The 68,518-nt window shown below is 43.5% G+C and overlaps 3 protein-coding genes across 3 annotated transcripts in view; all 3 read right to left on the bottom strand.

The window, feature by feature from the left end:
• The window catches only part of LOC129346413 (keratin, type II cytoskeletal cochleal-like), a 9,601-nt gene extending 1,478 nt beyond the window's left edge, over window positions 1-8,123 (bottom strand). The window contains exons 1-7 of the mRNA XM_055003766.1: window positions 7,494-8,123; window positions 5,742-5,953; window positions 3,447-3,507; window positions 2,145-2,240; window positions 1,442-1,606; window positions 1,171-1,296; window positions 140-360 (exon numbers count right to left, since the gene is read on the bottom strand). Of these exons, the coding sequence (XP_054859741.1) occupies window positions 140-360; window positions 1,171-1,296; window positions 1,442-1,606; window positions 2,145-2,240; window positions 3,447-3,507; window positions 5,742-5,953; window positions 7,494-8,123 (1,511 nt within the window). The remainder of the gene's footprint in view (window positions 1-139; window positions 361-1,170; window positions 1,297-1,441; window positions 1,607-2,144; window positions 2,241-3,446; window positions 3,508-5,741; window positions 5,954-7,493) is intronic.
• A 24,212-nt stretch (window positions 8,124-32,335) lies between these two features.
• Window positions 32,336-43,650, bottom strand: LOC129346411 (keratin, type II cytoskeletal 6B-like). Its single transcript, XM_055003763.1, has 7 exons — window positions 43,492-43,650; window positions 41,937-42,154; window positions 39,780-39,840; window positions 37,511-37,606; window positions 36,089-36,256; window positions 33,823-33,948; window positions 32,336-32,560 (listed from the first exon to the last, which is right to left on the bottom strand). The coding sequence occupies exons 1-7, from the start codon at window positions 43,648-43,650 to the stop codon at window positions 32,336-32,338; spliced, it is 1,053 nt and encodes a 350-aa protein (XP_054859738.1).
• Window positions 43,651-50,243: 6,593 nt separating this feature from the next.
• Window positions 50,244-67,350, bottom strand: LOC129346180 (keratin, type II cytoskeletal 5-like). The gene is made up of 9 exons (XM_055003488.1): window positions 66,646-67,350; window positions 61,693-61,907; window positions 60,540-60,600; window positions 59,578-59,673; window positions 57,476-57,640; window positions 56,680-56,805; window positions 56,099-56,319; window positions 54,889-54,923; window positions 50,244-53,683 (listed from the first exon to the last, which is right to left on the bottom strand). The coding sequence occupies exons 1-9, from the start codon at window positions 67,240-67,242 to the stop codon at window positions 53,310-53,312; spliced, it is 1,890 nt and encodes a 629-aa protein (XP_054859463.1). The 5' UTR covers window positions 67,243-67,350; the 3' UTR covers window positions 50,244-53,309.
• Window positions 67,351-68,518: the final 1,168 nt, after the last annotated feature.

Below are 68,518 nucleotides of genomic sequence, written 5' to 3'. Positions count from 1 at the left end.
ATCCAGAGTAAATTAATAGTTAACTATAAATTTAGCTCGATAATGGATGCAGCTGATTAATTCAGCACCACTCGATTACTGAATATTAACATTTCAGCAGCCACATTAACAATGTTGGGTTGTTCCTCTTTCCCCTCACCTGTTCTCTTCTCCCTCCAGAAGTGTCGTGTACATTGCAATCTCAATATCCAGTGCCATCTTGACATTCAGCAAATCCTGGTAATCTCTTAGCAGGCGAGCAAGCTCATCCTTAGCGGACTGCATAGCATGCTCCACCTCAGCATATTTTTCTTTAGCGTCCTTCAGGGCGCTCTCCCCTCGTTCCTCAGTTTCAGTAATAGATGTCTGTAGTGCCTCGACCTTGTTAGACAAAAAAAGTAGTTAGCCCACGAGAACTCTATCTTTATGGATGTGCTTACCTCGTAGCTTTCCTAGTACAAAATCTGGATGGGGTATACTTCAGGAACATTATGGAAAGACATAGGAATTGCCTTGCTGGATCACGACAAGGCTGTCTTCTACAGCATACTGGTGTGGCTCTACCACTAACCTGCCACTGAACAATGTTTGAAGACTTCCCCCCGTGGAAGAGCCACTGAAGTTGGAGGTTGACTCCTTATGCTGAAAGTTAGAATCATAGAATTGTAGAATTACAGGGTTGGATGGTACCTCTAGGGTCATCTAGTCCAACTCCTGCAAAATGTCGGAAATTCCCAAATACCCCCCCCCCCACACACACACACAAAGAGACCCTTAGTCCATGCCCAGAAAATAGGAATTTTCTCCAGGCTAGTTTGGGTAGGGATCTTGATAGAGTTTTGCTACCTACCCCAACATTACGATCAGCCTTACCCTGGGCATGTAAAAAGAGGCCACGAGAACTGAGCACTGATGTGACCCTTCCTGCCCTCCCTCTCATGATCTTCCTAGGTTCAGAGCATCAGCATTGCTGTCAGATGGCCATCTAGCCTCTGCTTAAAAACCTCCAAGGAAGCCTGGTAGAATTGCATTTGAAAATCAAAATGGCAACATGTGTTTTTTGAAATGTTTGTCCGGTTGTGAATATATATTACTTTGTCCAGCCTTTAGAATGAAAGGTTTCAGCTTGCACGGATACCCCATATGTTCCACTCCTGTTACTTACGTTCTTGCACAAATGTCACGTCTTACCTGTTTTTTGGCATTATCCATATCACCCTTGAGTCTCTTAATAAGGGAAGTCAGGTCTTGGATCTCTTGACGGCTGCTCGTCACGTTGATACAGTGACGTCCCCAGGTGTCCTGCAGCTCTTGGTACTATGGTTTATGAGGAAATGGAATACTTTAATTTTTTAAATTCATTTTACAGCCAAGTTTTTAACTACATATCAATTACATCTCTTCAGTGGTAAACAATACAACTCACTTCTCTGGACCTCAGGTCGTGCTGCGTACAGCTTACCTTGGTTGCATACAGAATGTTGACCTCATCCTTGCTCCGCTGTGCGATCTCCTCGTACTGATTCTTCACAGATTCAATGATAGCCTCTATGTCAAAGGTTCGAGTGTTGTCCATAGAGACAACCACACTCGTGTCATAAGTCATGGAATTCAAGATCTCCAGTTCCTGCAAAAATAAGACATGACTTTCAGCAATTCACCTAGTATCATCTTGGAAGAAGCTATTTTGAACGGCTGCATCTTTTCTGTTTTTAGCATATAAATTTGGCTCCTAATGCGTGATTTAAAGTACATTTGGGAAGCTGATGTGCTGCAGGGGCAACTGCAGAGGAAACTGGCTTGGTTTAATTGCCAATATTTGAGGTGGCCAATAACCCCTTTCCTACCCAGATGAGCTCGAGGGACCGAAGAGATTGGCTTCTTATTTTGTATTGCGTTGTGGAAAAGGCAGAAACAGCAAGCTCATACTGCTTCTGTCTTTTCCAAAGGCCAGCACAATATGAGACAAGATCCCTCCCTTCCTTGGAGTCATCTGGCATGCTGTAACGATTCAGGGAGAAGTTAGGGACTTTTCTATAATTTCACATTGGCTTGTAGAGAAGAAAATATACAGTGTAAGTCCCCCTTATTGCCTTTCCCCTTCCTGGTGGCTTTTTTTTCCCAGAAGAGGAAAAAAGAATAATTCCCGCATAAAAATTCCTTACTGTCTCATAGAAACATCTGAAGAAATCTAGGTCCTGTTTAAGAGTTTCCAGTTTCACCTCCAGCTCCACCTTAGAAGAATAGGAGCCATCGACATCCTGAAAGAGAAGAGATCTTTATTGGGACTTTTGGCAAACAGGAGTTATTTAAAAGAGAGGCAGAGGGAATGTGCAAAAAGGTTTTCTGGGTATCCCTAGAAGCTTCCTCCAATCCTCTCTGATGGCCCATCAAATCAACTATATATTTTTCAGTATTAAAAATTCTACTTATCCTAAATAGAATTGGGGCGAAGGGACAAAGACAGTGCCTTTTCCTAATCGGTCTGCAGCTGTCCAATATGTGTATACCGCATGGATATTCAATGAAATGTACAAACATGTAATTCCGTCTAGGTATTTTGCCAAATTTGAAGCAGTTCACACATTCACTGCATTCTACTCTGTTGTTGTTGTTTTTTACTATCCCCTGCTTCTTGAGCATAACATCCTCAAAGTGGCCTACAACATTTTTCAAAAAGATTTCATCTTCTTCCCTCCTCCCTGCTCCCCAATATATTAGCCCCCCTTGGCAAGACAACAATCACAGTTGTTTGGGTGGTATACACTCTAACAGTGCAATCCTATGCAATCACTCCAGTCTAAGCGTATTGAAGTCAATGGGCTTAGAGTGGAGTAACTCTGCATAGGACTGCACTGTTAATCCTTCTTCCCAGAACTAGAGCTCTTTAACGCTGAGGGGTAAGTAGGAAAGAACCACATAAGAGCCAAGCTACAAGTGACACCTGACACAGGTTGGACACTTGTCAGCTTGCCTCAAGTTTTGATGGGAAATGTAGGCGTCCTGGTCTTGCAGCTGTAATGGAGAGCCAAGCTGTAAAACCAGGACGCCTACATTTCCCATCAAAACTTGAGGGAAGCTGACAAGTGTCCAACCTGTGTCAGGCGTCACTTGTAGTTTGGCTCATAGTGGCTGCTGAGTGGTGCGTTCCTTAACCCCTTCCTTCCAGAACTAAAGATCTTAAATGCCCTTTGTGCTATTCTGTCTGATATGCTGCTGTTAATTCAGTTCTTCTCTCCGTTGATATCAATTGGCATATTCTTTGTGGAATTGTTTTTCTCTTGATACCTCTGCAAAATGCAGGTATAATGGGTCACTATTACGTAAGAATTGCTTAATCAGATCTCATCAAAGGCCCCTGTAGACAAGCATTCTGGTTCCTTCACTAGCCCGGCAAATGCCTCTGAATTCCGTAAGAAGAGCACGATTGTTGTGCCCCTTCCTCAGCCTCCAACACCCGGACTCACCTTTTTCAGCTCAACAAATTGGTTTTCTGAATCCAAGCGTCGATTAATTTCTTCTTCATACCTTTAAATGAAAAAGAGAAATAGAAAGATATTTTGGCATTTCTGCCAAAAAAAAAATCTACCAGGGCTGGAAAACATATCCACATAAGGAGCAAATGAAAAGGCAAAATCAGTTCTAAAGGTTAAGTCACTACAGGAGATGCCAGGATACCGAAGATCAGATTTTCTGGCAGAGAGGAATGAAGTAAAATCAGCCATAGTTAGAGGAGGGATTAAATGAAACCACAGCTGTGATGCTGGAGACCTTCCCAGGACACGCCCTCCTTTTCTCTTCTATACGACTGCCTAAGTAGAAACAAAACTATGCAATACTGAATTATTCAGGAGGACTTTCTACCCAGATTATAGGGCTCAAAGGGATGCTTGGTAAGGACAGGGGTTATATGCTATGCTATGGGATATTATATGCTGATGCAGACAGGTGCCACGAGGGTGTTTCCATGTTGCTTAACATGCCATGTAAATTAGTTATGAATTGTGTCATAAAAATTTCATCTCTATGCTCAACTTTTTGCTTATTTTCAAATTTTCTGCTACTGTACCCTATTGTATCTGTTTCACTGAATGGCCGTTTCCACACGTCTTACCTGCCGCCGGAACTTTACGCAAAACACCTGGAAGAAAGGGTCTTCTTGCGCAAAATCACACCAGAAAGATACAATTTTGTGCAAAACTCCCAGATGACAGTGTCTTCCGGGCGCGATTTCATGCGAGAAGATGCTGTCTTCCAGGTGTCTGAATTGTGTATTTGCTCAGTGAATGTCCTACCTGTTGATTGTATTGTATTGCACTTGTATTGTGTAATTCACCTCGGACCTCAGTGAGAAAGGCAGACAGTAAATAAAATAAAATAAATAAAAAATGGTGTGGAACCGAAGTGCCATTGCAGACTGGTGACTAGAGTGTTGGGTTTCGGCAGGAGAGACCTGGGTTGAGGTCCAATTCAGCGACAAAACTCACTGACTGACGCTGAACCAGTCAATCCCCCTTGGCCAGAGATGTTTGATGACAAAATGGTTTGGCTTGAGGTTTGTTCAGCAACTGTCAAACAGCAGACTGTTCAACCCGAGTTCAAATGGTTTGAAATGTCCTCAATTGTGCTAAAACCCAGCTGTGCCCGCAAAATCTCATGCTGCTTTCCTTGAACCTGCCTCCCCAAAGACAAAGCTATTCCCAAAGTCCTCCACATTCTTAAAGTTAAACTTTCAAAATGATTTATATATTTACACTGTACAGATTTCATAATGACTTCTACATTCTCTCTGTGTCCCTTAAGGCTACCTGACTTAATACTCATTAATGCCAAAGATAAGCAAAGTGTCCAGATTGAGTTCCATTTCTGCATGCCCATTCTTCTACTACCTCATGAGATCTCCTACATGTTTTCTAGACTCTATTGTTAACATTTTGTTACATGAACAAAAGAGTGTCTAGGAGCTAACTACAAGCAGCAATGCAAAACCGAATTATTCAAAAATGTTTTTTACTCAGATAATAATAACAACATTCAATTTATATACCACCCTTCAGGATGACTTAACACCCACTCCGAGCAGTTTACAAAGTATGTCATTATTATCCCCACAACAAAACACCCTGTGAGGTAGGTGGGACTGAGAGAGCTCCTAGAAGCTGTGGCTGACCCAAGGTCACCCAGCTGGCTTCAAGTGGAGGAGTGAGGAATCAAACCCGGTTCTCCAGATTAGAGTCCTGCGCTCTTAACCACTACACTAAACTGCAGGTATTGTAGGGAGGGGGTCTCAGATGCTTCACTAATGAGTTAGGGACCACTATGTTGCCTAATATATTATCTGTTGCTTTAAATATATACTCCGATTTACTACCTGTGCTTCATGTTGTCTAATATCAGTCCTAGAACTGATTATGTTCTATTTCAACAATTCTTCAACTCCATATTGGATCCTTGCTCATTCTATGTCTTTGTAAACTTGTATTTATTTCCCCTATGGCATTGTTTATGGAAATGTCCGTGATCCTATATTGAAATGTCCTTGACACTGTACGGAACTATCCTTGATACTGATTGTACTAATCTCACACTATGTAATCCACCTTGCGTCTCAGTGAGAAAGGCGGACTATAAATGACATAAATAAATCAATGGATGCAGGTGGAAGTTAATCATTTCCAAGGCAGAGGAAACAAGGAGCAGAAGGCATCCTTCAGCCCTGTTTGGAAATTTGCTGCTGCTCCCTCTCTTTATTCCCCGTTTACCTGCTTTTGTATTCTTCAACCAGATCCTGGAATTTGGCTTGCTCCAACTGCAACTGTTCCCGTTCATTCAGCAAAATTCCCAGCTGCCTATTCAGGGTAGCAACGTAGTTCTCAAACAGAGGTTCAATACTCTTCTTTTGGTCAGGTTCTGTTTCCTGGAGGCAGGCCCACTTAGTTTCCAAAAGTTTATTCTGTTGCTCCAAATGCCTAACCTGCGACAGAACAGATACCAGGTGATATTGGGCCATTGCAAACTGTAAACAGACACCTATTGCATCCAGTTCTTAAGTTCTTGAATCAAATTGGATTCTCAGCACACCATTTGAAGAATTTACAAAACAGAGAAAAGAGTGAACTAGAAAATAAAGAGATATGGTCAAATTCCAAAACTGTTTTGCTTTGTTCCATATGTTTTGTAAGATAATTATTTCTTTCTTTTACACAAATGAGGCATTACTTATAATGAAAATTCAAGCGGAATCTTGTTTCTGAGATATTTAATCACAATTTGAAGAACTCAGAACTTAAATGTAAAGGGATGCCTTTAGCAATATTGTTATATAGATACTGTGACCATAAAGAAAAGCAAAATGGACAGTGGGCTTTAATAGGAAATTGATCCCAGAGTATGACTGGAGGGCTCACACAATCCCAGAGTATGACTGGAGGGCTCACAATGTAGCAACCTTCTGCTGTTTTGTACATCTCCTGTGACAGCTACAATGGAGATGGGGCGTTACTGTTCTTAAATAGGCAAACAATGTTATGAGATGAAGATGCAAGACACAGCAAGAGTGAAATAATCCATTGACACAGTCCTAAAGTACAGTACACTTGTAATCCATAAGGGAACTGTGAATATTCAGAAAAAGAACTTCAGAGGCAAACAATGTCTTTCCAAACCTTTCTTTCATCCTACTAAAGCACTACCATCTAGTGTGGACCACTTTGTGGACCACTCTTTAGTCTCTTCAAAGGGAAATGAAAAAGGAAACCCCTCTTCAAAGAGAGAAAGAGAATAAGAGGAACCAGGGGCTAGATTTTAAAAAGTAAATTTCGGAAAACGAAATGCACCTTCCTATAACAACATTACAATTGTGACTGATAGTGTAATCAGTGGGCTTAGACCAGAGTAACCTGTGTAGATCGCACTGTTGGGCTGCAGACCTAAGCCCCTTTGAGTTCAATGGAACTTCCTTAGAATAGCAACCATAAGTTTGCACTGTGAAAGGAACAGCCTTATTATATAAAAGATATGGATATAATGGGAGGCCTTGCTTAAAAGCGGGCATCCCAGGTTCTCTAAGAGATGATGGTTGATTTACTTTGAGGATGAAAAGCAACTGATTCATTCTGAAAATAGTTGTCATTTGACCAGCACCCACTCCTTCCAAATGACATTGAATAACCACTGTCTTTAGAATAAACTTTGTACCACACAGCCAATCAATTTGAAGATGCCGTATTAGAGAACCTTTTGAGTTACTCCAGCAGCGCTGAAGGGAAACCATAGGAAAGAAACAGATCAGAATGTATTAAAGAATAACCTTACATAAAAGTATTTGTTCCTTAATGCTAAGCTGACGCTTCGAGTGAAGAGTTGCTGAAAATTGTCAAATGCGCAGTCCTAAAGATTATCATCATTTTTTTTTTCCAGCAGCAAAAACTAGTGTAGGAGGGTTGATCTTTGTTCCCTTGCTGTGCTTTGATAGGCCATATTTTAAAAGAGAGAGAATTAGAATAGGACCTCACCTTGTCGATGAAACCGGCAAACTGGTCATTGAGGGTTTTGATTTGATCTCGTTCTTCCTCTTTCACTCGAGAGATCTCCGGGTCAACCTCTAGGTGGAGGGGCCGCAGGAGGCTTGCATTGACTCGGACCCCATGGATCCCACCACTTACGCCATAGCGGTTGAGGGGCTCCTCACCGGCAACAGCTCCTCTGCTATAGAAACCGCTGCCCAGGCTTTGGCTGCCAAAGCCTGAAATCCTATAGCTCCTGCCATACCCGCCACCGAGACTGCGGCTGCTGAAGCCTGCACGTCTGATGCCATTATTGTTAAAGCCACCAAAGCTTTGGTTGCTGTATCCTCCAATTCGGCTGTAGCCTCCTGCACTTACGCTGCTAAAACTGCCAGGCCTGCTGATTCCCGGCCCCAAATCCACAGGCCCACCCACATCCCTATAGCCTGCGCTAATGCCACTATATCCACTGACTCCTCCGCCAGAAAGCCTTCTGCTGCGCCCGGCATTATAGTTGCTTATGCTGGTGTAGCCACCACTTCTGCCTGCTCCTGTGAGGGTGATGCCTTCCCTAAGTCCAGGAGATGAGTAACTCCGTCTTCCATTAAAGGATCTGGAACTGTAGAACTGTCGGCTCATGGCAGCGTCTCCAGAAATGGAACCAAGATTGCTGAAGCAAATCGGGAGGTGCAGGAAAAGGTGCCCAGAGAGTGAAAGAGAATGGAACCCCTTTGCTATGACCACAAGAAGTTCTCCTTTATATATGCTCGAAGTCTTGGGCTTGGCTGAAAGATAACAATCAAATCAGTTCATGCTATCCATGGCATTGCTTTATTTGGAAATAATGAATGGTAAATGTTTTTTTTTTAACATGCAATCAAAAAAGACATTAAAGAAAGCTAACTTTATGCAGATGAGGTAATCTGAAATGGAAAAAAGTCGCTTGCCTTGCAAGCCTCAGGAAGATAATGTTGTATTAACTAATTAGTCTGTTTTCCATACAGCAATTAGGCTTGAGTGCAATGATTTCAGAGAGGTCCTTTGCATTTTGCCTTCTGTGGCTTTCACCATGTCACCATCCTGCCCTTTCTTTACCATGCAAAAGAGAACATTTTGCAGACTTGCGTCTTAAGGCTTCATGATTCAAGATATGCAAGCTAGCCTTTGCAACCTGGTGTTGTATGCAGAGCAAACAATCAGAAAATGATGTAAACGCAACTAAACAAAGCACAGGAAACATTTGTGAATGCCTCAGATGAACATGGTAGCTCTTGCCAATGCATTAACCATGGAATGACTGCCGAACATTTGAAATGTATTAAAGGAAGCATTCATCGGGGCAGTAACTGGACACAGCCTTAAAAGGTTATGTGGCGATTGTGTCCCTCGAGTTAGCTTCAGATAATTAAATAATCTTATAATGATCTGGGCTCAGCTTCAAATGATTGTTGTTTTCTGGACACAACCTGGGAGGATCATGTGATTATTAAGTGTATTCTGGACACTGCTTCCGATGTTTATGTGATCATGGAGGCTGTATCTGGATGCAGCCTCCGAAAATTATATGGCCATTGAATTTATCTGGAGTTAACTTCAGATAATTATGTGGTTATTAAGTGAATCTAGACACAGCCTTGGAAGATTATGCAGTGCTTACGCAACTCTGTTATGTGGACACAGCCTGGGAAGATTTTGTGGTTATTAAATTATCTGGACACAGCTTGGTTCCAAGAGAAGAAAAAACATGAAGCAAAGCTAAGACAGAAACTCTAAATCTGAAGGTCACTCTGTCTGTGTGGTCCTTGGTTTTTAATGGTATTATTAAATTATTCCAAGATGATCTCCATATATTCATCTTTAGTTATTGCTGAATGCAACAAGCAGCTAAGCTACAAGAGATGAATTACATGAGGACAGGCACGTGAAGGGCGTCGCAATGTTAGCCGTGAAGCTGAGTTTTAAAAGAGACTGGAAGGCTTTGTTAATTCCCCCTCTCTACAGAGCCAGGAAAGATCACTCCTCAGAGGGTTTGTTAATTTCCTCTTTGTCTCCCTAAGGTTCTGTCAGTTTCACCTCCCCTTCTAAGAGGCAAAGAGGAAATTATGCATTTTTTTTCTTCTTCACTTTCCCCCCTTGCTCTTAAGAAAAATGGGAACCGGCTGGGGATCATGGAGATCTGAAGCGTCTCAGGGAGCTGAGCCATCCAGGTTGCTGTTTTTGGGCTAGTGGGGTGCTTTGATCACCCACAGCCCCCCAATTTCAGGTAGAAATTGGGCAAGGATGCTCAATAGCCCTAAGAGGGTGTGATCTTGGCAGAGGGGGGGTTCTGAATTAAGGATTCTCCATCTGCTTTGAAGATCCCCTCCCAGAGGGGCGGCTAATATCTCTGCAGCAACCTTTGGAGTCATTTAATTGGCATAGGATCTTCGTACCCAAGCTTCAGAAACAGATTTTAACCAGAAGGGAGCCAAAGAGGCAGCGAGTACAACCCTATGAGAGTGAGAGAGAGTAAAGAGCACTATCTCCCCTAACGGACTTAATCTCTGTTCAAAGACTGAAACGTTTTAAAATAAAGAGATAAATTCCTAAAGCAAAAGGCATTAGAAAGTGGCGGGGAGTGAAGAAAGTGATTTTAATGACTTAAAGAGCAAAAATAATTTTTGTTTTGTATACCTGTGGTTTGGGAGATAACGACGCGAGAGGGGGAGTCTGGGAAGAGGCTGAAACATCGTGAGAAGTGAACTGCCTGTAATTGCCTGTAATACAAGTGAGCGGTGGCTAGAAGGGCAGGAAGACGGCAGGAACAGAGGAAGAAAAACAAAGCAGAACAAGAGACCAGAAGAGGAAGTGGCAGTTAGCCATTTTGAGTGTGGAAAGGGCAGAAGGCTTCAGAAGGCTTCAGTAGAGAGAAAGTGTACCTGATATTTTAAAGAAGACGCAGAGTATGCCATTTTGGACAAGGGAAAAATTGAGGGCAACCATAGAGAGTACCATTGAGGAAAAAGGCCCAATATTTTGAAGGTTTGCAAAAGATTAAATTATTTTTCCTCTTTCCCATTTATATTATTGGACTTAACTAATTAAGTAAAAGAAAATAGAAAAGACGGAGCTGAGAAAAGAGAGCCGATTCATGGGGTCCCAAGGCAAGTCCAATGGCAGGGAAAAAGGACAAAGAGTGGCAGGCAGTGATTGAAAGTTTAGACAAAAAAATAACAGAAGGCAATAAGGAAACAAATTAGACTATACAAAAAACACAAGAAATGGTCCAGGAATTACAGAAGCAAGTGAAAGACTCGCAATTGAATTTAGTTAAAGAGATTAAAGAGGCAATAAAATCAGAGGTTGCAGAATTGGCAAAGAGTATTGATGAAATAAGAACAGAGCTCCAAACTACAAAACAAAAAGTGCAAGAGGTGGAGGAGAAAACGGAAAGTATAAGAGCAGAGGCAGCGGGAGTGAGTGATAGAGTTGTTGTAATGGAAAGCAGAGCTATGGAAAAACAGCTTCGTTTTCGAGGTATTCCAGAGGTAATGGCGGGATCTGCATTGATAACAATCCAACCCAAAAAAAGCAGGAGTGTTCCACCCAAAACCAAACCAAATGAAGCCTTGGAACCCAAGGATCACACTACAAGGTGTACAAATTAATATCGCTATATTCAGTGCATTCAAATTTGATATATATACAGTGAATTCAATAAAAACATAATAAGAACTATGCAGTTTTCAGTCCATTTGTTCATACAGACACATTATACACGCAAACACAGTCCTTCCATTAAACAGTCCAGTAACTTTGTGAGGAATATATCTCAGACCCCGATAATCTCAAAATTAATTCCAAAAGCTCAATGGCTGATGTGGCAAAAGGTCAGAAGGCAGATATTTCGCTGCTTCCTCCTGACAGCACATTCGTCCAAGGCACAATAGCTCAAACGGCTGGAAATCACCACAAGATTGACCAGGAGATTGGCCGGGAGGTTGGCAATGAGCCTGCCAGCTTCTTACTTTGCTCGTTTCGGCAATTCTTCTTCACAGCCAGTATTGCATTCAGCCAAAATATCCACTGCAATAACACAAGAGTCAAAAGCCACAATACATCATATTCTTCAATGATGTGATGTTACACAATTACATAAAGGAAATATACTCTCATAAACTAATCCATGTTTCCAATAATCTCAGGGCTGTATGTCCTGCTAATTGCATATGATAGTGCTAGAGGCGTCATGCCTTATCGCAAGCCCACTGATCGGCCGGCATATTTAAATTACAGCTCATTCCATAGACCACAGTTAAAGCGTTATATTCCTTATGGCCAGTTTTTGCACCTCAAGCGGTGGAAGATTGGATTTTAAAAACATTGAGCTTGGCTGAAATGGATAAACTAACGAGGACACTTCGAGAGGAAGATATGGAAGAGTATGTAACAAGTTGGGAGAAATTTAAGAATTATATAGAAAAAAAGTGGGACATTAAAGGGAAGGCGTGGTCTTTGGATACTTTCTGTGGGGAGGATGGTGTTCTGTTACTTTGAATTAATATAGAGGTAGTAATCATTATATTATATTAGAGGTAAAAAATCTAGTCTGTGATAATATACCATTTTATTGATATATGTAGGTACAATATGTTATAATTTACTAGGTTATAACTAGGGGTGTGCAAGCCAAAAATTTTCGGCTATAGCCGAAAGTAGAAAGCCGAAAGAAGATTCTCTATCGTTAAAGCCGAAAGCCGAAACAAGAATCTCTTTCGGCTTTCGGCTTTCGGGATTCTTTCGGCATTATTTCGGCATTCTTTCGGCTTTTTTCTATGGGAAAATGCCTCCGTCTTCCAGGACGCCTGGAGGAGGCATTTTCCCACCGAATAAGCCCAAAATTGGTGGGGACCTTCCTCTAACCCTTCTCTAACAACCACCCAAGTTTCAGACAGATTGGACTTTGGGGGGCCATGTTATGGCCCCCCAAAGCAGGTCCCCCCATCCTCCCATAAGAAAGCGAAGGAGCAGCATATTGTTAGCATGCTGCTGCTGATCTTTCTTCATTATTTCCTATGGGGAAAAATGAAGAGGCAGGCTTCCTTTGCCAGGGGTGGCATTTTGCATGCAAAATGCCCCCTCACCCTCAGGGGCCCTTCTCCCACCCCTCCTCCCACCCCCCACCAAGGCTCAGCCTGCTCCCACTTGGGGGGGCCATTTCATGGCCTCCCCAAGTAGGTGCTCTAATCTCTACCACTGACAGCTGGGGGAGGCTTGTGTTGCCAGGGGTGGCATTTTGCATACAAAATGCCCCCCAACCCTCTGGGGCCCTTCTCCCACCCCTCCTCCCACCCCCCACCAAGGCTCAGCCTGCTCCCACTTGGGGGGGGGCATTTCATGGCCTCCCCAAGTAGGTGCTCTGCTCTCATCTCTACCACTGACAGCTGGGAGAGGCTTGTCTTGCCAGGGGTGGCATTTTGCATGCAAAATGCCCCCCAGCCCTCTGGGGCCCTTCTCCCACCCTTCCTCCCACCCCCCACCAAGGCTCAGACTGCTCCCACTTGGGGGGGCCATTTCATGGCATCCCCAAGTAGGTCCTCTCAGCCCCTAAAGTCCACCCCTTACAGCCCCACACAAACCCAATTCCCCCCCAGCTGCCACACACAGACCCAAATCCCCACATTAGCCCCTCACAGACCCAAATCCACCCCCACCTGCCCCACACCCATAACCCCAGGAACAGGCTGGCAAAGGCCAGCCCTCTCCCTTTGTTCCCTATGCTGGGAACTTCTAAACTCTCTTTCCCTGGGCAATTCTGCACAGCCCAGGGGTGCCACAATGGTGGGCACACTTCTGAGTGCCAGCTGGTCCCTGTGAAAGAGCACCTGAACCACAGACACCCTCCCTCAAATTCCCCCACCACCTACAGAGATGGCTGGCCAGCCAGCCCCATTGTTCCCTATGATGGGAACCAACTGCACAACAAAGAATAAAACAAGAACAACACAAAATAAAGTTTTAAAAAAATTATATTCTCCCTTCCAAAGTACAAGTAGGCAAAGCATTATGACACATTACACCAGCAGTCCCCCACACAGAAAAATTAAAACAAAACTCACTTAACATCAGAGAATCACAAAGCATGATTCCTGTCAAAAACACTTTATTTCTTGAACAGCTTTAGGTTACACAGCAGGGGGGAACACCAAAGGGCATGGCAGCACTATCTTACACAAAAATAACACAACTCACTTCACATTAAAGAATCACCCCAAAAAATTGCTGTCAAAAGCACTTTATTTCTGTAACTGCTTTAGGTTACACAGTAGGAAGGCACCACAGAGCAGGAAAGCAGTGTACTACACAAAAATAACACAACTCACTTCACATCAGAGAATCACACAAACACAATTGCTGTCAAAAACGGTGAAGTGGGTTGTATTATTTTTTGTAGTACATTGCTATCATGCCCTGTTGTGCCCTCCTACTGTGTAACCTAAAGCTGTTCAAGAAATAAAGTGTTTTTGCCAGGAATTGTGTTTTTGTGATTCTCTGATGTTAAGTGAGTTGTGTTATTTTTGTGTAAGATAGTGCTGCCATGCCCTTTGGTGTTCCCCCCTGCTGTGTAACCTAAAGCTGTTCAAGAAATAAAGTGTTTTTAACAGGAATTGTGCTTTGTGATTCTCTGATGTTAAGTGAGTTGTGTTATTTTTGTGTAAGATAGTGCTGCCATGCCCTTTGGTGTTCCCCCCTGCTGTGTAACCTAAAGCTGTTCAAGAAATAAAGTGTTTTTGACAGGAATCATGCTTTGTGATTCTCTGATGTTAAGTGAGTTTTGTTTTAATTTTTCTGTGTGGGGGACTGCTGGTGTAATGTGTCATAATGCTTTGCCTACTTGTACTTTGGAAGGGAGAATATAATTTTTTTAAAACTTTATTTTGTGTTGTTCTTGTTTTATTCTTTGTTGTGCAGTTGGTTCCCATCATAGGGAACAATGGGGCTGGCTGGCCAGCCATCTCTGTAGGTGGTGGGGGAATTTGAGGGAGGGTGTCTGTGGTTCAGGTGCTCTTTCACAGGGACCAGCTGGCACTCAGAAGTGTACCCACCATTGTGGCACCCCTGGGCTGTGCAGAATTGCCCAGGGAAAGAGAGTTTAGAAGTTCCCAGCATAGGGAACAAAGGGAGAGGGCTGGCCTTTGCCAGCCTGTTCCTGGGGTTATGGGTGTGGGGCAGGTGGGGGTGGATTTGGGTCTGTGAGGGGCTAATGTGGGGATTTGGGTCTGTGTGTGGCAGCTGGGGGGGGAATTGGGTTTGTGTGGGGCTGTAAGGGGTGGACTTTAGGGGCTGAGAGGACCTACTTGGGGAGGCCATGAAATGGCCCCCCCAAGTGGGAGCAGTCTGAGCCTTGGTGGGGGGTAGGAGGAAGGGTGGGAGAAGGGCCCCAGAGGGCTGGGGGGCATTTTGCATGCAAAATGCCACCCCTGGCAACACAAGCCTCCCCCAGCTGTCAGTGGTAGAGATGAGAGCAGAGCACCTACTTGGGGAGGCCATGAAATGCCCCCCCCCCAAGTGGGAGCAGGCTGAGCCTTGGTGGGGGGTGGGAGGAGGGGTGGGAGAAGGGCCCCAGAGGGTTGGGGGGCATTTTGCATGCAAAATGCCACCCCTGGCAACACAAGCCTCCCCCAGCTGTCAGTGGTAGAGATTAGAGCACCTACTTGGGGAGGCCATGAAATGGCCCCCCCAAGTGGGAGCAGGCTGAGCCTTGGTGGGGGGTGGGAGGAGGGGTGGGAGAAGGGCCCCTGAGGGCTGGGGGGCATTTTGCATGCAAAATGCCACCCCTGGCAAAGGAAGCCTGCCTCTTCATTTTTCCCCCATAGGAAATAATGAAGAAAGATCAGCAGCAGCATGCTAACAATATGCTGCTCCTTCGCTTTCTTATGGGAGGATGGGGGGACCTGCTTTGGGGGGCCATAACATGGCCCCCCAAAGTTCAATCTGTCTGAAACTTGGGTGGTTGTTAGAGAAGGGTTAGAGGAAGGTCCCCACCAATTTTGGGCTTATTCGGTGGGAAAATGCCTCCTCCAGGCGTCCTGGAAGACGGAGGCATTTTCCCATAGAAAAGCCGAAAGAAAGCCGAAAGAATCCCGAAACGTTTCGGCTTTTTTCTTTCGGCTACCCGAAACGTTTCGGCATTCCCCGAAACGTTTCGGCATTCCCCGAAAGAAGCCGAAACACTTTTGTTTCGGCATTCTTTCGGCATTCTGAATGCCGAAACGCACATCCCTAGTTATAACGTCATGAACTGGATAAAAATATAAAGGATATTAATAATTTTGAACATTATAGATATGATAGATATATGTAATAGTGCTATCTAAAGATATGCAATGGTATAAAATATATTAATACGACCCATTCTTAGAATGTAGTATATAGCTATTAATATAGGGGACATATTATATTGTAGGTTATTGGATATTATTGGTAAATAGTACTAAAAGATATGGTATGTTAGATAATGGTATTTATCATTAGATAGGTATTATTATTTTATATATAGTTTAGCTTGGTTAAGGTTTTATTTAAGAGGTAATAAAGGGAATGGAAAACTGTTGGAAGTCAACGGAATGCTGTTATCCGCCCTGAGCCTGCTTGCGGGGAGGGCGGAATATAAATATGATAAAATAAATAAATAAATAAAATAAAAAGGGGGGAGGGGGGGTATTACAATATGATGGAAAGTTAACTGTGTATGTTTTTATATTTGTATAATGACCCATCCAATAAAAATGTATTAAAAAAAGGAAAAAAAAGAAAAATTGGAACATCCGGGTAGCAATGTACAAATCTGTAATTTCATTTGAACTTGAAGAAGATTTTAAACACAGGTCATTTCATTAATGCTTAATGCTTTTATTTACTGCTATCTACCCTGATAATTATCAAATGGGGGGGGGTGGCGTTGGGTAGGGTTGATCACTCTGGGCTGTGAAATTCCTAGAGATTTTTAAGGTGGACCCTGAGGACGGCGTAGGTTTTAGAACAAAGGAACTTCAGTAGGGTATAATGTTATAGTCCATCCTACAAGGGAGCCATTCTCTCCAGGAGAACTGATATCAGTTGTCTCAAGATCAGTTGTAATTCTAGGAGTTCTCCATCTACCAACTGGAGGTTAGTGACCATAGCACTGGGTCAACTTCACTTCAGCAATCCCTACCACTGGCTTCCCCTACAGCTTCCTAGAACAGCTCAAGGATCCCACCAGAGCCGTCAGATGGGAGTCCACTCAAACAGAGGGTTTAGCTCCCATAAGGCAAGTCACAAGGCGCCCTAAGGGCTTATCTGCCCGAGAAGCAGTTTGGGCCTGGGAAGAAAGTCATACTTCCTTCAGTTGCACATGAAGGTCTCCTTCTTTAGGCTACCAGGTTGCCAGACCTTTTATATCCAAGGAGCTGTGTGGTGTGGGGGAGCAGCCACTACCCACTAATGGCAACACCACTTCATTCTGGCCTAGCCATGTTGACTTCCAGTTGGGTCAGGAGGATAGGGCTCCTAGTGGGTTCCACCAGTGGCAGGCAATCTCCCAGAGGTTTGCTAATTGGCCACTGAATGCTGGTGATCAGCGGGAGGTGACAAACCACCCAGTGGTCACCTGCCACTGGCAGGCAACCCAGACAAGACGCAGAGGACACCCTCTCAGAGGGGCACAACAACATCACTTGTTCAAGTGGTGTCATCCACTGGTGGTGGGCATGCTCCTGTGATTCACAGGGGCCAATTTTGGCTCCAAATGGGTTTAATTGGCCCTACGCAAAGCACAGGAGCACGCCGCCACCCCCAGGATGATGCCAGTTCCAGAGTGCAAAGAAGATCCTCCCGGTAAGTACCAGGTCCCCCTCCCTCCCACCAGGAGGGTATAGGGACCTGGCAACCTTACAGGACCACAGAAGGGCTGCCAACTTGAGATGGGAAATTCTTGGAGGTTTGGGAGTGGTGCATGGGAGGGGTGGAATTTGGGGACAGCCACAAGCTCAGCATGGATGTGATACCATGAAGTCCACTTTCGGAAGGTGACATTTTCGCCAGGAGAACTGATCACGTAGTCTGGAGTTCGGTTGTAATTCCAGGAATCTTTAGGTCCCACCGGGAAGTTGGCAAATCTTTGCAGACCTGATGCCCTGGTTCCTGCAGGGCCCTCCATACCTTACCCATTTTGAAACCATTTTACATCTTTTATGTATTGTATGCACAGTTGTGTCACAGATATTCGACAATAATATTGAAAAAATGCATTAATTATAATGAGACACAATTATGCAAGGGAAGAGGAATTGGCCGGTTTGATGATGTCACTTCTGGAAGTGACATCATCTACTACCTCCCCCCCCCCCACCTCAGGTAGCTTTCACAGGGCAGATCTTGTTGAGAGGTGGAGTGCCAAAACGAGGGCAGCCCAGGCTGCTGCAGCACCTCTTTCCCTCTCCCAGTCCAGACGTCCTCTGTATTTTAATCTTATTCTCCCTGGATATTCCAGAGAATATCAGACTGTCCGGGTGAATACTGGACACCAGACAACCCTACTCAGGGACTTGGTATCAATCTGTATAATGGGTCTGAAGGAACCATCACATTTAGGAGCCAACACACCAGTCATTTGCTACGTTAAAAGGAGAATTCGTTACTTCTTTCACAATTGCAATTGCCTTGCCCAACCCTAGAAAGACATGCTTTTGCAGACAGATCTAAGACTTAAAAAAAACACCTTTCAAACTGCAAACATTCGAGATGATGGGAGATAAAGGTCAGGGAAACTGGCCTGCTATGCAGGGCCACCTCAAACTCTTGCTGTCGCAGTCAAAAATTAATTTAACCTCACCCCTCACATATCTGATTGTATACATAAGGAAATAATTGTTTCCTCTTCAAGATGTTGCTCAATTGAAGTTCATACAAAATGAATGGACAAAAGACATTCACTTCATTTACTTATACAGAAAGAGGGGAAATAGAGATTAGCCTAAATCCCCTGGAATTTCAGTGCCCCAGGCAGCTGCCTCTCCTGGCTATTGCACTGGGACAGCCATGTTTTTGTTACTATTGCAATGCACTTTACGAGGGGATGTCTTGGCAGACCATATGGCGTCTTCAGTTGCTTCTAGGGTTGCCACGAGCTCTAGCCTGGCAAATTCCTGAAGTTTTGGAAGTGGCGCATGGGGAGGGCAGAGTTTTGGAAGAAACGGGAGTTCAGCAGAGATTCAATATAATTCTAGGATTTCTGTTTCTCTCTTCAACAGAAACCCTTCAAAAACAAAATCCAACGGGAGGCTGCTGAATTGGAATTCATATGCAAATTTGACTCTGTCAAGCTGGGACTGAATAGAGACTATGAATGGTTATCACATTATCACAGGTAACAGATTTCCTTTACAGAGGCGTGGTCTGGGGGAGCCCAGAGACGCCTGGTGTGGGCTTTGTTTGTCAATTATCTCAGCCTGAGTGCCTGTGGGCTTTCGGGGACCACAGTTCTCTTTGTCAGATGCAGCTGGCAGGGAGAGCTGTGGTTATCGAGGGCTTATACTACATAGGAATTGTATACCTTCACTGCGGCAAACTGACTCCACACCAAAAGGAGATGTTTACATTTACAAGCAAAGGAATGTTTTGATTGCCTTCACACTAATTGCATTCTGTCTTCTTGTGATATATGTCCTGTTCTTTCCCCTCCCCTCCTCTTCTGTATTTGACCAGTTCGGATCAGGCATCTGATGAAGAGAACTTGATTCTCGAAAGCTTATGCTACAATAAAATAAAATTGGTTAGTCTTAAAGGTGCTACTGGACTCTTTTTGATTCTCTGCCCTTCGTAGCTCCCATTGCCTTCAGGGGAATTAATCTCTGTAGTCCTGAGCTCAGTTGTAATTTGGGGAGAAATCTAGGCCCCACCTTGAGGTTGGTGATCTTAGCTGGTTTGGAATACAGCAGCTAGACCGGGGGTCCCCAACATGGTGCCCATGGGCACCATTGCACCTACCAACACCTTTCTTGGTGCCCACCAAGTGTTTTTAAAAGTGAGTGGTGCCAGGTGGGGCTTTTGCCAAACATGGCTTCTGATTGGCCGTTGGAGATTTGATCTGCTGTGCAGAGTTTTTAAAATATTGCTTTTGCAGAAGCTGCTTCCACTGCACAAGGACCCTTGCTCTGTGATTGAAGGTAAGCAGTAGCAGCCATTTTGTGTCTGGCTGCGCCTCCTGTGGCAGCCATCTTCTGGCTGTGCCCATCACACAGTGTCAGAATTCCAAATGTGCTTGCAGGCTTTAAAAGGTTGGGGATCTCTGTTACTGTTGGCAGACACAAGTTATCAGGAACAATTCTCTCTGCTACAAAGTACTGTTCTTCAGTTTTAAAGTTCTCAACACTTTCGGGGCTGAGTACATAAGGAACAGTTTACTCCCTTATGTGTCTGCTCAGTAATTCAGATCTGTTGTTCAATCTTTATACGAGCCCCCTCACCCAGTTGGTGCAGAGTTTCGGACTGGGTTGTTGTCAATATGCAGATGACACCCAGTTGTATCTGTTGATGGGTAGCAACCTGACTCTGCCCCTGACACCCTGTTGAGAGCTCTGGAGGCCGTGTCTGGCTGGGTAGAACAGAGAAGGCTGAAGTTGAATCCCGCGAAGACGGAGGTCCTGTACTTGGCTGTGGACTGTCGGAGGCAGGGATCCTTCTCCCGACCTTTGGTGGGGGGGCACCGCTTGTGCCTGTACCATCAGTTAGGAGTTTGGACGTGATTCTGGATTCCTCCTTGTCTATGGAGGGCCAGATCGTGGCTGTGGCTCAGGCAGCCTTTTTCCACCTTCGGCAGGCCCAGCAACTGGCGCCCTACCTCTCAGTCCAGAATGTTGCTGGCCATGTCCTAACTAGAGCTTCATGTAGGACACACATTACGCCTATCTTGCAGCAGCTTCACTGGCTCCCAGTAGAATTCCGGATCCGGTTCAAGGTGCTGGTTTTGACCTATAAATCCCTAAACGGACTGGGACCAGCATACCTAAGGGACCATCTCTCCCTGTATGTGCCCCAGAGAGCACTTTGTTCAACAGGAAAAGATCTACTAGTGGTCCCTGGCCCTAGGGAGGCTCAGCTGGCCTCTACCAGGGCCAGGGCCTTTTCAGTCCTGGCCCCAACTTGGTAGAACTCTCTGTCTGAGGACACTCGGGCCCGCCAGGATCTTGTATCATTTAGGCGGGCCTGTAAGACGGAGATGTTCTGCCAGGCATATGGTGGAGTCTAATTTTAGCCCATCATTGCCAAACTTCCACCGGTCTCCCTCTACAAGGGGTATGGAGAGTCCACTCCCTCTGGTTGCACCGAAAGGGGCACAGTATTTTATCTGTTTTTATCTGTATTTTATCTGTTCTTATAATTGATTTTAAGCTGTATTTTAATCAATATTGTGCCTCACCCTGAGCCCGCTTGCGAGGAGGGTGGGTTAAAAATAAAATAAATAAATAAAATCTGCTGAAGTCTCTCTGTATATCCGTTCCATGGAACATCTTCCTTCTGGCTGGCTGCCTGGTGCCTGTTCTTCTTAGTTTCAGCTCCTAATAAAAAAAAATTAATGCATGCATTTGATTGATGGGGATGTTTATTGTTTATTTTTGTTAGATATTCATACCTAGATTTTCTTCCCAATGGGAACCCAAAGCGGTTTACCTCCTCATTCTCCCCTCCCCTGTTTTATTCTCACAGCAACAACCTTGTGAAGCAGGTTAAACTGAGAGTGAGGGAGAGAGGGAGAGAGAGACTGGTCTATGATCACCCAGGGCCAAGCTACAAGTGACGAATGACACTTGAACAGCAAGTGTATTTCTCCCTGTTCACTTGCCCTCCACTCAATCCACTTGCCGTTCAAGTGTCATTCGTCATGTGTAGCTTGGCCCTCAGTGAGCTCCCATGGAAAAGAGTAGATATGAACTTGGATCAACCAGATCCTAGGGCCAAGCTACAAGTGACGAATGACACTTGAACAGCAAGTGTATTTCTCCCTGTTCACTTGCCCTCCACTCAATCCACTTGCCGTTCAAGTGTCATTCGTCATGTGTAGCTTGGCCCTCAGTGAGCTCCCATGGAAAAGAGTAGATATGAACTTGGATCAACCAGATCCTAGGGCCAAGCTACAAGTGACGAATGACACTTGAACAGCAAGTGTATTTCTCCCTGTTCACTTGCCCTCCACTCAATCCACTTGCCGTTCAAGTGTCATTCGTCATGTGTAGCTTGGCCCTCAGTGAGCTCCCATGGAAAAGAGTAGATATGAACTTGGATCAACCAGATCCTAGGGCCAAGCTACAAGTGATGAATGACACTTGAACAGCAAGTGTATTTCTCCCTGTTCACTTGCCCTCCACTCAATCCACTTGCCGTTCAAGTGTCATTCGTCACGTGTAGCTTGGCCCCTAGTCCAACTCTCTGAAGCAGTATACAAGTCTTAATGGGGGTATTCCTTCTCTCCATCTCTTTCCCACTTCAGAAATGGTTTGAATCTTTTTCTTACTAGGTTTTATAGCGGTTGGCTTTTTAATGGATTTTCTGTTCATTGATTATGCACACAACCAACCAACCAACCAACCAACCACTCTCTGAGAATCTTCTTGGAATCTGTTCAGAAGCACGACATTGAAATCTCTTCCCGTGATCTCAGGTGAACTCCAGGATGGTTTTTCTTTTAACATGGCTTTACTTTAGTGTTGATAGCTATACCCTTTGGCAGTTGTTCATTATTCTTCCCTGGGTGTCACTTTAAAGGGCCATATCCTCAACTGGAGCCATTGAGTCTGGCAGCTGTGGGGCAAGAGGAGGAAGACCTTCCGAGATACTATTCCAAGGCATTCCAGTTCCCTTTCATTTGAAAGGTATGTCTGCCTTTCCGACCGCGCGGGCAGCATTCCTTCAGCACTGTGTCGGTGGCATTGTTAAATGAGGCTAATTTGCCTTGTTAATCCCTCACTTAGGCACTGGTAAATTTTATTGAGTTCCATGAGAACTGCCAAGTTCACCATGTTCTGGAGGGAGGATCCTCTCCACCTCAGATGTAATTTATTACATTAAATATACACCTCCTGTAATTTTACAACAGTTTGCAGCCATTAAACTTTTCAATATCTTTTCTTCTTTTTTTTTTGCATCAATAGCATCTGTAAGAGGAGATGCTTTTGCTGGCCAAATAATAGCCTTATGGGATAGCAGACTTCAATCTTGGAAATAAATGCCAAGCAGTTGTGGTTCCTATGTATGTAAGACAGGGATCTCCAACAGGTAACTGGCCAGCTATCGCTGCAGAGTAGGTTGTGAGGCCCCAAGAAGAACTGAGAAAAGATTGCAAGAAGATCTGCTGTAGGCTTTCTTGAAAAACTTTTATTTCATAAGATTCCTCCTGTACTACTTAGCGGATAGCTTCATTTCTGGTGCTCTGGTTCATATTTTTCTTCTGGAACAAAATAAAAACTCGGTAATATGCTGCTGGGTGGAAGGACGTAGCTTGGTATGTTTTTACCTCTCATTAAAGAAAAGGTTGGTGGTCCCTGGTATAAGAGAACAACGACCTCCCGAGATTGTATGCCTAAAAGTCCAATAATATACAGCAATTATTGTATAGTACGTTGTATGTAATAATAATAATATACAGCTCTCCATGTGAAATCTTGACTGCATTTTTTCAGTCGTGCAGCAGCCTCTAGCATTCATATCAAGCGCTTGACAAATGTCTCCAAATATTTGAGTATTTGATATGAATGCTTGGAAAAAACTGAGTTTTTTTCCCATTGTGATCTTAGGATGGGAGGGGGAGAGTTATCCATCACTGGACCAGAATATAAGAAACTCCTATCACAAATTTTGTTACTCTTATCTTATTGAAAGACTACTGAGTCCAGGAGAGCCTGAACTAAGCAGGGTGGGCCTTGGTTAGCAATTGGATGGGAGACCTCCAGTGAAGACCAGGCTTGCAGAGGCAGCCAATAGCAAACCACATTTGTTAGTCTTTTTCCATAAAAAAAAACCACCAGGGGAGTCACCATAAGTTAACAATGACTTGAGGGCAGGATTTCATTTTCATCTTATTGAGAAAAAAAATTCCCTATATATTTCATCTGGGCTGGAAACTTCATTCAGCTAAAAAAACTTCTTTTTTGACAGATTACTGTGATAACTTTAAGATGAAGACATCTTTGCAATATGTATTATGAAATAATACCAGCAGAGCATTCAAGGGAACCTTCTCACATCAGATCTCATATAAAATATACCAATACTGCCCAAGTTCCTTCGTTTATTAAAACATTTATACCCCACCTTTCCTTTGTGGCTCAAGGTAGCTTACAGTTCCAAATTTAAAAACATACAAAGTATAATGTAATCCCTTCTGCCAAAATGCCTGCAGACTACACTGCATTAAAAGCCCTAGTGAATAAAATGGCCTTATATAGCACCTGCCAAAAACTTCTAACGACAGTGTCCCCCTTACCTCCTCAGGGGGACAATTTCCGAAGGTGGGAGCTACTACAGAAAAAGAATGGGCTGTGGTAGCTGCCAGGTGGGCTACCTTAAGCTGAAGAAAAGCTGGTAGGTGGCAACACAGGGACGTGTGGGGAGAGGTGGTTTAGGTATGTTTGTCTAGGTTATGAAGGGCTTTAAAGGCCATATCCAGCCCCTTGAATCAAACTTGGAAACAAAACTGGAAGCCAATGCAGCTGTTTTAAGATAGGCAAAATGTAATCCTGTCAATAATTGGGCTGCAGCATGCTGAGCCAGTTGTACCTTCCAGGTTGTCTTCAAGGGTTGCTCAACAATGAGCTCATTACAGTAATTCAACTATGAGGTGACAAAATCAGGATTCGTGCGGCCATGTCAGTTGAGTCTAATTTATGAAAAGTCCTCCTGTCTTGTGCTCATGTGAATGCTGAACAAAGATGATCGGAAATGTTCCCCAATTTATTTTCATCTATCCTATCAGAAAATGTTTGAATTGGCTAGATATTTCTCTTACTTAAAAAGCCGAGTCATTACTGACCCATGGGGGGACATCACATCACAACGTTTTCTTGGCAGACTTTTTACAGGGTGGTTTGCCATTGCCCTCCCTAGTCATCTACACATTACCCCCAGGAAACTGGGTAGTCATTTTACCGACCTTGGAAGGATGGAAGGCTGAGTCAACCTTGAGCCGGCTACCTGAACCTGGCTTCCGCCAGAATCGAACTCAGGTCTCATGAGTAGAGATGGGCATGATCCACATTACGATCAGAAAAAAACCACGATAATGGCATTAGCGCAATTGGGACCCGGCGGGTCATGCTTGTCCACGGCCAATGATGCAGGGGTCGGGAGGGGGCTGGATCGGGGCTTGATCGGGGGCGATCGTGCTCGGATCGGGAAGCCAGACACTCAGGCGCCAGCAATCTATTCCCCTGGCAACGGAGCCAGGGGAATGCCTGAGCTGTGTTTGCCCTCCTTCTGTCGCCCTGGAAACCCGAATGGAAGCCCAGCTTTCCTTGATCAGCAGGGCTTCCTTCCAACCACGGAGCAGCAAAGCAGTCACCAGTTGGGAGAAGATACCCAAGGGAGGGAGGGGGAAGGGGGTGTTCTGTAGCCATGGGCACTCCAATCTCATCCCTGCAAACCCTGATAGGCAGCTCTGATGGCCAAACACAAACACAGATGCCGCTGGCATCACCCACCGTTCCTGTATCACTGGGAACAGCGGGGCGCCCCTCCACTTTTGCCTCCACGATCCACGATCCGTGATCCACGGATCGGGAACGGGAGATGATTGGTGTGGATCATTAATTAGGGATCATCTCTGGTGCCAATCCATGATCAGCTGGATCGTTAATTTTTTTTTGGATCGTGCCCATCTCTACTCATGAGCAGAGCTTGGGTTTCTCTTACTTAACAGTTCCAAAATATCAACACTCTTTCATGTTACTCAGTTGCAATGCGTTACCTTCTGCTGAGATGAGGGGTCGTTTTAGTAGAATTCCCCCTGAGAAGCTCTACTGTATTCATTGTACCGATCAAGTTGATTCAATTGCCCGTATCCTTTTTTATTGCCCCGTTACAATTTACTTTGCAATCAATATATTACTCCCTGGACTGAACGTATACAGAATATTTCTGAACAACAGAAAGAAAAGATCTTGCTATCAGGCAAGATTTTAAAAATGCACATGTAATCTAGCCATATTTATCTGTGGAGTTATAAAATATATTTGACATATGGCTTGTAGGCTGGGACAGGAGAATGTCGAATAATCCTAGACTAATTTTGTCAATGTTCAAATTATATATTCCCCTTCCCTCAACATATGTGATCAATTACATTTAAGTGGCTGTCAACATTTACTGGTTTGTCTTTGATATTTCAGACATTCATAGCATTTGTGTAAGAGTATCAGCATTCATACGTGAATGATAACAGTCACCACACTTGGGACATTCAAGGTAATATATATAAATTTCTGCTTTCTCCAAATATATAAAAATCATGATCTGATTTGTTTCCTTTCAGTGCTTCTGCGTTATTTAAAACCAGAGGTGATTCATATGTATGGTATATATGCATTTTATATGTGAGAATTTAAACATTGCTCAAGCATAAAAGGCATGCATACCATTCGTCAAAATGAGGGATATATAAATATGCAAAAACGAGCATACATTTTAATGGTAATTTCTAAGGAATTTCATTAGTATGGTCAGAGAACAAAGATGACTGTATTTTTCTCAGGTGGGGAGAACCCATACCGGAAATTCATGTTAGAAATGCAGGTGGACAGATCTACAGTGTACACATTCACCTCCCCATCTACAAGTCCACCCCCATTCACTTCAATGGAAAGACACTGGTTCAATGTCATTTTCCTTGGAAAAGAAATAGGGGAACATTTAAATTCACTGAGAGCAGATAAATTTCATTGGCACTTGATAACGAATTGAAAATGAATTCCTGCCCTCAAGTCATAGTTGACCAGGCGACTTCTGGTGGGATTTTCATAGCAAGAGAATAACAGAGGTGGGTTGTCATTGCCTGCCTCTGCAACCCTGGTCTTTGTTGGAGGTCTCTCATCCAACTACTAACCAAGGACATTCCTGCTTAGATAGGTTGGACCATTTCCTTCTAGCAAAATGTTCATGTTGAACCAATTAAAAAAGTATATATTTTTAATCATCCAAGCTAACCATCCAAACATGTTTTGTTTCCACATTCAAGAGGTTTCCCTTGGGATTTCTTTAAATTATTTATTTCTTTAAATAGAGCTCGGAGCATTCCAGCCTGATCTACTGTCAGTATTGGAATGAGGATCTTGCTGTTGACTGAAAGGTGGAGACATTTCCTCATTCCTGACATCACAGAACCATCTCTGGACAACCATCACTCTTCTAGGGTCATCTCCATCATCAGATCTTCCACTCCTGGAGCCATATCTTCCCTCTTTAGGGGTATATGTACCATTCACTAGGACAGTATTCATTAACATGTGAGTCATCCAACTTCCAGAGATGCCTAGTCCTTGGTAACTAAATTTACTATTTCCAGAATTGTGTATATTTCCCCCTTTATAGCCCTAGAGATCTACTGTGATCAGGAAGTGGGGTTGACTCTTTTAAATCATATTGACATGCAGCTCTGCCTTGAGACCCATATCCACTAGCACCATATTCAGCAACTCATCTGGAGTAACCTCTAGTAGCTCCAAAGCAGCCATAACTATATTCTAAAACTGATCCCTGTCCCAAAACTATGTCTTCTGGTTTCATGCATCTCTGGATTGGACACTCCACTCCTAAGATTGCTTGTGGTTCTGAAGCCATATTCTTCTCTTCCAGGACTACCTCTACCTCCTGTTGCACCTGTAAGCCCAGAACCCTTAGATCCACACATACCACTCCCAGAACCATTTCCTCCAGTCTCACAAGACCATGACTTACTCACTCCACCTCCAGAAATTCCTTGAGAACTCAATTCTCTATTTCCAGAGGTTCTCTCACCTTCATTACAACTTCCATATTCAGGAGGTGGAACAGAATCATTCCTACCATTATCACATGTAGGTCCATCTCGAGAACCATATCCACCCCTTCCAAAACCAACTTCTATGCCTGAACCATACCTGCTTCTTCCAGGGCTGATCCTGCTCCCAGAAGTATACCTCCCCCTGTCAGAAACTTCTGGGCTACTTACTATACCTACAGAATTGCTAATTTCCCTGGAGCCAAACTCTCCATTTCCCGGGGTGTATGTACATCTACCATTTTCATAACCATAGCCTCCATTTCTATATCCTGGTGGTTGGATGGACTCACCCATTCCACCTTCATAAACAGGCCTGCCTCTATAGCCACGCCCATTCGTTCCAGAATCAACTTCTTCTCTAGAGCCACACCCACCACTTCCAAAACCAACATTCCCACCAGAACCATGTCTGCTTCTACCAGCACTGATCCCAAAATTGTACCCTCTGCTCTCACATGTGGTTGGGCTACGAACACCTTCTCCAAAGCTGCAAATATTTCTGGAGTCAGGTCCCCCAATTCTATACTTTCCTCCACCTTCAGAATCTCCCAACCCACCACCAAGACTTCTTGGGGCACAGCCTCCATTTCTAGAATCTGTTTTGCTTTTTACACCTTCCTCTACACTGCTCATGTCCCGGGAACCATCCCCCCCACTCCCTGGGCTGTCACCATCTCCACTAGCTGCTAAGCTACACACTTCACTTGCAGAAGTACCCATGCTTTTATGGTCATATTCTCTACTGGTAGAACTGTTTGTTCCTTTGGGACTGTACCCTTCACCCGCAGAGCTGTATGTTCTACTTCCAGAGCAGGTTGTGACTCCAAGGATGTAGCTTCCTCTTCTGGAGCTGTATCCCTGACTTCTAGATCCATAATGCATTCCTGAAGCACCATTGCCACTTCCACTGCCACGCAGGTCACTGGAGCTCCTGCTGTTCCTTATGCCACTAGGGGCTCCCCTTTCTGCATCACATCCAGCACTGGCAGCTGTGACAGAAAAAGGAAACATTCGACGATTCTGAATGCAGTCTACAAAGATCAGTAAACACTTGTTTAAAATGTGCATCCAAGCAATCGTTTAACGTTACTTACAAGTGTGGTCCGTGTCCCCTTGATTCAGCCTAGGAGGAGGAAAAGGAGAAAGCAAGAGAAATAAAAAGGTACAAAATAAGCAAGTGCTTTTCTGATCATATTTCCTTCACTTAGTGATACTCTTGTGTCCAAGATCCAACATGAATCAATAGGGTCATAGGTTCGAACAGAAAACAAGACACCAGTACTTTGCAAAATGTAGAATAAACTGTATACACTACTGGGCTACGTATTCCACCTCTAGAATTATTACTACCTCTGGAACCAAATTGTTTATTTCCAAGGCTGTATATGTAAATGATCAGCAAGTGCCCTGTGGCGCAGAGTGGTAAGCAGCAGTACTGCAGCCCAAGATCTGCTCACGACGACCTGAGTTCGATCCTGGCGGAAGCCGGGTTCAGATAGCCAGCTTAAGGTTGACTCAGCCTTCCATCCTTCCGAGGTCAGTAAAATGAGTACCCAGTTTCCTGGAGGTAAAGTGTAGATGACTGGGGAAGGCAATGGCAAACTACCTCGTAACAGAAGTCTGCCAAGAAAATGTCGTGATGCAACATTCCCCACCAAGGGTCATTAATGACTTGGAGCTTGCACAGGGGACTACCTTTCCCTTTCCCTCTATTTACACGATCATAGTCCTCATTTTCACATTTTGGTAATGGGACAGACTCACTTCATCAACCTTCATAAAACTACAAAGGGGAAGAGCTGTGGCTCAGTGGTAGCGCATTTGTTTTCCATGCCCAAGGTTACAAGTTCAGTCCCAAGCTTCTCTAGTTAAAAGAGACAAGTAGTAAATGATGTGAAAATTTTACTCCTGAGGCCCTGGAAGGTTGCTGAGTAGACCACATTGACTTTTTATATCTTTTATCCAAAGAGAAGGAAGATTGCAGGGGAAAAAAATTAGAGCTGAATTTTTGTGTGTGTTAGTGATGATGTGACATTAATCAAAATCTGAGGGCCAAGCTACACATGACGAATGACACTTGCCTGGCAAGTGGATTGAGTGGAGGGCAAGTGAACAGGGAGGAATACACTTGCCGTTCAAGTGTCATTCGTCATGTGTAGCTTGGCCCTGAGTCTCACGGAAATTTTAGTTGCCTGTTCTAGCAGAAATCACATAACTTAGGGCCAAGCTACACATGATGAATGACACTTGAACGGCAAGTGTATTTCTCCCTGTTCACTTGCCCTCCACTCAATCCACTTGCCGTTCAAGTGTCATTCGTCATGTGTAGCTTGGCCCTAGGATGCTTACCTCAATTCACTCAGGGATTTTGACATGGTTGTGTGTGGCAATGAAATGGAATCAGGAAGCAAACGACTTCCTCTTGCAATGCACAGGTGAAGAGAGAAATGGCAAGAAGCACAGAGCAAGAGACACTGAGGGCCAAGCTACACATGACGAATGACACTTGAACGGCAAGTGGATTGAGTGGAGGGCAAGTGAACAGGGAGAAAGGGCCAAGCTACACATGACGAATGACACTTGAACGGCAAGTGGATTGAGTGGAGGGCAAGTGAACAGGGAGAAATACACTTGCCGTTCAAGTGTCATTCGTCATGTGTAGCTTGGCCCTGAGTCTCACGGAAATTTTAGTTGCCTGTTCTAGCAGAAATCACATAACTTAGGGCCAAGCTACACATGATGAATGACACTTGAACGGCAAGTGTATTTCTCCCTGTTCACTTGCCCTCCACTCAATCCACTTGCCGTTCAAGTGTCATTCGTCATGTGTAGCTTGGCCCTAGGATGCTTACCTCAATTCACTCAGGGATTTTGACATGGTTGTGTGTGGCAATGAAATGGAATCAGGAAGCAAACGACTTCCTCTTGCAATGCACAGGTGAAGAGAGAAATGGCAAGAAGCACAGAGCAAGAGACACTGAGGGCCAAGCTACACATGACGAATGACACTTGAACGGCAAGTGGATTGAGTGGAGGGCAAGTGAACAGGGAGAAAGGGCCAAGCTACACATGACGAATGACACTTGAACGGCAAGTGGATTGAGTGGAGGGCAAGTGAACAGGGAGAAATACACTTGCCGTTCAAGTGTCATTCGTCATGTGTAGCTTGGCCCTGAGTCTCACGGAAATTTTAGTTGCCTGTTCTAGCAGAAATCACATAACTTAGGGCCAAGCTACACATGATGAATGACACTTGAACGGCAAGTGTATTTCTCCCTGTTCACTTGCCCTCCACTCAATCCACTTGCCGTTCAAGTGTCATTCGTCATGTGTAGCTTGGCCCTAGGATGCTTACCTCAATTCACTCAGGGATTTTGACATGGTTGTGTGTGGCAATGAAATGGAATCAGGAAGCAAACGACTTCCTCTTGCAATGCACAGGTGAAGAGAGAAATGGCAAGAAGCACAGAGCAAGAGACACTGAGGGCCAAGCTACACATGACGAATGACACTTGAACGGCAAGTGGATTGAGTGGAGGGCAAGTGAACAGGGAGAAAGGGCCAAGCTACCCATGACGAATGACACTTGAACGGCAAGTGGATTGAGTGGAGGGCAAGTGAACAGGGAGAAATACACTTGCCGTTCAAGTGTCATTCGTCATGTGTAGCTTGGCCCTGAGTCTCACGGAAATTTTAGTTGCCTGTTCTAGCAGAAATCACATAACTTAGGGCCAAGCTACACATGATGAATGACACTTGAACGGCAAGTGTATTTCTCCCTGTTCACTTGCCCTCCACTCAATCCACTTGCCGTTCAAGTGTCATTCGTCATGTGTAGCTTGGCCCTAGGATGCTTACCTCAATTCACTCAGGGATTTTGACATGGCTGTGTGTGGCAGTGAAATGGAATCAGGAAGCAAACGACTTCCTCTTGCAATGCACAGGTGAAGAGAGAAATGGCAGGAAGCACAGAGCAAGAGACACTGAGGGCCAAGCTACACATGACGAATGACACTTGAACGGCAAGTGGATTGAGTGGAGGGCAAGTGAACAGGGAGAAATACACTTGCCATTCAAGTGTCATTCGTCATGTGTAGCTTGGCCCTGAGAGCGGAGTTGCCATCTTGTGTTGACAATGCCCTTGACATTGGACGAATGGGTCAACAAAACAATAAATAGACACAAATGTGACACAATAAGAAACCACTGGGGGGGGTTGATTTTTTAATTTTTCAGGGTAGTCTGTTGCTGATTTTATATTCACTCCCAAAGAACTTCCAAGGGACTACAGAAAGGGAAATTGCTGCCTTAACATTCATCAAGAATCTTAACACTATCTCTTAGCTAGGTCCTGACAGGGACCTGTCATTTCTTACTCACTGTAGGTGTTAATACGTTGCATTTCCCGCGCCATACAGATGATAATGACTCCAGCTATATCTCTGTAATTTCCTACTGTATATGCTTATCGTATGGCATCCTGTACTAGATTTACATTCCTATGCATCTGACTCATAAAAGTTTATGCTGGAATAAATTTTGTTGATCTTCAAGCTGCCACTCTTTAAAAGAGTGTAAAGATCTAAAGAAACTTCTGATCTTTGTTTAGGTTTGCCTGGGGAACTGGTGTATTGAGGTGTCACAATATACCAGCGGGGGTGTAATTTAGTTACAGCAGGCTAATGTATTTATATGTTACAAATCTGCCTGAGAGAGTGTTTTTCCTAAATCTTCTATCTGAAGCTGTGACTCACAAAAGCTCCTACCCTACCACAAATTTTGTTAGTCTTATAGAGCCAAGCTACCTGTAATCCCTTCTTGCCAGCTGTTTTCTACAGATGGTGACCTCAGTATCTAGCGCCAGTTTGGCATTCAGTTGCTCCTGGAAATCTTGTAACAGTCGAGTCAACTTATCTCCGGCCTTCCGAAGGTTATGCTGCAAGTCATGGAGATTTCCTTTTGCATCTTGGATGGCCCTATCACCACGTTGCTTAGAATCAGCAATGGTTTCCTGCACTCTGGTTTTCTGGATGAAAAAGAAAAAAATCAATTTAGTTAATTCTCTGTAGGGCCAAATCTTAGGATACTTACATCTGGAGACTAGAGCCATGAACAGAGAAGGCAAATCTTTCTACAAACCTGAGCATCAACATAATAGAAGCAGCATCTGTTGCTTTAAGAAATGAGTGCCCTCAGCAACTGTTGCTAGGCAACCATGCAGTATTGCTAACCTTCAAGCCTTGGTTTCTGTCAATAAAAGGCAGGGAAAGGGGGGAAGGGCTGCTTCGAGGGCTGTTATGGCCTTTGAGGGAGGACACATCAGCTAGACCCAGCAGCAAACACCAGGAGACTTGATACCATGAGTCTTGCAGGATGCACCTAGTACTGGCTGCTTGCTACTGTTCAACAGCAGCCCCTCCCAAAAGCCAGTATTGTAAAGTGGTTAGAGTTTCAGACTAGGATCTGGGAGACCCATCTTCAAATCCCCCCACTGCCATGGGAGCTCACCAGGTGACCTTTAGCCAGTTTTACATTCTCAGCCTAACTTACTAGCCCAAATGGCAAGATTTCAGGTATATTTGGCTTAGGTATGTCCGGATGTACCCTGACCTAGATAAGCCCGATCTCGTCAGATCTTTAAAGCTAAGCATGGCCAGCCTTGGTTAGTTAATTGGATGGGAGACCTCCAAGACAGACCATGGTTGGAGAGGCAGGCAATGGCAAACCACCTCTGTTAGTCTCGTGCCATGAAAACCCCAACAGGTGATACCATAACTCAGCTGTGACTTGACAGCACTCTCCACCATTCCCACCTGTCCAGATGTATGCCCTTACTATAGATCTCTGTTCTACAAGGTGTAGTGAAGGAAGAAAAACAAGCACACATATGATCAAAAAATCATGACTGGGAAGGAGGATAAGGCGTATCTGTCAGGCTTCTTGACAGAAACACCCTATAAACAACAGGATGCTCATGTGGGTCAAAGGAATAAATATTATTTTTCTATTGTTTTTGTTCTTCCTTGTCTAGTGGGGGGTGGGAATCAAAGTGGCATACAGGAACAGAATATGAAAAACCAAAGCTGGTGTTTCACTCTTCAGAGATAAAGTAATCCTCTAATTTCAATTGGAAATAAATACATTTCTGATTCTTATCTTGAGAAACGTTTATCTACACAAAAGACTGGCATCCATTATGACCATTCAGTTGTTCAATAAAATGTCCCAAACGTGTGTCAGTTTTTCAAATAATCCTGAAGGACGTGGGTTGAGGGTGGACTTCCTAACCTTTTTCTTGAGCTTTTCCATTTCCATCTTTAGTGTTCGGATGTGGTGGGTCAGTTCTTGGATCTCTTGGTGGCTGAGGCTCAGGCTTTCATAGTGCATGCCGCACATGATATGAAGTTCCTCGTACTGAAATGGGACCATGAAAACACACTTAAGGAGGTTCCAAACATACCTATTTCGAGTGGTGGAGCTGCTAGAGAAGCACAGATTACCTCATTTCGTTCCTATGTACAATTCTCCTCATAATTGCTCTTGGGAGAAACTAATTCTGCACCTTCGAGGCTGATTTTGGCTGTATGCTATGCTAACTGCCTGAGAGATTGTGACGTCATTAACCTTCATTCCCACCCTCAGACAGTTTTGTAAAAATTGAATATTTTTTTTAATGAATGGATGACTGAAAAAAATAATTAAGACACTGGAGAGATGTTAAACTAGAATGGACAGCTGCTACAGGCATCTGGATATAATCATATAACATATAACAACAACAACATTTGACTTATAGACCGCCCTTCAGGTCAACTTAGCACCCACTCAGAGTGGTTTACAAAGTGTGTTGTTGTTATCCTCACGACAATCACCCCATGAGGTGGGTGGGGCTGAGAGAACTCTGAAAGAGCTGTGACTGACCCAAGGTCACCCAGCTGGCTTCAAGTGGAGGAGCGGGGAATCAAACCCGGCTCTCCAGATTAGAGTCCTGCCGCTCTTAACCACTACACCAAACTGATTCAATGACAAAGGCAGGCACCCTCTGCAGCAAAGGTATATGTGGAGGGGTAAGACTGGTAAATCAGTCAGTATCCAATTTGCCAAGACGATGTATGTCGATGTCAACAGCATTGAGAAGGGGAGAGAAGCGTGCTCTGAGGTAGATAAGACCATGACAGGTCCTCATTTGAAGGTGCCTCTCTCAGATTTGCCCGCAATACCTCAGCAAATCTTGAGGGCAGTGCCTGGGGAGGGTGGTGTTTGGAGCAGATGTTATGTCACTTCCAGGTGACACTCTAGGAATTTCCACTGATCTCTGTGGTAAAGACTACACAGACATAGTATTTCTCTCTCCATTTTTATTCCCACAGTCTGCATCCAAGCCTTGCCTCCTGCCTTAAAGCTGTTTCTTGCTGGCGCTAACAACGTCAGTAGGACTGAACAACAGCATTTCCTCCTAATAAGGTTGGAAGCCACAGCCAGGAACCCACAGGAAGGAAATGGGGGGACAATGTCACTTCCAACTCAAATTCATGTGCCAGTGTGACACTGGCGTGCCCCCACCCCAATTCCTCCCCTGGCACTTTGTGAAGCACCAGCAGGGCAGGAGATCTGCCCCCCCCTCCACCTACCTACATATCCCATGCTGCAGATTAAGTGAGGTAAAGCAATCTAGAGCAGTGCATATGCCAGTGCTGTGAACCATAGAGATTTTTTCCCGTTTTCCTGATTGGCCAGAGGTCACAAACGCAACTGAACGTGTTCAGATGTACCACCAACAGTCACCCTACAGCTGTGTCTAAAAAATTTAAGTATACAGCAACAAACACGTGTTTTGGACTTGGAAAATGGGAGGGGCAGAGATGTAGGGGAAGGGAACAGCTGTCAGCAACAGTGTGATGCCACTTCTGTGGGGGGGGAACCCGGAAAGGATGTCACACTTCTCTAGGAATCACTGGAAACTCTATTGTAAAAGTACAGAGTTTCCAGTCATTCCTTCAGAGGACTGGTGTCACTTCCAGGTTTCCTGAAAAGTGACATCACACCATTCTCATGCCAGTTGCAGGAGTGCCAGCGGTCACATAGCAACACTTTTGGGTCTGCAGATATCATACATGCAAATGCCCCAGTGATCTGGAGTGGCCGTATCTCCCTTCTGCTTACCATAAATCTTTGTTAAACAACTCTGTGGTGTATCTTGCAGTGCCATGCCTCCTATCAACCCCTAGTATTGACCAGCTGAATCAGTTGTACGAACTTAGAGAAAGTGGCCATTAACAGTATTAATGGACTGAGTATACCAACAATGCCATCTTAAGTAGAGTGACACCCTTCTAAGCCCATTTCCTTAAATGGAATTAGAAGGGTGTAACTCTGCTAGATGGAACTGCAAGCTAAGTAAATATGAACTACATCTAATTCAAATGTAAACATATCCTGATGACTGAAGACTACACATAAACTAACAACAATATTCATCCAAGTCCAAGCAATTGCCATTTTTAATAAATCTATGTTCAGACCTTGTAGTATCCTAGCACATTTTGCAACTTACTTTGCCTCGGTACCGTGCATCCACTTCTTCTTTGCTCCTCTGCACAATCTCTTCATATTGACATCTGACCTCTTCCAGGAAGTTGTCTATATTTAGGTCTCTATGGTTATCCATGCCGACAATGTCGTTGGTGCCATCCTGGACTCTTCTCTGAAGTTCTGTTAGTTCCTGAAAGTGACATTAAATCTTCTGAGTGTGTACGCTTCTTTCCAGGCAAAAGAATGGAGCATTAGAGTGTAAACCTAAGCAAAGTTACATCTTTCGAAGCCCACTGACATAAATAGATGTAGAAAAGTGTAACTCTGCTTAGGGTCACTCCGTTAGGATGGTTCCTTGAAATATATAACTGTGTTAAGATTAAAAGTCAAATCCAAAGAAATATCTGAAATGACAAAATAAGCAAACTGCAAGTTGAAGCTGATGAGTAGGCTTGAATAGCCCCCTGCCCATACCTGAATATACCCTAGAAATTCCAGCGAGAAAAGGGATCACTCAACACAGAGTTTAGGGCCACTATGACATCAGCAATCCTTTTTCCTCTTTCCTCTCCCATATTGCATATTTGAATATTCTGAGCTGTACATTTTGAACAGGACCGTACCACGTATTTCAAATTAGACATGGGCATGAACTGAAAAAAAATAATGAACCCGTGGTTCGTGATTCGGTGCCGCCGATGAAACTGAACTAATGAACCGCAATGAACATTTCCTGCTGATGAACCTGTTCGGGGTTCATGGTTCGTGGGGGTCAGAACGGCCCCCGTTGGACTTAGAGAGCCCATATTCACAGGGAGTGTTTAGCAGGCTCTCCTCCAGCCAGCATCCCAGTTTGGTCAAGATTGCAATAGGGATCTTGGAGTTATACCCTCTCTGATCCAAGGCCCCCAGGAAACTCACACTCGATACAATTAGAGCCACCAGTTGATGTTGGCCCAGTGTACAAGGGGTATACTCGAAGGGTTTGCAGGGATAAGATTGGAGTGCCCATGGCTACAGAACACCCCCTCCCCCTCCCTCCCCTGGGTGTCTTCTCCCAAGTTGTAACCACTTTGCAGCTCCATGGTTGGAAGGAAGACCTGCCAATCAAGGTAAGCTGGGCTTCAATTTGGGTTTCGAGGGCAACAGAAGGAGTGCAGACAGCGTTTAGGCATTCCCCCGGCTCCATTTCCAAGGGAACTGATTGATGGCGCCTGACTGTCTGGCTTATGAACTGCGGACGAACGCAACAAACCGGGCTTCTTACAAACGCTGGTTCATTGACCTTGGACATTTCTGAACTGCCAGATCGCAAACAGATGATCAGGCGGTTTGTGGATTTTTTTGCGATCGTAATGCAGTTCGTGCCCATGTCTATTTCAAATATCTCTTCTATTTTGGATAGCAGGGCTGTCCAGTAGAACAATTTGCGAAGAATACTTACCACTTCATAAATACCTCTCAGGCGTACAATTTGTTCAATCAACAAATCTGCCTTCACTGCCAAATCCATGTTTTCCATATAGGCAGCATCTATATTCTAAAATGAATCCAAAGAAACATTGGCGTTCAAACACTTGGAGGCCAGTGGAACAGATGTTTGAAATAAGGATGCATCGAAATTTTAGGACTTCTTTTCCAAAATTTAGGACTTCCCTCATTCAAATTTTAAAAATAAGCCTTCTATATGTTCTTTTAACCTGTATAACTGGTAGATCAGTAAAATTATTTGTCTTTCCTGATGCCTGTTTTGTCATTCAAAGTAGCTTCCTCCACTACCAGTGACACAGGTTGTAGTTGCAGAGGCCTACTATTCCTTTGGCATGTGGATGACTCAGAACATTTCCTCTATGGGTGTTAATTGTTAAGAAATAATCCACATTGTTAAGCATGGATGTTGCAATTGATCTAAAAGCTGAGGCAAGAGCTACCAGTACCATCCTAAACAAGTCTCATCAGACCCTTACTCAGGTCTACTCACTGGTAGTTACTCCCAAGGAAGTGTTCTTAGAATTGCCCTGTTTATCAGTCAGAAAAATAAGAGTTGCTGGATGTATTTATTTTCTTAATGTATAGTCTGCCATTTCCCCCAATGGGGACCCAAAATGGCTTATATCATTCTTCTTTCCTCTATTTTATCCTCACAACAAACCTATGAGGTAGGCTAGGCTGAGAGTCCGTTTCTGGCCCCAGGTCACTCAGCAAGCTTCCAGGGCAGAGATTCAAACCGACACTCTTTACCACTGTACCACACTGGGTCTCTCTGGATAGGTACAACGACAGACAAAGAACAAATGCACATCTTTTGTAAATAATTAGTAACTGTGAAATTAAGCAGATATAAAACAGTAGAAAAGAGCAAGAGTCCAGTAGCACCTATAAGACTAACAAAACGTGTGGTAGGGTATGAGCTTTCTGGAGAAGTGAGCTGTGGCTTGTGAAAGCTCCTACCCTTTCCCAAATTTTGTTAGCCTTCTAGGTGCTCCTGGACTCTTGCTCTTTTCTGCTGCTACAGACAGACTAACACAGCTAGCCATCTAGATAGGTCGATCATATCACTCCAGTCTTAGCTCATCTACCCTGGCTTCCAGTGTGTTTCCAGGAACAACTCAAGGTGCTGATGCTGAGCTTTAAAGCCATATATGGTTTGGGAACAGCATACCTGAAGTACTGCCTACTTCCTTATGAACCTACCCAACCACTGCCGTCATCTTTGGAAGCCTTGCTTTGTGTGCCGCCACCTTCTGAGATTAGGCAGGTGGCAGTCTGGAAGGGCAACTTAGTGGAACCAAAACCTCTGGAACTCTCTCTCCAGGAAGATTCATCTGCCCCCCTGCTGGTGTCATCTTCTGCCAGGGGGTGAATACTTTTTTTTTGTTGTTAGGCATTCCCTCATTGATCTCTCCTGCTTATCTGTTGTTTTATTGTTATTTTCTTCTGCATGTATTTGAGCTCTGGTTTTAATTGTTTTAATGATGCTTTTCTTGGGTGGCTGTAATGGCTTTAAAATGTGATTTTATTGTGTATGCTTTAATTTGCTAGTCACAAAAACTGAGCAACACAAGGCTGTTCTTCCACCGATACAACAATTTACTTGCCCTCAAACATGCAGAGTACATTTCAGTTGTTCTTATTTTGTGCCCCTTGTAGTCACTTAGACGAGCCACAAAGTTACCGTTGAGGTTCAGAGCTGAGAACAATCAGTTTTTCCTCTTAGGGCCAAGCTACACATGACGAATGACACTTGAACAGCAAGTGTATTTCTCCCTGTTCACTTGCCCTCCACTCAATCCACTTGCCATTCAAGTGTCATTCGTCATGTGTAGCTTGGCCCTCAGGTTGCAAACTTTTTGTACTTGTTTTGAGGGGTTCCTTTTCCTTTAAATTAATTTTGCTAGCTACCTTGGTGGACCTTGTGAGGGCAGAAAGGCAGGATGTAAAACGTGTTAAATAAATAAATACACAAGGCGGCTGGTGAGGCAATGAAATCACTGAGGGCCAAGCTACACATGACGAATGACACTTGAACAGCAAGTGGATTGAGTGGAGGGCAAGTGAACAGGGAGAAATACACTTGCCGTTCAAGTGTCATTCGTCATGTGTAGCTTGGCCCTCAGACATTACATCTTGAACTCTACATGGAGCCACCTATTCAACATGCCACTTTAGTAAAAATGTTCCTCCTTTCCCTCATGGCAAATCCCATCTTTTACCTTCTTCAGTGCTGCAAATTTATCCTCAGCAGCTGTGCGTTGGTTGAGTTCTTTGTTGTTCCTAGAGTAGAAGATCAGAGGGGTTGGAGGACCTGTGAATGTCAGCTACAAAAGGCAATGAACAAATGCAAGAAAGCAAAATGTGGGTCTCTTGTATATGTGATACACCATAATCCCGTGAGTATAAGGATGACTACACATCTGGAATTATAGGTTTGTGATAGATGATAATAATCACTATCTCTGACAAAGAGAGCTGTGGTTCTCAAAAGCTTATGCGACAATAAAGTTGGTTAGTCTTAAAGGTGCTACTGGACTCTAGTCTTTACTATTTATATGTGATGTTGCTAATTCTGTTCTTCCCAACCCTTCTCCACCCTGTAACATATTGCATAATAGTATTGGTTGCCATTTCTGCACTGCATAGACAGATGGAATTGGTACACTCTTCACAAAACCCTACCACCTTAGAATGTCAGTAGAGGGAAGTGTGTTTCAATGCTCCCCCATTAAAACATTCAACATCGACAAAACCCTTTCATGTGCAAAGCTAGCACATGAAAGCATCTAGCCTAACCATCTCAACTGCCATACTGATTCTCTATGTGCTATTACGTGTTTTATGTTGGGAAGCAGTCTAACTTGAAATTCCAGTAGTGATGCAGTTCCTGAAAAATTGTACCCGTGCTTTTCAGAATATTTGAATGGACTCATATTGATTTTTCAAGGCAGTAGCCCACAGGATCACTCAAGTACAAAATTCTGGCACCTATTTTGAGCCTGTATAATTAGCTGTTTGTGTCCTTTATATGCCCTTTATATGTACCTCTGTCTGGAAAAACCTAGCCGTATAATCTTATGCAAAGTTACTCCAGTATAGTCCAGCATTATACACTGGTCTCCCATCTAAGGGCCAAGCTACACATGACGAATGACACTTGAATGGCAAGTGTATTTCTCCCTGTTCATTTGCCCTCCACTCAATCCACTTGCCGTTCAAGTGTCATTCGTCATGTGTAGCTTGGCCCAAAGTTAACGAGGAGGCTCCAATTGGTGCAAAATGCTGCAGCTCAACATCACTCCCGTCCTACAGTCACTCCATTGGCTACCCATCAGTTACCGTGCTCAGTTCAAAGTAGTGGTCCAGCATACCTATGGGACCGCCTCCCTCCCTATGTTCCTCCACGGCAGCTTTGCTCATCTGAACAGAGTCTCCTGCAGGTGCCAGGCTGCACACGGGTGAAGTCAGCAGCAGCCTGTACATGGGCTTTCTCTGTGGTGGTCCCTACCCTATGGAACAGCCTGCCTGAGGAGGTCAGAAGGGCCCCCACTCTCCGGCTTTTTGCAACCAATGCAAAACCAAATTATTCAAAAAGGCTTTTTACTCAGATAGGAGGGCTATATTGTATGGATGAGGTCTCAGATGCTTCACTAATAAGTTAGGGACCACAGACTTCACCACTATGTTGTCTTACATATTATCTGTTGCTTTAAATATGTACTCCTGTCCTATGTACTACCTATGCTTCATGTTGTCTAATGTCAGTTCTAGAATTGGTTATGTTCTGTTCCAGCAATTCTTCAACTCTGTATTGGATCCTTGTTAGTGCTCTGTCTTTGTAAACTTATATTCATTTACCCTATGACATTGTTTATGAAAAGGTCCTTGGCACTGTATGGAAATGTCCTTGATACTGTTTGGAAATATCCTTGGTACTGATTGTACTAATCTCATACTATGTAATCCGCCTTGAGTCTCAGTGAGAAAGGCTGACAATAAATAAATAAATAAATAAATAAATAAATAAATAAATAAATAAATAAATAAATAAATAAATAAATAAATATAAACCCAATGATTTCAATGGGCCAAGAATGGAATAATTTTGCATAGGCTTGCATTGCAATTGTTTGGGGTCCCCTATGGTTCCCTTCTTTCCTTATTACTCGGTGGTGGTAGAGAGTGCCATCAAGTCATAGCTGACTTATAGCAACCCCTGTTAGGGTTGTCATAGCAAGAGACTAACAGGTGGTTTGCTGTTGCCTGCCTCTACAATCTTGGTGTTTGTTGGAGGTCTCCCATCCAATTACTAACCAAGGCCAACTCTGCTTAGCTTCCTAGATCTGATGATGAGATCAAGGCCCTTTATTGCTTACCTCTCTTTATATTTTTCTGTGACTGCCTTCAGTTGCTGAAGTTCCAATATCAGCTGTCCCTTCTCTCCTTGCACCGTATTTAGCAGCATCCTCATGTCTTGCATATAAGACTGGAAAAGGGATTCAGTATTTTGGGGACTCCCCCTTTCCAAGCGCTGTTGCTGTAGTAACTCCCATTGAGTCGACAGCACGGTATTCTGTTGCTGTAGGATGTGGACCTAGAAACCCACAGGATGGAAACAATGAAATGGCATGAGATGGAGGAGAGAAAACAACAATTCTTATTTGAATATGCTTACAAAAATTCAAACCTAGGCCGTTTCCACACGGCTTACCTTATTCTGCAAAATAGCGAACTCTCGCATGAAATCTCGCGAGAAGACGCTGCTATCGCGCGAGAAGATGTGATAACAGTGTCTTCTCGTGAGATTTCGTGCGAGATTTTGCAATTTTGCAAAATAAGGTAAGCCGTGCGGAAACGGCCCTATATTCTACAGATTTGGTGTTTGGGCATATTTTAAGATAATGATTTTAAATATCAACATTATTGCCTGTTTTTGGTTTCCAAAACCCTTAAAATGTAACAAAATCCATAATTGTTCATTCCTGCTCCCCCCCCCCATCAAGTCCAATTAGAAGAAATAGATCAAGATTGGTAATAATAATAACATAATAATAATAACATTCAATTTATACACCGTCCTTCAGGACAACTTAATGCCCACTCAGAGCAGTTTACAAAGTATATCATTATTATCCCCACAACAGACACCCTGTGAGGTGGGTGAGGCTGAGAGAGCTCCAGAGAGCTGTGACTAGCCTAAGGTCACCCAGCTGGCTTTAAGTGGAGGAATGGAGAATCAAACCTGGCTCTCCAGATTAGAATCCCATGCTCTTAACCACTCACCAAGCTGGGTAGCCATGTTAGTCTGTCTGTATCAGTAGAAAAGGGCAAGAGTCTACCAGCACCTATAAGACTTAACAAAATTTGTGGTAGAGGTATGAGCGTTTGTGAGCCACAGCTCATTTCTTCAGATCTGAAGAAGTGAGCTGTGGCTCACAAAAGCTCCTACCCTGCCACAAATTGAGAAAGAAGAGTAATTCAAATTTAGCCTTACTCTACTCATTTGTGACAAGGATTTGTCACATGTTATTCTTTTCAAGTCTGGGGAAAAAACGTACAGAGATCACAAAACACAAATAACTCATTTATTTATTTATTTAATTTCTACCATACTTTTCTCCCCAGTGGGAATATAAGGGCCTTACAAAACCGTTCCCCTCTTCTCCATTTTATCCTCACAGCAACCTTGTGAGGTGTGTTAGGCTGGCCCTGGTCCAAAATCACCCAGCCAGTTCCCAACGGGAGTCTACCAGATCCTTAACCAACTTTTTAACCATTACACTAACCTGGCCATGGGAACACGTATAAACAAAAAGCTTGGATGCGTGTCTTTTTGTTGTGTTCTTCATAAGCTGGTAATTTATATCAATGCATATATTATGCTGTTGCTTTTCATGATCGTTTTTATATATAAAACTGCAACCTCCCCACCTTGTTGATGCAGGAAGTACATTTTCTGTTGAGTTTCTTGATCTGTTCCTCCTCCATCCGGGCTCTCTGGATCGCTGGCTCAGTCTCCACTTGCCCTGGGTTCCGGAGACCTTCACGGGTATGCACTCTTTGGGTTCTGTCTTGTCCAACGTCACCCATACTGCCTCTCCTTCCCAAATGACCACCAAACCTCCCTCCAACAGAATATCTCCCACGAGCATGAGGGTCCACATAATTATTTTGACATGTCTCACTTAGGACTTGCCTATTTTTAGTTTTCCCATTTCCACCACCATTACTTTCTCCACTGTGACCTCCGTTCTTTCCCCCAGCACTTCCTTTTCCCCCTCCACCATGATACATTCTTCGACTTGAATCACCATCGCCTTGTAGGCCACTTGTATGATAACTATCACCACTGCAACATCCTCTATAACCACGAAGGTGAGTCCCACAACATTGGTTTGCTCCATCATAATTCCCAACACCAAAGCTTCCACAGCTTCTTCCACATACTGCTCTTATTCCAAAATCTTGGTAATCACCGAACAGAGGGTTGCCTCTATTTCCACTCAAGTTCTGGAGACTCTGGCTTCTGTAGCTGCCGCATCTTCCTCCTCCAGTGTGGTATCTTTCAGAAAGGCAAATGGCAGATGAGCAATCCCTGACACCAAACCCATCGCCGAGATTGGAGCAAGAACTGAAGTGGTGTCTTCTGTAGAGGGGCAGCTGAGGGCCCATTGGTATCCCCTGGAAAGAGCATGAGTGGAGCATGTTTTGGTGAAAGCTATGGAGCAGAAGAAAAGTACAGCATGAAGGATGCTCAGCAATATTACTGTATCACCTGGACATTCCCTTTTATATCAGTTAGAGGCGTAGAAGTCAGATAGATTGCAACCTAGAGATTAATGAGGAGCACTGGTGGGTTTGGCTTCCTTGGCAGAAACTAATATTTCCCTTTCCTGACCAGCCACCAAAATAAACACAGTCAACCAATGAGACAGTTATGAAATTTTCTCCACCTCACGGCCCACAAAGGCCTGGCTCAAAAGCTTTGATGTTCCTATCATGACAGCTTTATCAAACTGACCTGTTTCCACCAAGTAATTAAACTCCAACAAAATAATCCATGCAAGATATTCATGGATTCAAATGCATGACATCAACTGGCTATGTGAGAGGAAACTCCTTGTGTAGGACCTATCTCTGACTCACATGGACAAAGGCCAAACGCAGACCTTTTAAGGAAGAAAAAAAAAGGTTGTCACCCCACATTGCAATTTTTACTATATTAAGATAGGAACAGCTCGTCTTGATAATGCTCCATCTTGTGTCTTAATCCTCAGTCACCCCATCCAGCCACAAGTCTTTGGGATTTTCTGATTGGGTGTGGCTGTTGACATTGCCTCTGAACTACCTATTCCGGTAACAATCTTTTGGTGAATCCACAAGATTTGTTTAACTCCTAGTTTCTCATACTGTATGAATGGGGAGGGGTGTGTGGTGGAAACCTGAAGAGGAAATCCTCCAGAGTCAAATGAGACTTCTCTCAACCACTACCTGAGAATGAGTTGGGTTGGATGTTCCTTGGTAGAGGTTCCTCATCATTCTGTAATTAATAGGAACAATTATATGTCCAATACCCTAACCTTTGCAGCCCAGTTAGGAAAGAACAGATATCAAAAATAGTTGTTTTAGGAGTGTCAGACCTGTTCTATTCTTATTTTGGGATTGGTCCACTGATATCATAATAATATCTTCACATATCATAAGCAGTAAGACTGAAGCAACTGTGTACTTCTGGAACAACTGGTTGGTTCTAAGTTGGAAGACCAGAAAGTAGAAGTTAATTTTAAGAGTGAGATGGTGGTAGAAAGTGCAGTCAAGTGGCAACGAACTTACGATGACTCTGCAGGGTTTTCAAAACAAGACACATTCAGAGGTGGTTCACTGTTGCCTGCTTCTGTGTAGCAACTCTGGTCTTCATGGTGATCTCCCATCCAAGTACTAGCCAGGGCCAATCCAGCTTAGCTTCCAAGATCTGGCTAGCTAGGGCCATACAGGTCACAGCAAGGGAGGGGTAGGGCTTTAAAAAGATGAAACAATAGATTTTGATGAAATAAGGACTTCATCTTTTTAAAGGATTTAATATGAGGTCTTCTATTGAACTAACTCCCACTCACCCCTGTGGATATTAGCCACTTGCGATAAAGTTGTGGCTGCACTGTTTGTCCCTTTGGGCACAGTATCTGCTCTTCCTTCATCAATGCCATTCCACTGCAAAATGGGAATGGGGGAGGAAGCCATATTGAGTTTAAAAAGTTTGAACAACACAATTTAGTTGCAATGGGCAAACTGTGTAAACAATCACTGCACAACAAGGATGTGATATTTTTACTTTCATTTTCAAGGCTTTGCTTGTTTCTGTTGTAGTCATTATTTATTTATGTCATTATTGGTTACCATTATTTGTTGACATTCCCAGTGTTTTCAGTGGGAAACCAAGTGCCTATTCTTACCACCCTCCCAATAGTACTCACTGTGCAGTGGGTGGAGGGGGGGGATCCATTACAGCAAATGTCTCAAGCTTCCTGGCTAGCTCTGGCAGCAACAGCAAAAGTCAATAAGGTGTAGTGGTTAGACTTTCAGGCTTGGATCTAGGAGACCCAGATTTGAATCCCCACTCTGTCATGGAAGCTCGCTGGGGGGCTGAGGGACTGGTGTACTTGAGAAGCAGGGCTGCCCCCCACCAGTGGGTGTGAGGATTTCCCCATCTCTCTGTAATGTTGTCAATAGGCCTGGAGAAAAAATGTCCTGTCCTGAAGTTTAACATGTGGAAAGTTGGCATGGAGGTAAATATGCATACCTGGTAAATATAGATGGGCACGAACCCCCAAAAAACCGAACCATGAGATTTGTGATTCATGGATTTTAACAACCCAAAAACCACACACTGGCATGGAACTGGGGCTGAAGTTTGGGCAGTTTAAAAGGCAGGTCCCTTTAAACTATCAGTTGGCAGGCTGCACGAGTGGGGGGGATCTGTTTAAAGGGACCGGCAAGTCCCTTAAAGGGGCAGTTTAAATGTCCATTTGGCCATTTCAACTGCCCCTGTAATACAACCCAACGAACCAGTATAAAGTTCATGGAAGTTCCATGAAAAGAGCTTCCACGAACCTTGGTTCGTGAACCACGAACCAGCCTGTTTCATGGGTTTTTTTGGGTCGTAATTAGGCTCGTGCCCATCTCTATCGGTAAATAACAGCCTATTAAGCCTGTATTAAAGAGACAGGACTCTTTCTTCAGGCAGGTGGCAACCGTATCTGAGGCTTTTTGCTTGTGGGTCCTTTCCTGCCCATACATCAAGAATGATTTCCCTCTCCTTTTGTGTGTGTGTGTGTGTGCATGCGTGCACACGCCCTCTGCCCACCCAATTAAAGCTGTGGCTGGAGAGGAACAGGTCCACTGTCTGTACCAGCTATCCCATGAACTCAATCTGTAGCAAGAACCAGGTGGTGAGGTTTAGTTCCCTGCCATAAAAGGCTTCCCTTTGGCCAGTCCACAGCCCTAGAAGCAGAAAGTCACACAGAGAGACTGATGATAGCTGACAATGAAGAGTAGAGGTGGGGGGGGGGGGGGAAGCCAAGTAGTGGAGAGCTAGGAAGACAAAATTCAAAGCTTAAACTTAAATTCAAGAGGCAATTGGATACAGGGCTGATTGAACTCATAGACCAAGAATGGAATGGAATGGAATGGAATGGTGGAGGGGGTGGGGGATCCACTTGTCCTCTGGCACTATTGCATAGAGTGACTGAGGGCCAAGCTACACATGACGAATGACACTTGAACGGCAAGTGGATTGAGTGGAGGGCAAGTGAACAAGGAGAAATACACTTGCTGTTCAAGTGCCATTCGTCATGTGTAGCTTGGCCCTGATTTAAAATGACTAAGGTTTATTTTAAAATTCAGGCAGTTTGCCCAATTGCAGGCCTTCTGGGCCAATATTGCATGTGCTGGTTTTCACAAAATCAGAAGTTGTTCTCAATAGACCTCAATGTATCGCTTGGTACCTACACCTGACAGGTGTTCAAAATGAGGTAAACAACCTGCTTAGAAGCCCACAAAGAGTAGGTTCAATTGTATGACATAGCTATGTAATTCTAGCCTAGCCTGTGATAGAGTCTGAGATCAATATCTCTAAATAGTACATGAAATAACCAAATAAAACTTCCGTTCTTAGGAGATGTCTCGATTGTAAGCCTACAAGCTTTGTCTTGTTTGAATCTCGTTGGTACGACACCAAACATTGTGTCAACTAGTAAACAATGCACCGATGAATAATGTTCTGAAAATGCAAGGAAAATTGCCTCTCTTTCTCGTGCCAAATGCCATAAGGTTGTGATTCCATTACCTTGTTTTGCAAGCACGGAAATTGCTACTGGAATCTCAGATTTCTTTTTAAAAACATTTCCAAGTTCCTAGCCCTCAAGGCAACCCCAAAAGGCCATGTGTGAATGTAGTGAGCTGGATTTGCAATGCCCGAGGATCAAGGTTTTCAATGCCAGAAACAGTCCTTAGTACCTTCTAAGAGAAACAGAACAACAAAACAAATAAAATGTGTGCAACTTGCATACATTTATGTATGTCCTCTTTTCTCGGTACTAAGTATACAGAGAACTTTATTTAATTATCAGTGGCTATAATTATCTCAAACAATCAACAGCTGCTCCTACATTTGTATGGTGGTCCCTACCTTATGGAACAGCCTGCCCCAAAAGATCAGGAAAACTCCACTCCATTCTCCTAACTTTCAGCAAATGATGCAAAACTGGATTTTTCAATCAAGAGAGCTTTTTTTACTCAGATGGGAGGGCTTTACCGTAAAGAAGTGGTCTCAGAGGGGTAGAGGCATAGGGCCCATAGACTTACCACTATGTGCTAATTGTTGTTTTGATTATGATCCTACTGGTAGTTCTATGTTGTTTGATGTATCAGTGTTAGAATTGCTTATGCTCTGTTTCAGCACTTCTCCAACTCTGTATTCGATTTCTGCTGGTTTTAAATCTTTACAAACTTGCAAAACTGAATTATTCAAAAAGGCTTTTGTATTGTAGGGAGGGACTCCCAGATGCTTCGCTAATGAGTTAAGGACCAGAGACTTCACCACTCTGTTGCCTTACATATTATCTCTTGTTTTAAATATGTACTCCTATATACTACCTGTGCTTCATGTTGTCTAATGTCAGTCCTAGAATTGGCAGACCATAAAGAGGGTGAATACATAAATAAAGTGCCACAGGCTACAATCCTAAATACACTTTCCTAAAAGTGAGCCTCATTGAATAACATGGGACTTACTTCCAAGTAAACCTGCTCAGGATGGCTCCCTCAATCACCAAACCCTGCTGGGTTTAAAGTACAGTCCAGTAGGCAATTTGCACAATCCCTCTGGACTGGATAAAATGATGGTAGTCAGTGCAACGCACATATTCAAGTAGAATGCAAAGCTCCTGAAAGTGTGTTGGTTGTAGCATGGAACATTGGCATGGTGAAAAGCGCCCCTTTCCTAAAGTTCATGTACTCATATCTCCCTGAGGTTTGCCAGAATTGTCAACTTTTGCACTGTTGAGATTTTAACTGAGCTTTTAAGAGCTGTTAAATATTTTTGATCTGCAGCAATTAGCAGGTTATAATGTATTGTCGAAGGCTTTCACGGCTGGAGAATGATGGTTGTTGTGGATTTTCCGGGCTGTATAGCCGTGGTCTTGGCATTGTAGTTCCTGACATTTCGCCAGCAGCTGTGACTGGCATCTTCAGAGGTGTAGCACCAAAAGTGTCACACTGAGAGATCTCTGTCTTTTGGTGCTACACCTCTGAAGATGCCAGCCACAGCTGCTGGCGAAACGTTAGGAACTACAAAGCCAAGACCACCGCTATATAGCCTGGAAAATCCACAACAACCAGCAGGTTATAATGTTTATCTAGCATCCCTAGATCTAAGATTTGGCCTGAAGACTCAGGTTCTGTGGTTGATTAGTAGGGAAACAGGTTGAAGTCAAAGGGGCATCATCTAGTGTACTCGTGTGATGCTTCTTCTAAGACTTTCATTGCCTTTTTGTCAGAACTGGGTTCAGCAGGCATCACCTATAACTAATAGACTGAAGCAAAATTTTTGCAGCATGTGTTTTGCAGCGTCCCTTTCTTCCTAAAACATAAAACTTGCATGGGCTTGATTCTAAAAGCAGTCTCCCCTTTGGCTAGCACACAGCCAGCAACTATGAACACTTTTAACAAACATATCAATCTCTAGCAATTCATTGGTAATTGAGTTGAGCATTCTTCACTGTCTAATTTCTGCCTATCAAACCTCTGTTCAACAGGACTGGGGCAGGCAAGTTCTCCCTGCTCCTGCCTCTTGGTAACCCTGAGTGACAATGAGGATGTTGCCTAATTTATTGTATTCCCCGCCCCCCGCCCCCCCCCCCCCCCGGCTCCTGAAAGCCTGTTGCTCCCTCCCTTTGCCATCAGCAAATTCCGGCCACCCCAAACCCAATTATACACCTTGTTTACAGGTCAAAGTTAGCTGCACCTTTCAACAGGAAAAGCAAGTCCCTGGACGTTGTTCCTTCTTCACAGGGGAACTTTTCCTTTATTGCAGGAAGTATTTACCAGCCATCTGTGATTGGACCAACTCCTCCCCACACACACACACACACACACACACACAACAAAACACTTCAGCACAGCCAAAATTTCTACACAATGCAATTTTATTAAAGACACCGGAAATGTTAGAGTTCTCAAGAAGGTGGAAGCAATATACAAAGACCATTTAAACTTTACAATACCACCAGTGTAGGGAGAAAAAGGTGCTCCCATTTGCATGCACAAACTGAAGGAGCAGGTTAAGCAATAAACAGGACAGATGTAAGCTCACTCAGGGACTCATTCACTTTAAGTAAGACACACTGTTGAGGAACACTTCTTTTTTTAAAAAAAAATCCTTCTTGGCTATTGCAAGTAACAGACAAAATCACTCCAAAAAGTGGAAGGGAGGGGACGCAGTTGCCTTGTGTGGCCCCAATGAAATTGCTTTAGAAACGACTGACTCCCGTTAACACCTGTGATGGAGAACTCAAATATTCCTCCTCAAGATACTGCAAAAAGGAGGAAGTAAACATTGGAGAAAATGCAGTTTATGGTTGCATAATTCCAAAAAAAGACATGCGAAGGAACATATTCCCAAGACAAATGATAGCGCTGAAGATTATATGACCGGCGCATCATTATCCAGTGTAATAAGATCTGGTGCATTGTTGTCAAGGGAGTGTGCAGACACCCCCATTATCATTTCTGGTCATGCACAGTGGCAGAAACCTGTTTGACCACACTGGAACCAAAGAAATGTATGTATATAGCAAGGGCAATGATCATTCTGTCATAGCATCTTCAACGCCTTATTATAGATATACAATTGCTGTTGGGATTTGGTGGTTGCATTGAAAAAAAGGAACATTTTCACTGGTTCAATTATAATTCTCTTTACCTAAAGAATTCTGGGAATTGTATTTCAATGAGGGCAAGCCTACTGGTCTTCAGCACAGCAGAGAATTCTCAACGCCCGCGCCAAATTACAATTCCCAGGATTTGGGGGGGAAGCCATCACTGTGAAATTGATATAAAACTGACAATAGGCTATTAGTGTAGATATGCATTCGGTGTGTGCCTGAATGAAATATTTGGTATTGAAAATGATTATCTCAAGATGAATGGCTTTGGAATAAATTGATGTAAAATTTAAAAAAAAATCTTTTTAGAATTCTTTTATGTTCTACTGCCACACTCCAGAACAAACATTTCAAGGTTCAGTGAAAAATGTTCAGTCAAATGAGGGCTGCCAACCTTTTCTTTGGAAGGGCTCCTGTGCCTTTAAAAGGACTTTTCCCATCACTACATTATGATTTTGATAGGGGTGCCTTGAACATTTTGGCTAAATTCTCTGTAACTAAGGCCCCAGAGGAGAAGAAATGACCGGGCACCCTGCCTCATTTAAAAACTGGGATGGGGAAACAGGAGGCAGTATTTATGTGCAGGCTGAGAAAATGTAGCCCATGAGTAAAAGAGATAGAGGATGCCAGATTAATATTTTGTAACAGGCCTTCATCTCCTTTTCCTGACATAGGAGGTTCACACCCTGAGGATGAGTTCACATGTCACTTCAGGAACTCACAGGCTGATCTGTCCCCAGACTGGGCCCATTTTGTGAGGGAAACCCATGTCACAGAGCTAGGAGTGGTTGTCACAGTCCACAAACTGCAAAACCTTTTTTTGGTGTTGTTGCTATTGCCTTTCAAGATATCACTTTTAGCTGTAAAAATTGTCCTGAGGAACCTAGGAACTGACAAATTTGTCACAGTCTTTTATAAACAAGTGCTTACCTCATCACGTACTTGAAGATGATAGTGAAGCAATAATATACCTGAGCTGTGGTTTATATTCAGCCACCCTGAACTCCTGAAGAAACGTAAGTTTAAAACAGGGTAGGAATGGGTTACCATTTTAAATTGAAGCTGCATGGTTTTATTACTCTCATTTCTCTTTAGCTTCAATTAAGTACCCATCTTTTCCTGTTCTGGTGTGTTTGGGGTGTGTTTTGGTCCTTGTCTCAAAATGGGACCATCCAGTCCTGTTTTAAGGAGGAAACAACTGAGAACCTATAGAAAAAGATATTCTGGGACAAAATATGTGACTGTTTCTTGTACATCTACACAGCATAAAAAGCAACACAATGAAAGAAAGTTGCTCTATAACTAAAGTTACGCTCATTGTGATATCTAAGGGCCAAGCTACAAGTAACAAATGACACTTGAACGGCAAGTGGATTGAGTGGAAGGCAAGTGAACAGGGAGAAATACACTTGCCGTTCAAGTGTCATTCATCACTTGTAGCTTGGCCCTAAGAGTAAACTGGCTGGCTCCTCTGTGGATAATGAAAGCTGAGCAATGGGGCCACCCATGAACTAGATAGTGGTCTCTCTACCCATTCTGGAGATTCTCCAAGTATGCAAGGAAAAAAGACGACTTTGTCAAGTAAACAACAGAAAAAGAAATGGTTAAAAAACAGATTGAACAGGACAGAAAATGTTCCAGGAGGAATGGAATGTTTAGAATGGCCGAGTGTCAGCATAAGAAAAAATGGGGCAAAGGAGAGAGAATGAGAATGCGCAAGTCCCTGGAAGCATTAAGCAGCCTAGAGGGGGAGAGATAGGGGATAAAGTCCTCCCCCCACCCAGGGCCATTAGTTGGTTGGGATAGACAAATTAGTAGACTGCAGAGTAAAAGCAGCTCTCTTTTAGCTCTGCTGGTGAACACACGCCTTGAACAGGCATGGCATGGAGTGCCGTGTTTCCCGTGCCACTTCATAGCTTGTAGGTATGTGATCACACTCCCCATATATTTTTTAAAAAAATGACCTTCCCTGTAAACAAAAAACTAGCACGTCAAAAGAAGGTGAGGTGAAAAAAAATTCTCCTTAACATCCCAGTTTGGCATTTGCAAGGAGGTTATGGAGAAATATTCAAACACGTGCCCCCCTCCTCCTGCCCGATTTCATGCAAAAGTAGTATTGCAAGTTTCAGCTCTGAGGATAACATGAGGGAATGACAGGAAAACACGGCAGATGATATTTGCCTTTTCTTTCTTGCCTTTGTGGTTGAAGTGGGAAGTTTGTGGGAGATGATTACCAGCAATACATGTATTGTGAGAGGGAGGGATGTTTGTTTCATGAAGCAAGGAATGATGATTTAAAAAAAAAAAACCTTAACTGCTTATTCTCTTGCTTGATGTTGTGGATGAAACAAACTTCACACTTGAACTTCCCCCGCCATAGCCGCTACCACCTAGGCTTCCCGTACCACTTAGGCTGCCTCCACTATGTCGGCCGATTCCTCCTCCTCCAACACTGATGCGGCTATGTCCACCACCACCACCTCCAAGACTAAATCCACTTCCCCCTCCAATGCCATATCCACTTCCTCCTCCGACACCATATCCGCCGCCGCCTCCAACACCATATCCACTTCCTCCTCCGGCTCCATATCCGCCGCCGCCTCCGACACCATATCCACTTCCCCCGCCGATACCGTATCCGCTGCCGCCACCACCACCAATAGAACTGGAACTGCTGATCACAGCTGTTGGATTGAAAAATAGTATTAGATATTGTATATTTGTGGTTCCACTGTCTGTGGAATGTTGCCTTATTAATTAAACGAATGTATTCTCAAAGGGCCCAGAAAAACAACCTTCATTGTTGAGGTGGGAATTGTTTATAATATTTTGGAACAATAGGTGAAGAGGATTTTACAGGTTATAATAATAATAGTAGTAGTAGTAGTAGTAACATTAATAACATTCGATTTATATACCACCTTTCAGGACAACTTAATACCCACTCAGAGCAGATTACAAAATATGTTATTATTATCCCCACAACAATCACCCTGTGAGGTGGGTGGGGCTAAGAGAGCTCTGAGAAGCTGTGACTGACCCAAGATCACCCAGCTGGCTTCAAGCAGAGGAGTGGGAAATCAAACCCAGTTCTCCAGATTAGAGTCTCGCTGCTCTTAACCATACACCAAACTGGCTTTCATTTTTGTTTCTGTAATTGGGAGTATGAAATGTGTTATGATATATGGTGGTGGAGAGTGCCATCAAGTCCTAGCTGACTTATGGCAACCCCTAGTGGTGTTTTCAAAGCTAGAGACTAACAGAGGTGGTTTGCCATTGCCTGCCTTTGCAACCCTGGTCTTCGTTGGAGGTCTCCCACCCTATTCTAACCAAGGTCAACCCTGCTTAGCTTCTGAGGGCCAAGCTACACATGACGAATGACACTTGAACGGCAAGTGTATTTCTCCCTGTTCACTTGCCCTCCACTCAATCCACTTGCCATTCAAGTGTCGTTCGTCATGTGTAGCTTGGCCCTGAGATCTGACAAGATAGGGACCGTTTTCACACGGCTTACCTTGTTCCAAAAAAACAGCGAACTCTCGCATGAAATCTCACAAGACGCTGTTATCGCATCTTCTTGCGCGATAACAGCGTCTTCTCACGTGATTTCACGCGATAACAGCGTCTTCTCGCTCGATTTCACGCGATAACAGCGTCTTCTCGCGTGATTTCGTGCGAGATTTCGCTGTTTTCCGGAACAAGGTAAACTGTGTGGAAATGACCCAGGCTTGCCTAGGCTATCCAGGTCAAGGCATTATGATATAGATGTTATGTCATATTTCAAAAGAACAACTAATTTTAAAAGATTTTACGTTGCCCATCAAGCAAAAAGGCCCCAAACAAACAAAACCCTGGCCTCTCAATTAGTTTAATATTAAAATACACTTACAGATGTTGACAGGAGTTTGGCACTCCCCAGACATCCTAAGGAGAGAAAGAGTAACGACTTATTGAAAAGAACAATTCTTGCCAGGCGAGCATGTTGCCCTCTTTGGTATAGTTGTTGGCTTAACTAATAGGGGAAGTGAGTTTTATGTAAAATAACAATGCTTCAGTTCAAATCACATGCCTTCCTAAGAAAACTTGAAAAATATAGAACTACCAAAGTAAAAATGCAATTGGTTAAGAAACCAACTAACTCGCTGGAGGTGCATTTCAGAAAATACAATGACTTCTAGTATCTAGGGTCATTGCTTTGGTATGTGTTTGATTTGGGGCTTGTGTCTGGCTTTGTTTATATAACCCTGACTATACAGCAGAGTCAGACTACTATCTCATTAAGAGAGCTAACGTTTCTTAGAGTTGTATGGTGTGAGCAACATATGTCCTCCACTAGTATTTCAGATCCTAGGAGCCCCCTGGTTAGCCATTGAGGGTCATCTCAGCAGGCTTAAACAGACATGATGAAGATTGTGGCTAGCTGTCCCTCTGTGAAAGGCAAACACATTTATGTGCTCCTCTGATTTATATTAGGGCTGTGCAGGGATTTCAACCTCTGTTCAGTTTTGTTATTAATCTGCTAGCAACTGTGAATTTTGGAAATTATAGGGATTGACGGGTTGGTCTGAATTTTATCATAAACCCTGTCTTTTTTATAGTTTTGCATTTTTGATTATTTTGTGTTGTCTAAAAACTTATGAGCTGTACAGGTACACCTGTTAATAATTGGAAATGGAATTTGCTCTTTAAATCTCCTCCCTCCTTTTAAATCTCTAATCCGTGGCCTCGATCTAAATCACACCCTCACTCACACACACCTTGTCTTTTATAGATGGCTGCTCTGTTGGAGAACTGTCATCATATCTAATAGTGCCCTAAGACTAGTCTATCCCTTTCTGGCTGCAGCCTTCTTCTAGCACCTCTGTCCATAGAATGGATGCTATTACCCTTTCATCACTCTTGGTTCCCATCAGTAGATACCTAAATCTACCTACATTCTTGAATGGTGTTCTCCATGGTCCTTCCTCCATTACTGGGCTACATCATTCCTGGATGAAAGGGACAAACAACCCTATCCAAAAATCAAGGCCCCAAAAGGTACGGATCTTGTGCACTCCGCTCCATACTCAGCAAAGCGCGGGTGGTATCTCAGCTCCTACCTGCTCTCCTCTCCCTCCAGCAATGTTCTATAGGTGGCAATCTCAATGTCCAAAGCCAATTTCACATTCATCAGCTCCTGGTAATCACGCAGCAGGCGAGCCAGCTCATCCTTGCGGGTCTGTAGGGCAGTCTGGAGGTCGAGCAACTTTGTCCGAGCGTCTTTGAGTGCTAGCTCCCCACGCTGCTCAGATTCTGCTATAGAAGAATGTAGACCATTCACCTGAAATTGAAAAATATGAATGTCTTCTTTAGTTGTGGGTCATTAATCACATAGTTTGACCTTCTCACTCTAGCATAAACATAATTTTTTTCATTCAAAAAGACTGTTGGAATGGGATACAGAATGTGGGCCAGCTGATGTGTTATTCAAATAATGTGTGGTATCTACCAACATCTGTTTTGATAGCACAGGCCCCACTGAAATAGATTGATGACAGAATTTACTTTCTAGACCATGGGGTCCTTCTTCAACAAAATGGGCCATTATGCAATCGTTGGTTGCATTATGGTATGGAATTGTTCTCAGCCAATTAGTTGTGCCAAGAACAGTTCTGAGCTGCCTGAAAAAGACGTGTCTTACCGCTTTCTTCACAATTTCAATTTCAGCACGAAGTCTTTGGACAACCCGGCTCAATTCTGCAATCTCATCTTTGGTGGATTTCAGTTCATCCCCATGTTTGGAAGCTGTGCTTTGGAGTTCCTGGAACTGACAGCCATTAAGCAAAGAAACAAGTCAATGCATATACTTTAAACAAACTTTTCATGCTTTTTTAAAAAAAATCATAGGCTACATTTTGATTGGCTGGAGCATTTGAATAAAGTAGCTTGTTGCAACCCTCCTCTGACTGCTTAGGAATGAAGTGCTGTACTGTTTAGAAAAGTAGGAATTTGCTAAAGAAACATTGGCGATGAGGAGTGTTACTAAGGGAAAGATCTAGAGCCAATTCAATCTGAATGCAGATATCTTAAACTTTAATTTGAGAATTTAGAATTGTGATTTAAAAATATTTACTTATTTACTTAATTTATATCATACTTTTCTCCCCATAGGAGACCCAAACAGCTTACATTGTTCTCATCCATTTTATCCTTACCACAACTACAACAATTTCTACCTATGAAACCTGATACCCATTCTGTAACCCTGTATCTGGATTTCAGCTTCGAAACTACTTGCTGCCTTGCTTACACTCGACACATTTCAATTTGCAGTGAACCTGAAACTGTTGCTGAAGAGAGCCCTGAATTCCATTTTGAATTCCATAGTGAATTTTGAAATTCTTCAGGAATTTCACTGCCAGTTTCAAGGAAGTGTTTGCTTTGCAAACCTTGGTGAAATGTGTCTGTTCGACAAAGAAGAAGCCGTTCCTCCTCACCTTGCTTTGGTACCATGCTTCTGCTTCGGCTCTGCTTCTGTTGGCAATCTCTTCATACTGAGCTTTGACTTCAGTAATGATGCTATTCAGGTCCAGATCTCTGTTGTTGTCCATTTGAAGGATGACACTGGTGTCCTTGACTTGTGACTGTAATTGAGTAAGTTCCTGTAGGAACGTGGATTAGACCAGTTATCCATCTAGTCTAGTATTCTGTTTCACTCAATGGCCAACCAATTTGTCCTGGAGGGCCAACAAACATAGAGACCAACATCTTTCTTGATGTTGCCTTATAGCATTTGCTAGTTAGAGATTTACTGCCTTTGGATACAGAGGTTCCTTTTAGTCATTGTGGCTAATAGCTGTTGATGGACCTATTCTCCATGAATAATAATTAATAATAACATTTGATTTATATACCGCCCTATAGGACAACTTAATGCCAACTCAGAGCGGTTTACAAAGTATGTTATTATTATCCCCACAACAAAACACCCTGTGAGGTGGGTGGGGCTGAGAGAGCTCTGGAAGAGCTGTGACTAGCCCAAGGTCACCCAGATGGCTTCAAGTGGAGGAGTGGGGAATCAAACCTGGCTCTCCAGATTAGAGTCCTGCGCTCTTAACCACTACACGAAACTGGCTCTCATCTAATCCATCTAATCCCCTTATAAAGCTATCTATTTTAGGAATATCAAGTGAAAGACCTTTTTCTCAGTCTTAGCTTTTGTATCTTGTGATATTGAAGAAAGGAGAGGCATTAATCCATGCCAAGTCTATCCCCCCACCTTATTTTCCTCAGTTTTCTAGCGAATTTATTGAAACTACTTTGTAGTTTTTAAAATGTTGCACGGAAAATTCTCATTTATTTAAATCGTTTATACCCTGATTTTCTCTTATACAACAAAGATAAAAACAGTCAGTTACAATAATCATAAATCCAAAAAAACTGAACCAGCAAACCAGAAAAAAGAGGGACCTCAAAAGATCTTCTAAACAACTTATCCTTGCAGAACCTTCTACACAACATAAAAACAAGTGCCTTCCTAACATTTTTAGGAAGGCCATTCTATAGTGTGGGACCACCAGGCTTATTATCATCATTATCATTATCATTATCATTATCATTATCATTATCATTATCATTATCATTATCATTATCATTATCATTATCACAACAACAACATTCGATTTATATTCCACCCTTCAGAATGACTTAACACCCACTCAGGGCCAAGCTACAAGTGACGAATGACACTTGAACAGCAAGTGGATTGAGTGAAGCGCAAGTGAACAGGGAGAAATACACTTGCCGTTCAAGTGTCATTCGTCACTTGTAGCTTCGCCCTCAGAGCGGTTTACAAAGTATGTTATTATTATCCCCACAACAAAACACCCTGTGAGGTGGGTGGGGCTGAGAGCTCTAAAAGAGCTGTGACTGACGCAAGGTCACCCAGCTGGCTTCAAGTACAGGAGTGGGGAATCAAACCTGGTTCTCCAGATAAGAGTCCCGTGCTCTTAACCACTACACCAAACTGGCTGTCTGCAGAGGCAATTTTGACACATCTGCATCAGGGGATGGAGAGAAGATACTGGTTTCATTACATGCCCAGATAAAAATCAAGAAATACCATTAACTTCTATAGGAAAAGGTAGTGTGCTAGTCTTCAGGACATTGGTGCAGTGGTGAGATTATTTGTCCCTAGTCCCCACACTGGGTACCGGGGGCTCCACTAATAAGGATGTCATGGTGGGTACTAGCTGTCTTTATGAGCAGAGCATGTTGACATGAACTCTCCCAAGGATTTCTGCAGCTTGCAGCCTTTGCCTCACTCACCACCGGTACCACCCACCAGAATTATTTAAACTACTGTTCAAAGAACGAACAGCTTGAAAAAGAAAGGCTGCTTTGGGATGCTTTCTTCAATATAGCTATTTGACGAAGTGATGGTTCAAATGGTTGTGGGGCTGTCAGTGACCTTGAGGTTAATTTGGCTATCGACCGCTGGGTTTTGGCTTCCATGGAAATGCAGTTATTTGATGTCAGGACAGGAGGCGATGTAGGAATACATTGCCATGCAGAAATAAGAGGGTGAAAGCATCCTTACCGCATCAAAGAGTGCTCTTAAGAATTGGATGTGCTGAGTCAAGGAATCGGCCTTGGATCCCAGATCAATCTTGTGCATATAGGAACCGTCCACGTCCTTCAGAGGAAATATAAGATTACTTTTCTGGTCAGTATAAGCTACGTAGAAAAGGTTCTCGTGGAGTCTAGATTGAAATAAATCTGGCAATTGGATACAACTTGAGGTGTCCACTACAGGATATATGTGTGTGGTGCAGAATGAAAAAAAATGTCTGGAAATTGGCTGGGGTGGACATATCTTGAGATAAAGAACAAATATCAGTCTTAGGGAAGGGGGGGGAAGTGTTGCTCAAAATCCAATTGTACGATAAAAATCTAACCTTTTACAATTTAAACATCACACATTTTGAAATTTTCAATGAGAATTCTGAAAAATAAGTTAAATTGTAGATGTTTAATTTTTCATTTAAGTTCTAAGCCTAATTAATGTGTCAGATACTACTGTTGCTGTCAGAAAATGAAGACAGCCAACATTTGTTTGATGATATTCTTTTTAGTGAACATTGACAGTCAAGGGTCTGCTGGTATTTTCTGATGAATGTTGGCATCCTCTTATCTCAGACATTCACAACTGCATTTTTGTAGCACAGCGGACACATATTTGGGATCCCAAGGGCATACACAGTAATCACTGTGTGCCTTCAAGTCACAACGGACTCACGGTGACCCAAAGACCATGGGGTTTTCATGGCAACAGATGAGCAGAGGTGGTTTGCCATTACCTTCCTCTGTACAAAAACCCTGTTCTTCCTTAGTGATTTCCCAACCAAATACTGACCATGGCTTGACCCTGCTTAACTGCCAAGCTCTGGAAATTGGGCTAGTCAGGGATACTAGGGCTGCTACAGTGTATGCGTATCTATCATCCAAAGTAAGAATGAGAATTCTTATTCAAAGTAAGAATGAGAATTCAAGACCACTCACCTTTTTGAGCACCACAAAGTCATTCTCACAAGCTGTACGTTTGTTAATTTCATCCTCGTATCTGTTAGAAGGATTATTGTTATTATCACTATTACTGTTGTTTTTGTCATCATCACCATCATCAACAGATTCCAACACATAGGGCTGGATCCCATCGAAAACATGTGCCTGTGTAAGGGGGAGGGGTGATTTTCACCAGTCGTCCCACACACACACCGTGGCAGGTCTTCAGTTCCCTTTCATGCTGTTCTGGGAAGACTCCAGTCCCCCAAAAGCAGCATTTCAAGGGGAATTTCAGGCTGTAGTGGCAGAGGAAACATAGCGTAGACATCCTTCTGTATGTGTAATTTAGAAGGTATCCAACCCATAATGTGCTCTTCCATTTTCATTGTGTGTCTTCCATCAGTCTACTGAGGTAGGCCAGACTGGAAGACAGTGATGGACTCAAGCCCCTGAAAGAGGTGCTATCAACAATCGCACTGGCTAATCAGCTTCTCATGAAGTGATGAGACACTAAATTAATAACAACAGCAAAACTGGTGTAGTCCCATCTTATGCATGTTTAGATGAACTTTCAAGAAGCCTGGCATGATAGCTTTTGTGCCTAGGGCAACCCTAGTTGTAAGGGCGAAAATGGTGACACAGCAGGAAATTCAGAATTTATGAACATGTTATTTGAAACCACTGCTGCAGTAAATTTTAATGCCATAGAGTCCACATTCCAAAGCAGCCATTTTCTGCAGGGGAATTGATAACTGTATTCTGGAGATCAGTTGTAATTCCAGGAGATCTCCAGGTCCTACCTGTAGATTGGTTCCCATAGGAAAAAAGAGTTGGAGAGGTGAATAAGGGGACAGAAAATACTGAGAAATAAGTTGGGGTATTATGCTACATATTGACTATCCCAGTGTATGATCGTGGTATAAGGAACATATTGAAACTTTTATCTTTATTTGCTGTGACTTCCAGCTGTACATTTTCTATTACTTTTAAAGCTTTTTAAATTTTTTTAAAAAAGTAGATACTGAAAAGAAACTGAGGTAGAATTTAACAATAACTGGGAAAGTGGGCCACAAAAATGGAAGTGTTTGTGTTTGAAACCCAGCTACCTAATCCCAAAAACAATCATAGAGGTTCTTTATATTTCACGTACTTGTTCTTGAAATCTTCGACAAGCTCTTGTGTGTTCTTCAGTTCAATATCCAGGTGGTTTTTATCGGTGATTAGACTTTCCAGCTGCCGTCGGAGGGAGTCAATGTACGCTTCAAAGAGGGGTTCAAGATTGTCTCTCAGAGCCGGCGTGCCCTGCTGGTACAGCAAGTCCCATTTGGTCTCCAGCACTTTGTTCTGTTGCTCGAGGAATCGTACCTAAACCACAACCAGAGAAGGGGCAAAGAAAGAGAACAGATATTCGGTATAGATTTTCCTTCATGAACCAAGACAGAGTTATATCATACATGCAGGTGCTCATCATAATATGGAAAGACCATGAGGATAATTGGCTTAAAAATGATCAAAATGAGTGGTCCCCCATGTGAATTCAGAGGAGGATGGGTCCCGTGATGCCATGGGTGCCCCTGCACCTTTGGTTTGATTCACAGGACATGAATACCAGGAGAGGTACAGGGCCAAGCTACACATGACGAATGGCACTTGAACGGCAAGTGGATTGAGTGGAGGGCAAGTGAACAGGGAGAAATACACTTGCCGTTCAAGTGTCATTCGTCATGTGTAGCTTGGCCCTCAGTATCATAAAGCTTGCTGGTGAGGTTACCATCAGTGCAATCCTAAGAAGAATTACTCCAGTCTAAGCCCATTAAAACCAATAGACACAGGGCCAAGCTACAAGTGACAAATGACACTTGAACGGCAAGTGGATTGAGTGGAGGGCAAGTGAACAGGGCAAAATACACTTGCCGTTCAAGTGTCATTCGTCACTTGTAGCTTGGCCCTCAGATTCTTAGGGCCAAGCTACACATGACGAATGACACTTGAACGGCAAGTGGATTGAGTGGAGGGCAAGTGAACAGGGAGAAATACACTTGCCGTTCAAGTGTCATTCGTCATGTGTAGCTTGGCCCACAGTCTCATCTCTGAACCATCGTTACCCTGCTACATTAAAAAAAAATTAGAAATGAAATGAAATTGAATGAAATATGCAGGAGTGTTCGGTATTTATGAAACTAGTGTGGTGTTGTAGAGTGTCAGATTAGGCTTTGGAAGGCCCAGTTTCAAATCTCCACTCTGCCACAAAAGCTTGCTGGGTGATCTTGAGCCAGTCACAGATTCTCAGGGCCAAGCTACAAGTGACGAATGACACTTGAACGGCAAGTGGATCGAGTGGAGCACAAGTGAACAGGAAGAAATACACTTGCCGTTCAAGTGTCATTTGTCACTTGTAACTTGGCCCTCAGTCTAACCTACCTGACAGGGTTGTTGTGAGGATAAAATGGAGGAGAGCAAAACAATGTAAGCAGGGAAGAAAGGGCAGAGTATAAATGAAATATATAAATAAATAAAAGCAATATTTTTAAAATGAAATTTTAATTTAATGTCAACTATTAAAATTTGATTTCTAGGGACAGTTAAAGTATCCTAAGCCATAGAGGTCAAGTTAATAACTTGATGACAGTGAATATTAAATTAGCAAATTTAATTTACAGAATGTTTTTCAAAAATACAACATCAGTTCCTGGAAATGATGAAGAAAAAATTGCTTTGGAAGTATATAAATGAAAGTCCCAGAGGTCCCTTGAGGTAGCCATGACTGTACTTCTTAAGGCCTGGTTGTTGTATTTGTACACAAACTCTGAGGGCCAAGCTACACATGACGAATGACACTTGAATGGCAAGTGTATTTCTCCCTGTTCACTTGCCCTCCACTCAATCCACTTGCCGTTCAAGTGTCATTCGTCATGTGTAGCTTGGCCCTGAGATAGATTTGGGGAACTGGGTGCATTTTCAGTTCTTCTAACTGAAAGCCGAGAGCCAATTTTCTTTGCATTTCCAAGGCTGTGAAAGTTCTCATCTTGGCCATAGAGCATGCCCTGGGAGAATACATAATGCAAGTTTTAAAACTGTGGGAACTTCATGCAGAGCTGAACTCTGAAGACTGGCTAGGTGACTTTGGCCAAGAAAGTGTGAGTCTCACAGCGTCAGCACCTTCATGTATGAAACGAGAAGTACAGCAATTAAGAAAACTAGCCTAAAGCTTTGTATGAAGAAGGGAAAGATATAAATATTTTTTTAAGCTTGGCACAAATATAGATTGCCAGATGATTGCTTCATTTCTTGAATTCTTGGTTGCCTAGTGGCAAGCAGAAGACCTCCTCCAAGTAGCTGGAACACTACTACATTTGAAGGGCCAAGCTACACATGACGAAAGACACTTGAACGGCAAGTGGATTGAGTGGAGGGCAAGTGAACAGGGAGAAATACACTTGCCATTCAAGTGTCATTCGTCATGTGTAGCTTGGCCCGAAGAAGACCTTAATGGGCGTGGGGGGGGGGTGATTCTGCTAGAAAGAGTGAGAAATTCTAGCTGTTAATTAGCACAAACACCCAGAAAGGGTGAAAGCTTTATTGTATTCCCAGTGGAGACCAATTTTAGATGTTATCTGTGGTGGAAGAACAAGACGTGCAAGTTCTCTAGCCTTCCTCCTTTTCCAAAGGCATAAAGCACAGCCTTTGTATCTCCCCAGTTCCAAAATACAAACTTCTTGGAGTGGTAGGGCCAAGCTACACATGACGAATGACACTTGAACGGCAAGTGTATTCCTCCCTGTTCACTTGCCCTCCACTCAATCCACTTGCCGTTCAAGTGTCATTCGTCATGTGTAGCTTGGCCCTTAGATGCTTGGGTGTGGAAACCTTTCCAGGACCCGAAGGGGGGCCCAACCCAGGCTTCAAGCCTGTTACGATGATACTGCCCCTTTATGTCATTTCAGAAATGATGCTTCACTTTCACTTTTTATGAGATTGTATATATGAGGGATGACCCAGAGAAACAACGCATGTGTCCTAATTATATCATGTCATCAGCATTCTAACCCACACACCCTTTTTGCTTTTAAAATCGGACCTCTTCTCTTTCATTTCTATTTTAGAAGGCCTCTGCCAATCAGGCAAAGTGATGCTGTGAGAGACGAACTAGTGGTTCAACTCAGTACGCTATGGGCCAAGCTACATGTGACGAATGACACTGGAATGGCAAGTGTATTTCTCCCTGTTCACTTGCCCTCCTCTCAATCCACTTGCCGTTCAAGTGTCATTCGTCATGTGTAGCTTGGCCCTAACTCTCCAACCACTATACAACACTGTCTGTCTGGGAAGTTTTCATCGTAGGCAAAAAGGGCCAGGTTCAGTTCCCAGTAAAAGGGCTCTCATGCAGCAGACAGAGGAAGGACCTGTGTGTGAGAAATGGCAGTGAAGAGCCTCTGGGCCAAGCTACAAGTGACGAACGACACTTGAACGGCAAGTGTATTTCTCCCTGTTCACTTGCCCTCCTCTCAATCCACTTGCCGTTCAAGTGTCATTTGTCACTTGTAGCTTGGCCCTCTGTCAGTAACACTAATCAATGCTCTCTTAGGTAGACTTGGTACAAGATAGCTTCGTATATTCATATACAGAAAAAAAAAATAGCTGTGCCTATGTGAAGGCTGCGTATTAAATATCCAAAGGGAACAAACCACCCAGGGATAAAGAGAAAAATTACCCCCAAATTACTGTCCAATGAATAAGACTTTTATATAAAGTGCAAGTGTGCTCAAAAGTATACAATAAAAGCAAAATGACTATTCATCATGACAGTGCAAACTCTCTCTCTCTCTCTCTCTCTCTCTCTCTCTCTCTCTCTCTCTCTCTCTCTCTCTCTCATTCTGTACCTGCTGACTGAGGGCCAAGCTACACATGACGGATGACACTTGAACGGCAAGTGTATTTCTCCCTGTTCACTTGCCCTCTACTCAATCCACTTGCCGTTCAAGTGTCATTCGTCATGTGTAGCTTGGCCCTGAGAATTCACACATCTGATGAACTGAGTTCTAGCCCACAAAAGCTTATGCTTCAATAATGTCCGGGTAGTCTGTTACACCAGAGATCCTTGTGTTTTTCCCTCAATAGGCTAATAAGGTTACCTCGCTGGATTTAATTTGCATAGGAAGAGCATAGGCTGGTGTTGAACTTGCCAGCAAAGTCCCTTGTTACACAAGAACAGGAGTATTTCGATGTCAGAATAACAGTTCATTTTAAAGGGGTCGCCTTATATTGAGTCACACCAACAGATAATTCCGCTGAGTATCCATTCATGATTTTGGAGCACCTCAAAACTTTTCTAGACCTCGTTCTAGAGATGCTGTAGACAGGACATGAGACATTCCCCACGTGTTGTACAACTGAACACAACAAAAAAGATTCACACTGCCCTTAGATCATTCTCCAGACATATCAGCCCTACCAAGTCTTAGAATCAGTTCTTTAAACTCCTGCAACCAATGTTATATAACCTACAAGCTGCTGTTGCTGAGTACCTGAACGTAAAAACCATCATACCCAAGGTCCTTGGAGCTAAGGCGCCCAAAGGAACGTAAACCAGTTATAGCAGCTTAGAGATCCCCCTCTAAATTATGCTTGGCCTTGTGACACAATCTCTTTCTAAGCTTGATAAGGTCAAATTATTTTTTCTCCTTTGTGCACATTTGAAATGGTAAAAATGATATAGAAGGGGACAAACCCATCATTTCATCCATGCAGAATAACCTGTACCTATAACATTCTTGGCAGGTGCTTGTACAATCTGGTTTTGACAGCCTCTAAAGGAAGTCACCGTATTCCAGTCATGAAGTACCCTCACAGTTAAGAGTTTTTTCCTAATCTTTAACACATCTCTGCCTTCTAGTGGTTGAAAACCAGTGTCAATGACCTAAATTCCATTGTGAAATGATGCTGCCCTTCCTATGGTGAAAGAAGAAAAGATAATCTATGTAGTACACTGAAATGAAACATCTCAAAGCACTGCTGTAGAATACAAAGTCTTCTTCATTGACTATTTTTAAGTATCATAAAATTGTGACTTTCTCCCTCTTCTCATTCCACCCCTCCATCTCACCTTGTCAATGAAGGTAGCAAATTTGTTGTTGAGGGTCTTGATCTGTTCTCTTTCTTGCACCCGAACTCTCTGGAGCTCAGGATCGACTTCCATGTGTAGCGGAGTAAGTAGATTCTTGTTAACAATGACATTGTGGATGCGCCCAGGCGGTGCATAGGGCCCAGGTCCTGAAATGGCAAATCCTCCAACACCAAAGCCCCCCGGGCCTGTGCCGCCGCCAAGGCCTGCACCACCTCCAAATCCCACACCACCACCAAGGCCTACGCCACTGCCAAAGCCACCACCACCGCCACCGAAACCTCCATAATTTGCAGCACTAATGCTGCTGAACCCTAGACCACCACCAGCCAAGCCTCTTCCACCAAAGCCCCCTCCCAAGTGACCTCCACCGGCACCAGAAACTAGGCCCAGAGATATCCTCTTGCTTCCACCAAGGCTGTAGAGACTCCTGCTGCCAAAGCCACCAACGAACGTTCCCGCTCCTCCAATGGGAACGAGGGATGTTGAACCACTGCTTGCTCTGAAGCCACTGCCAGAAACGGAATAGCCCCTTCTTCCACCCGTTGACACCGATCGGGAGCTGAACTGCCGGTTCATTGTGGCACCGTAGGAAGAGTAGAGAGGACGGCAAGGTTGTGAAGCAGGAAGAGAAGAGCTGCCTGAGAGAGGAGACGGAGAGCCCCCTGTGCTGTGGGAGTGGGAGATTTCTCCTTATATGTGTTTGAAGAGTTGGGCTTGGTTGCCTGGGAATGGAACGATTAAGACAGAATATTCATTATGGGCTTGGCTTGCCTTCAAGCAATGAGTTCTGTACTAACGGCTCAACACACCAAACGCAAACACACCTACCAGGTAGATTTCATTTGTCGAAATTGCTTGCTCTGCAATACTCGCCTGCCTGCATCTCTTTCAAGTTAACCGCTACCTGGTTTGTGGTCTTCAAAGAGCTTTAAGCTATGGTACAGAGAGCAGATAATACAAGGGATGCCTATCAAGGATGCTGTCTTCTGTAACGCTTAGGAGAGTCGCACTGAGAAATCTAAGTGCAAGTCCTAACAAACCGTGCTCTGCAGAAGAGGTGATTTGATATGTGATACCCCTGATGAGCTCTGGAGAACATGAGAGGTGAAAGGGTGGAGAGGCGGAATGGTTAATGCAGTTGCAGAAATGGCACAGCCAGGGGAAAAGATCTAAAGGAGGGAATTCCAGTGTTGTTGGTTCCCTTTTATATTGATGTTCTATGAAATCATGGAACCTTGACAAGAGGTACAGATGGAGCCATTTGAGAGCCAAGCTACAAGTGATGGATTACACTTGCCTGGCAAGTGAACAGACTCAGGGCCAAGCTACACATGACAAATGACACTTGAACGGCAAGTGGATTGAGTGGAGGGCAAGTGAACAGGGAGAAATACACTTGCCGTTCAAGTGTCATTCGTCATGTGTAGCTTGGCCCTCACGTGTATTCCTCCCTGTTCACTTGCCATTCACTTGCGCTCCCAGAGAGCAAGTGAATGGCAAGTGAACAGGGAGGAATACACATGAGTCTGTTCACTTGCTAGGCAAGTGTAATTCGTCACTTGTAGCTTGACTCTGAGGGCCAAGCTACACATGACGAATGACACTTGAACGGCAAGTGGATTGAGTGGAGGGCAAGTGAACAGGGAGAAATACACTTGCCGTTCAAGTGTCATTCGTCATGTGTAGCTTGGCCCTGAGTAACAACCTATTGATGGTGTTTTTCTTCATGGTGCCAAGTTGTTGGTCCTTTGCTGCTTATTAGTTGCACCACATTACAATCGGACATATTTTGGTTTAATACTATTTTTAACAGCAAGGTCTGCTGCTTCAAAAGGAGGCTATTTTTAATGTA

Source organism: Eublepharis macularius, chromosome 19 (genome assembly GCF_028583425.1).
Source record: "Eublepharis macularius isolate TG4126 chromosome 19, MPM_Emac_v1.0, whole genome shotgun sequence".
NCBI classification, from domain to species: domain Eukaryota; kingdom Metazoa; phylum Chordata; class Lepidosauria; order Squamata; family Eublepharidae; genus Eublepharis; species Eublepharis macularius.
The sequence above is the reverse complement of the archived record's forward strand: the minus strand, read 5'-3'. Positions and strand labels throughout refer to the sequence as shown.

What these genes read in the sequence shown, in the direction of transcription:
- LOC129346180 (XM_055003488.1), bottom strand. Translation starts at nt 67,242, where the DNA reads ATGAACCGGCAGTTCAGCTCCCGATCGGTGTCAACGGGTGGAAGAAGG. An exon ending in ACTTTGTGGTGCTCAAAAAG is followed by an intron (nt 59,674 to 60,539) that starts GTGAGTGGTCTT and finishes TTTCCTCTGAAG; the next exon opens with GACGTGGACGGTTCCTATAT. An exon ending in TAAGAGCACTCTTTGATGCG is followed by an intron (nt 57,641 to 59,577) that starts GTAAGGATGCTT and finishes ACGTTCCTACAG; the next exon opens with GAACTTACTCAATTACAGTC.
- LOC129346411 (XM_055003763.1), bottom strand. Translation starts at nt 43,650, where the DNA reads ATGGGTGACGTTGGACAAGACAGAACCCAAAGAGTGCATACCCGTGAA. An exon ending in TGAGAGGTATTTATGAAGTG is followed by an intron (nt 36,257 to 37,510) that starts GTAAGTATTCTT and finishes TGTCACTTTCAG; the next exon opens with GAACTAACAGAACTTCAGAG. An exon ending in TGGAAAAGCTCAAGAAAAAG is followed by an intron (nt 32,561 to 33,822) that starts GTTAGGAAGTCC and finishes TTTTTCATCCAG; the next exon opens with AAAACCAGAGTGCAGGAAAC.